This window comes from Cannabis sativa, chromosome 4 (genome assembly GCF_029168945.1).
Source record: "Cannabis sativa cultivar Pink pepper isolate KNU-18-1 chromosome 4, ASM2916894v1, whole genome shotgun sequence".
In the NCBI taxonomy this organism is placed as follows: domain Eukaryota; kingdom Viridiplantae; phylum Streptophyta; class Magnoliopsida; order Rosales; family Cannabaceae; genus Cannabis; species Cannabis sativa.
This window is the reverse complement of record NC_083604.1, coordinates 19,954,056-20,026,144: the sequence shown is the minus strand read 5'-3', so window position 1 is coordinate 20,026,144 and position 72,089 is coordinate 19,954,056. Positions and strand designations below refer to the sequence as shown.

Here is a 72,089-nt window from a genome sequence, read left to right as displayed (position 1 = left end):
GATCGATTGCGGCGTTAAGTTGTGTAGCCGACCTACCACAAACTCAATGTGGACCGACCATATCCTCTGCTAGCTGAGGTGAGATCTGAACCATGCTAGCTACCTGCCCGGGCCCCTTTCTACTCAGGGCATCGGCCACTACATTGGCTTTTCCGGGATGATAGAGGATCTCGCAATCATAATCCTTCACTAACTCCAACCAACGCCTCTGTCTCATGTTCAAATCTTTCTGAGTAAAGAAATACTTGAGACTTTTATGGTCGGTATAGATCTCGCACTTCTCACCATACAAGTAATGCCGCCAAATCTTCAGTGCAAAAACCACTGCGGCCAATTCTAAATCATGAGTCGGGTATCGCTGTTCATAATCCTTTAACTGACGGGAGGCATAAGCGATAACCCGATCGGCTTGCATCAATACGCACCCCAAACCCTGTTTGGATGCGTCACAATAGACCACGAACTTCTCCTCGTCCGAAGGCAAAGCTAGTACCGGAGCAGTAATCAACCTCTGTTTCAGCTCCTGAAAACTAGCTTCGCATTTATCTGACCAGATAAATCGCTGATTCTTCTTTGTAAGCTCGGTTAGGGGCATTGAAATTTTGGAGAACCCCTCCACGAACCTACGGTAGTACCCAGCTAATCCCAAGAAGCTTCTGATTTCTGTCACTGTCTTCGGTCTCGGCCAATCCCTGACGGATTCAATCTTCCCGGGATCCACCTTAATCCCATCTTTACTCACAATGTGCCCTAGGAAGGACACCTGAGACAACCAGAACTCACATTTCTTGAACTTGGCGTAGAGTCTATGTTCCCGAAGTCGTTGCAGTACCATCTGAAGATGTAACTCATGCTCCTCTTCTGACTGAGAGTACACGAGGATATCGTCGATAAACACAATCACACAGATATCGAGGAAATCCTTGAATACTCTGTTCATCAGGTCCATGAATGCTGCAGGAGCATTGGTTAGTCCGAATGACATAACCAGGAACTCGTAGTGTCCATACCTAGTGCGGAAAGCCGTCTTTGGAATGTCCTCCTCTCGGATCCTCAACTGATGATAACCCGAACGGAGATCAATCTTAGAAAAGACCGTCTTCCCCTGAAGCTGATCGAACAAGTCATCGATCCTAGGTAATGGATATTTATTCTTCACCGTCAGCTTGTTCAACTCTCTGTAGTCGATGCACATCCTCATAGAGCCATCCTTCTTCTTCACGAACAAAACCGGGGCTCCCCAAGGTGACACACTGGGCCGAATGAACCCTATGTCAAGCAACCCCTGGAGCTGAATCTTTAACTCCTTAAGTTCAGCTGGAGCCATCCTATACGGGGCTTTAGAAACCGGATCCACCCCTGGTGCCAAGTCAATCACAAAGTCGATCTCCCGATGAGGTGGTAACCCTGGAAGTTCTTCGGGAAAAACGTCCAAAAATTCCCGAACCACGCTGATGTCCTCTGGCCGAATGGTGTCTGGCCGAGTGGTGTCCACCACCACGGCCAGAAACCCTAAGCACCCACCGTGCAATAATTCTCTCGCTGACATAGCCGAGATCACCGGGATCCGAGATCCCTGAACCGAACCCACAAATACGAACGGTTCTTCACTTTCTGGTTGGAAGACCACCATCTTCCTCTTGCAATCAATGCTCGCCGAATATTTAGATAGGAAATCCATTCCTAAAATAATATCAAATTCGACTAAGCTCATCTCTATCAGATCAGCGCTCAACTCTCTACCATCTATCCTGATCGGCATAGACCTAATCCACCTATTGGAGATAACCAATTCTCCGCCAGGTAACAGGGTTCCAAACCCTGACTCATATCTATCAAAGGGTCTACCCAACTTACTAAAGACTCTGGCCGCCACATAAGAACGTGTAGCCCCAGAATCAAACAGCACTGAATAAAACGAGTCGTTAATAAGAATCTGACCTGTAACAACTGATGGGCTGGCATCTGCATCAGCCTGCGTGATGGCGAATACCCTGGCTGGAGTGGGTACCGCTGGAGCTCTCGGTGCCTCTGGCCGGAGCTGGGGACACTCCCTCTTGAAGTGCCCGGGCATGCCACAATGAAAGCATCCCTGCCCCTTGCACTCTCCCCGATGATGCCTCTTGCAGGTAGGGCACTCGGGGTAGGAGAAGCGAGTCTCATTACCACCAGGACGACTCCCTCTGTTCTGGTTCCCCCGGAACCTCTTGTTCTGACTCGAGCCGCCGGAAGCAGTGGGTGCCCTCTTCCTCTGATCAATGGCCGAACCACTACTCCCCCTGCTGAAGCCTGATGCAGGAGGGGTAGGAGCTCCGCCACCAACCGGAGTACTAGCTGACTCTGACATGCACCCCACTGCGCCCTCAGCTCGCAGTGCCTTCTCCACCATCTGAGCGTAGGTGGTGCTGTCGTCTGTGGTAATCATCAGGTCATGCCTGATCTTGGGATGCAACCCGTCCAGATACTTCTCCTTTCTGCTGAAGTCGGTCGGCACAATTCCCGAGGCTAACCTCGCCAACCGGTCAAACTGAGTAGTATACTCAGTGACACTCATGTTCTCCCGCTGGGTCAGGTGAACGAATTCCTTTCTCTTGGCGCTTCTAACCGCCTCGTTGTAGTACTTCGCGTTGAAAAGTTCCTGGAACCTCTCCCAAGTCATGGTGGTGACATCGTGAATCTGGGACACCATGTCCCACCATACCAGGGCATCCTCCTGGAACTGGAATGTGGCGCACACCACTCTGTCGTTGCCGGTGACACCCATAAAGTTCAGAATCCTGGTGATCACCGTAAGCCACTGCTCGGCTTTCGACACATCTGGACCTCCCAAGAACACCGGAGGTGCTTGCTTCCGGAACCGCTCATACAAAGGTTCCAATCTATGGGCCGCCACTACCATCTCGGCACAGGCGGCGAGGGGCGGTGCCGCCGGAACTGCGGGCACCGGAACTGCCAGAGCACCCTGCCGTCTCAACCTACGAATCTCGAGGTCTTGTTCTTCGATCCCGGCTTGCATTTCCGCAAACCGTAACTCCCGATTCGGGGCTCCCCGATCGGCTGGGAGCACAGGCAGCCTGTGGCGGGTTCTCATCACCCCGACCACGAGCCCTGCCTCGGGGTCCTCTACCTCGGCCCCTAGCAGGTGGGGGAAACCGAGCTCCCTCTCCCTGATTCGACCCCACTGAGTTGCCTCGACTCCTGGTAGTCCGCCTGGCGTCCATCTAGTTAGAACCGCCTGCGAAACCAAGAGTTGGCATATCAGGTCGTATTCAAGGCGAGCTTACTAATGCCGCTTAATTTGGAAATTAGAAATGAAACATGCGCCTATTCTACTATCAGGCTACTAACATGCTTCCTAACAGGCTTTTCTTTTTCATAACTGAATAAAATAAACTACTAAAGCAATAAAGGCTTGCGAACCGTGAACCGAGCTAGCTGGCGATGATGATTGTACATGTCGTGACGATCTTCGGAAGACAACACAGCGGCTACGATACCAAATTGTAACACCCTAACTATCTTAGGCGTATTACGTGATTTTTAAACGTACTGTGCAGCTCGTTGCTAATCAACGAGGTTTATGGAAAAACGTGATTAATTAAAATTTTGCTTTTTCATTAAACTTATAAACCATTTTACCAAAAAGTCTCGGGATCCCGATTTATAAAAATATTTACAAACGTTTTTACTATTCAACTTTTACATCAAAATAAGGTCATCTAACGACCGTTACAAAATCTCAGCCGTGCTGTCCCGAGGATCGTACGCTCCGTGCCTAACCGCCCCGACATGTACAATCCCATAAGCTCGCTCACGGTCCATCAGCACCTGCCTTGCCTTTACCTACACATGCAACGTAAGCCGTGAGTCGACGGACTCGTAAGAAAAGCATAATAATATCATACATAAAGCCCCATTTGCGCAGTGTCGACACGATGCGGAGTCCCGCTCTTGCCATGTCCAACATGGTGCGAGCACTCTTGCCATGTCCAACATGGTGCGGGTTTTGAACGTTCGGGGGACGGCACTATTGACAAGTATCCTCCCGATCGGTCGAACCGGTCATACTCCGGCCGCTGGTCATACTCCACCTGTACCGACGGGATAGGTCAATAGCACCGAACCACCAACCGGTGTCGGCTGATCGGTCGAGCCGGTCATACTCCGCTTGGTCATACTCCAAATTGTACCGACGTGACGGGGTTGGGTGGTTCGAAGCCTAAATACATATCTAATGTAAACTAACAGGCTTCCTACATGCACGCTAAACATGTAAACTACATATGCATACTGTTATACTAATCTTACCTGGATTCCGATTTCAGGTGTGCCGGTCAACCTGACTGGAACTGAAGCTGAACGGCGGATTACTGGCTCCTAAACCATAAAAATCACAACGCTATAAGTGACACGCTAAATCACTTCCCGGGGACTAAAACTCGAAACTAAAAGTTTCCCTATCGATAAAAAGCATGGCAATACCCCTAAAAACCCAAAAACGAGGAAAACTAGGGTTCTGAAAAATCCCCCATCCGGAAGTCCGGTTGCCCAACCGGAATTCCGGTTCGGGAAAATTCGAACCCCCATCCGAATTCCGGATGCTCAACGGAATTCCGGTTCCTCGCAGGCAGCAACCAAAAATTCCCATAACTCGACCAATTTAACCCCAATTGATCCCAAACTTTCCAGACCTCCTACATAGGTCCCAAATGACCATTCCAAGGCCTCAAACCTACCCAGAAATCCCACATGCAAAATTCACCATTGAAGACCAAGCTTTGAGTTCAAGAACTCAAACTTGGTTAAACCCACTAGCATGCACCCTAGCCTAGTTAATTCTACTTAACTAAGCATTAAAACACCTCTGCAAACCAACAATAACATCCAGCAAATATACAGAAGCAAAACATGGCATTTTCTCACAAAAATCATCAATTTTCACATATAAATAAAAACTTGAACAACCTAGCTACTCATGCTTCAAATAACTCATTTATCATCAAAAATCATGCTTTGAATCCATAAACTAACAACAAGATTACAGCAGCAAGAACATTTCACAAACACATGCATTTTCAACACTTTTCACTTGAAATCTCAAGAAAACTAAATAGAAAAAGCAAGACAAGATTTACCTTGAAGAAAATACACTTTGATCTAGCTAAAACACTAGAAATCACCCACAAAAATCCCAGCCTTGAACCCTCCAATCTCAGCCGAAAGAGAGGAAAAGAGAGAGAGAGCTTTTCTAATTTTTAAACTTTTTAAAAATTGGCTAAGTGTAAAAATGAGAGAAAAGGATTTTCAAGCTTAAAGTATCATTTTATTTAAATCTATTTCAGCCAAAAAGATTAATTAGAAACAAACATTTAATTCATTTATTAACTCATATAAGACAAAGTACTAATGGGGCAAAAAGACCATTTTGCCCCTCCACCATAAAATCACATAATTCATACTAACGGGGGTATTTTTGGGACATTCTAAATTCCCGGCCATTCCCGACATTCCCAATGTCTAAAACCCGTCCCCAAAATACTAACATACTAAGTTGTGATTCCTACTGAGCCAAACGCCGCGTTCCAAAATACCGGACACCGGAAATGCGAAATATAAAAACTGCTGATGACATAAATATGCATATCTGAATTCCGTAAATAACAATAATAAATTATTTAAATAGCTATAAATAATTTCCTGATTAATCATAAATAACTGCTAATTTCCAAATTAACTAAGCGGGCTTTACAACCATAATGGGGGGCATTATGGTGGGAAGTCGACTGTGGAAGGATACAAGGCAGAAATTAACCCATACTATGAGAGATTTCCTTGATAGAGTTAATGAGTTCATTAAACTGGAAGAGGCTGAGTGGAACGCCAAAGGCCTCAACCAAGCTAAGAGAAACAAGAATGGAACAAGCACTAGTGGCCAAGGCTCCCAGGGTCAGGGGAGTAATAATAAAAATGGCTTTAACAATGGAAAGAGGGCCAACGAAGATAATGGTGGATACAACTTTATTAACAAAAAAAGTTAAACAAAGCATCATCGTAAATGACTATGTCCTCCTAATTGATACAATCTTCAGCCACGTGCGACATTCCCCTTGTCCTTACTTATGGGTATGATAACCCATCATCCCGCTAAAGGGTGACTTACCGCCAAGTATGGAGTAGTTATGATCATCCCACATGGAATATACAAGTTAGCATGTTACGGTGCCAACACAAAGTTAGTACTAGAGACTTTCCATTGAAACGGAACGCACCTACAAAATTACTACCAATATAAGTTTCTTTTCAGTAATGACTTAGGTTAGTTGGTGTACCCGCAAAGTGTATTTCCATAGCCGGTCATCATACCTACCAATAAAGTTTGATAATATAAAGGCACAAATTGCCCACTTTTGATGTAATAAGGCATGTTTGCCCATTTTATCCATCAAGAAAAAATTGCAAGTTATTTTTCATATAACGACGCAACTTGTATGATTGTTATTGAATGAAACTGCAAGCCTTTAAGGTCAAGAGTGTATGAAAATATAGTGGCAAACCCGTGACAATAACAGTTCCTATGTGAAAGCCCTGATTAATTAACAAGGGATCAAGAGGTGAGCCTACTTAGTCACTTGGGGGGAAACCATGCTAATACATGGACTAGTAAGCATAAAACACACTCACTTAAATAGATTTTATAATTTTGAAAATTTATTTTCAAATTCTAAAGTGTTTGTGCATTGCTCAATGTCTTGAGCAACCTATATGTGGTACATGGTTAACTATAAAAAAAAATGCTTACACATAGTGTGGTACATGTCAGACAAGTTAACACATAGTAGCATATAGTAATAGAGTCACATAGCTCCAAAGTAAAAAAGAAGGCATACATTAATGACATTCACAGTGCACAACCAAAAAAAAATTTACAACGAGAGAACAACCATTGATGTAGCTAAATGGAGGAAGCAATAATGGCAATCACACACTAAAATTTCTAACTAAGTGTGAAAAGCAAAAACAACGCATGGAAGCATATATTTAAGACCCCGAGAGGTAGACAAACAATAATCGTTTCCAATTCATGAAGCCACATTACTATCGTCACGGAGCATCACACCCCGATCACTCATGGGCGGTCTCGGGGTGTACCACCCTGACCCCCACTCGGGAGTGATGCACCAATAACCACGGTAAAAAAAAAAAGAAGAAGGGGCTTACTCGGGGTGTACCCCGACCCCCTAGTCTCGGGGTATCATCATAGGCCCATCTCAGGCGTTGTGGCCATGGGGATAAACCCCGACCACCAATGGAATGTTACTCGGGGTATGAATAGAGCACGGGGCACCACCCCGACCCCCAAGGAGATATCTCGGGGTAACCCGAGATCAACACTCACTCACGGGGTGCACATCACCCCGACCCTTAATAGGAGTCTCGGGGTAAGAGACCAAACTCAGGGGGGATCAAACCTCATCTCGGGTGAGGGCTACATCTAAATGGTGGTGTAATTGTAATGCCAAGCTCAGGGTAGTGGGATATGTACCCCGACACAATGGTTGCTAGACCATACCCGAGCTATGTGGTTGTTCCGAGCCAAATATTTTTCCAAAAGAGTATCACATCCCCACAAATACATTTTTACCCTTTTATGAGAATCAAAATTGGAAAAATGGAGGGAAAATGAAATTTTTTTATGTTCATGGTATTTTTCAATATTCAAGAACACAATCAACGAAGAGCTTCAAAGTTATTCATTTTCTCAACAAATTACATCAAACCAGATCTAAAAACACACTACACATAGCCTATGCTACTGAATCCAATCGCCAAACACTCATATTTTATCAAAAACTCAAAAAGCCGAAGGATTCAATGCCATTTTTGGCCATAGAAAAAACTACCAAAAAGAAGTGCTAAAAACTTCATCAAATTTCAAATTTGAAGCAAGAAATTTGCAAGAGGAAGTGTGGAGAACCTACCCACTATGAAGATGGAGACCTCAAAGCTTCCAAGGATTATTATAATTTTTTTCTTTGTAAATATTTAAATTATTTCTTTTGTAAATAATTGTAAAACCCTAACTAGCATAGGCGTGTTAACGTGATTTTTAAACGTACTGTGCAGCTCGTTGCTAATCAACGAGGTTTATGAAAAACGTGATTAATTAAAATTTGGCTTTTTAATTAAAACTTATATATTACATACCAAATAGTTCGGGATCCCGATTACAAAATGCTTTACAAAAGTTTACTAGTTCTTTACAAAATACTTGTCGCCCAGCAACTAACTAAAAAAGCACTGTTGTCCCGAGGATCATACGCTCCAGGCCTAACCGCCCCGACATGTACAATCTTCATCGGCTCATCCTCACGCTTCCTCAACTTTGGTCTTGCCCTTACCTACACATAAAAATAGCACTGTGACTCGACAGACTCAGTAAGAAAAGCATAATATAATAAATGTAATGACCGCTTTAGTAATTTGGATTAGTAAAGGCAATTAGCACTAATTTTTAATATTTTATTATTATTTGTGAATTAATTTAATTGTGGACCCCCAATATTTAGAAATAAATATTAGAGTAATAATTTTTCAATTCCAGAGATTTTATTAGACTTTAGGAGTATTATTTAGTTTATATGTGAAATATCTTATTTTTGTAATTTTTGCTCGGCGACAACGGAAAATGCGATGGATGGCTAGATTGATCACATGGGTAAGTTTAGAACCTTATTTTTTAGTGGGAATTATTTTTGAGGAATTAAAATATCGAGATTGAGCGGGGTTATGAAATTTGACCATTTTACCCCTAACTTTTGGTTTATCCTAGTTTTATGTGTAAGGGCATTTTGGTCATTTAGTAAAATGGCTAATGTGGGTTAGGTGGCAGCCTTGCGTGATGACACCTATTTTATTTTCAGCCTAATTGAATGAAAGAAGGGCTTTACTTTGAAAGAAAGCAAATTAAGAAAAGAAAAATTAAATTAGAGAAAATATCACTTCTCTTTTCTCTCTCTTGGTGTTTGGCCCTCCCAAACCAGAAGGAAAACCCAGCCAACTCTTCATTTTTACTGTGTTTTCAGCCAAGGATTCAAAGGAAAACATTCAAGGTAAACCCTAGCTCCTTTCCTTTTAAGTTTATGAAGTTGTATTTCAGTTTTAAGAGGTGATTTTGGGTTATAGGAGTTGTTAAGGCTTGATGTTTGTTTAGTTTGAATTCTAGGGTTAGTATGAGTTAATTTTAGTTCATAGCAGCTGGTGTTGTGATTAATTGTAAGTTTTATGCAACTTTGAGCTTTGAGTTCAAAGCTTTGGGCTTTAATGGCAACTTGATTTGTAATGGTTTGTTCTGTGAAATAGTGGCTGGGATTTATTGTTTATGCATTTAATAGGAGCTCTGGAAGGTTTCATTGCATTTGGAGGAGAATTGAGCAAGAAATGAAGGTTTTGGGAAACCTGGTGCAAACCAGCTAGCCGGTTTTCGTGGCACTGCAAACCGGCTAGCCGGTTATGGCAGGGTTCCCCGCGCCTTTCATTTTCTCAATTTTTGCCATTTTGATGCCTCGGTTGGGTGTTTCCCCATGTCCAGAGTTTTAGCAGAACCTAGGGTTTTGGTTTTGGGTTTCCCGGGATTAGGGTTTTAATTATGTAACTTACCCGGTTTCAAAATGTTATTAGGGCATCCATCTAGCACGAGATTTTTGTTCAGGTCGGCCAGCACACTTGAATTCCGAAAACAGGTAAGAACTGTGTATAATATGTGATTTGATTATCTGAATGTATGTATATGCATGCTTAAATTGTGATTTGCACTACCAACACTTGTATGGATATGATACAGAGTGCATTGGTATAGTGAGTATTGTTGTTGTAGTACGATACAGTGATACCAACATGGGTACGGGAAAGTGCTAAGGTGTGTGGTATATCACTATGTGGTACTCAGGGTACGGAGTAAACCCTACCAACACTCGTACAGTGAGGTAAGTTGTGTATGTGGTATAGTGGTTGTACCCTAGTATTGAACGTTCATACTCATCTGTTAAGCTCTGTAGATAGGTGTATGGGCGCCTATTTACAGGTCGGAAATTATATGATATGTTATATGCATTTCTTACTGAGTCTGTCGACTCACAGTTCTGCTTCCATGTGTAGGTAAAGGAAAGGCGAAGGCTGAATAGGAGTGAACCTGAGCTCAGATGGGATTGTACATGTCAAGCAGCGCGACCTGGAGTGTTCGGTCTTGGGACATCTGGGAGTTGTATTTTAATAGTCGCTGTGCGACCTGTACTAAATGTGTATTTTGAAATGTTAATTTTACAAAGTTTGAAAACGGGATCCCGGCATTTGTAAATATGTTATTATATTACAAAGTTTAATACTTAATGCAAAAGTTTTAATTTAACACTTTTTCGAGAAAATTCTTTGATTAGCAAAGATTGCACTATAATTGAAAAAGCACTGTAGCGTGCCTTAGCAATAGGGCATTACAATTTTGGTATCAGAGCCGCCAGGTTTGTCTACCGAAGCTTGCTAAGACATGTACAATCTTCATCAGAGAAAGCTCAGTTCACGATTCAGTAAGCCCGTACTTGTTTAGTATTTTAAATAAATGTGAATGTAAAAGCATGTTAGGAAGCATATTAGATTTTAATTAATTATATATTAAAAAAAAAATGTGTTGCCTTTAAGTTATTAAGAACGGTGTTAAGTTTTGATCGCTGTCTAACCTGCCTGGCTTATGGATTTCCAAGCTAAGTCCTATTAAATGGACGCCCCGCGAAATACAAGAGGTCAGGGCGATATGGTTGAGACCGAAGGTGGTCAGAGGAATCCCCAAAATCCTCTTGGTCGCGGCCGTGGCCGTGGCAGAGCTCAGGGTGGTCGCCCTGTAAATCCACCACAAGCTCCTCCGGACTGGGAGCAAAGATTTGCGAAGATGCAAGATCGGATACGCCAACAAGATGAAGAGATTCAGAGATTGAGGCAGCAGGGTCCTCCTGCCGTGCCTCCTCAAGTGGTTCAAGCCGTGGCAATTCCAGCGGTGCTAGCTGAACAACCTGTTGTTGGCAACCGTATGGAGCCGCTGTATGAAAGATTTCTGAAGCAAGCACCTCCAGTGTTTCTGGGAGGTCCTGATGTAATGAAGGCCAAGCAGTGGCTCTCAGTGATCGAGCGTATCCTCAATTTTATGGGAGTGGTTGGTAATGACCGGGTGACCTGCGCCACTTTTCAGTTTCAGGAAGACGCTCTCGTGTGGTGGGAGTTGATAACCCTCACTCGGGACGTCACAGTGATGACTTGGGAAGAATTCAATGAGTTGTTTAATTCCAAGTATTACAACGAAGCAGTCCGCAGTGCAAAGCGGAAAGAGTTCACTGAATTGGTTCAAACTGAGGGCATGTCGGTTACTGAGTATACGACAAAATTTGACCGTTTGGCCAAGCTTGCAGCGGGAATTTTGCCAACTGATTTTAGTAAGAAAGAGAAATATTTGGCGGGTTTGAGTGAGAAGATTAGACATGATTTGGTTATTACTACTACTGAGGCAACCACATATGCAGAGATGGTTGAAAAGGCTTTGAGAGCCAAGGGTGCAATGAAATTTCTTCAGGAGCCCCGGGTGACTCCGAGTGTTGGTGGAACCCCCACTGTTCCTACTCCTATTTATGGTAGGGATGGTGGTGACTCCACCATCGAGCAGAAAAGGAAAGTGGTTCCAGCTTCTGGTGGCTCGGGGCAAGGTAAGCGGTTCCGTGGGAACCAAGGCAGAGGTGGACGTCAGGGTTATTCTTACCCTGAGTGTCCACGGTGCAAGAAACATCATCTGGGAGAGTGTAACCGGAAGACATGCTTCCTGTGTGGCATGGTGGGGCATTTTAAGAAAGATTTCCCCCAGGCAAGGAAAGAGGAGCCGAAAGCTGAGGTGAAACCGGTTCTTGCTTGAGTGTTCGCTATCACCCAAGCTGATGCTGCAGCCAGTCCTTCGGTTGTGACAGGTCAGCTTCCCGTCAACAACTTATTGTTTACAGTATTATTTGATTCGGGAGCTACACGTTCATATGTAGCTACAAGAGTAATTGATCTTTTGGGTAGGCCTTGTGATATTCTAGAAAGATGGTTTGGAACCCTAATGCCTAGCGGGGAATTGGTTATCTCTAATAGGCGCATTAGGTCTATTCCGATTAGGATCGAAGATAGAGAGTTGAGCGCTGACCTCATAGAACTGAAATTAACTGAGTTTGACATTATACTGGGAATGGATTTTCTGTCCAAGTATTCGGCCAGTATAGATTGTAGGCGGAAAATGGTGATTTTCCAGCCAGAAGGTGAAGATCCATTTGTTTATGTTGGATCAGTTCAGGGGTCTCGGATCCCGGTTATTTCTGTATTAAGGGCTAGGGATTTACTATGCAGTGGCTGTGTAGGATTTCTAGCAGAGGTATTTGACTCCAGCAGACCTGAAATATTTGGGCCTGAGGCAGTCAGGGTGGTGAAAGATTTTCTCGACATGTTTCCTGAGGAGTTGCCGGGATTACCGCCACAGCGAGAAATTGATTTTGTAATTGATCTGGCACCTGGAGTCGAACCTGTTTCTAAAGCTCCATATAGAATGGCTCCAGCAGAACTCAAGGAGCTTAAGTTGCAACTTCAGGGGATGCTTGACATTGGGTTTATTCGACCCAGTGTATCGCCCTGGGGAGCTCCGGTTCTCTTTGTGAAAAAGAAAGATGGTTCCCTCAGAATGTGTATTGATTATCGGGAACTAAACAAGCTAACGATTAAGAACAAGTACCTGTTGCCCAGAATCGACGATCTGTTCGATCAGCTTCAAGGAAAGATAGTGTTTTCGAAGATTGATTTATGGTCTGGTTATCATCAACTCAGAATTCGAGAGGAGGACATACCGAAGACTGCTTTTAGAACCAGATATGGGCACTATGAGTTTCTGGTAATGTCATTCGGATTGACTAATGCTCCTGCGGCCTTTATGGATCTCATGAATAGAGTATTCAAGGATTTCCTCGATAACTGCGTTATAGTATTTATTGCTGACATTCTTGTATACTCTTAGTCAGAAGAGGAGCACGAGCATCATCTTCGAATGGTATTGCAGAGACTTATGGATCACAAGTTGTATGCAAAGTTCAAAAAGTGTGAATTCTGGTTGTCTGAGGTGTCCTTTCTGGGTCATATTGTTGGAAAGAATGGAATTATGGTTGATCTAAACAAGGTAGAATCAGTGAAGAATTGGCCGAGGCCAAAGTCTATGACGGAAGTTCGAAGTTTTCTCGGTTTAGTAGGGTATTATCGACGTAAGAAATTTGTGTGGTCAGATAAGTGTGAAACAAGTTTTTAGGAGTTGAAGCAACGTTTGATAATAGCTCCGGTGTTAGCTTTGCCATCAGATCAAGAAAAATTTGTAGTTTATTGTGATGCATCCAGACAGGGTTTGGGATGTGTTCTGATGCAAGCTGACAGAGTCATAGCCTATGCCTCTCGTCAACTGAAAGATTATAAGCAGCGCTATCCAACTCATGATTTAGAGCTTCCTACTGTGGTTTTTGCTTTAAAGATATGGCAACATTATCTTTACGGTGAGAAGTGTGAGATTTATACTGATCATAAGAGTCTCAAATACTTTTTCACTCAGAAAGATTTGAATATGAGGCAGAGAAGGTGGTTGGAAATGGTTAAGGACTACGATTGTGAAATTCTGTATCACCTCGGGAAAGCCAATGTCGTGGCCGATGCTTTAAGCAGAAAAGGTCCCGGGCAGGTTTCTACCACGGTTATGATAGCCCCTTAACTAGCTTCTGAAATGGTTAGTGCATGGATTGAGTTCATAGTTGGGAAATTGTATAATTTGACACTCCAATCTAATCTGTTGGAGAGAAACAGAAAGGCACAACTGGAAGATCCCGAGCTAGTTAAAGTTCGAGACGAAGTAATGGCTGGTCGGCCTAGAGGTTTTTCAGTCTCGAACAGTGGAATGTTGTTATACAAAGCTCGAGTTTGTGTTCATAATGTTGATGAGCTTAAGAAAGAGATACTGGATGAAGCTCATACCACACCCTATTCATTGCATCCGGGAACCACAAAAATGTATCAGGATTTGAAACCCTACTTCTGGTGGTATGGGATGAAAAGAGATGTGGTGGACTACGTGTCCAAGTGTTTAACTTGTCAGCAAATCAAGGCTGAACATCGGAGGTCGGCAGGGTTACTGCAACCCTTGGTCCTTCCTGGATGGAAGTGGGAGGACATTGCAATAGATTTTGTGACTGGATTGCCTAGAACTACGGGAATGTATGATTCAGTATGGGTCATGGTGGACAGATTCACAAAATCAGCTCATTTTCTGCCAGTGAAAGTTACATATTCAGTGGATCAGTATGCTGAGTTGTATGTGAAGGAGATAGTTCGTCTCCATGGAGCCCCTAAATCTATTGTGTCAGATAGGGATCCAAAGTTTACATCGAAGTTTTGGGTGAGTCTTCAGAAGGCTATGGGTACCAAGTTAAAGTTTAGTACAGCCTTTCACCCTCAGACTGATGGTCACTCAAAAAGAACTATTCAAATTTTGGAAGACTTACTACGAGCCTGTGTCATGGACTTTGAGGGTTCATGGAGTAAGTACTTGCCTTTAATTGAATTCTCCTACAACAATAGCTACCAGAGTACAATAGGGATGGCTCCCTATGAGATGTTATATGGTAGAAAATGTCGTTCTCCTATTCATTGGGACGAGACGGGAGAAAGGAAGTACTTGGGTCCAGAGTTGGTGCAGAGGACCAATGAGGCAATTGATAAGATCAAGGCTCAGATGCTTGCTGCTCAAAGCAGGCAGAAAAGTTATGATGATCCGAAGCGCAGAGATGTTACATTTCAGGCAGGGGAACATGTTTTCCTGCGGGTTTCACCAATGAAGGGTATTAGGCGCTTCAGGCAGAAGGGTAAGTTAAGCCCTAGGTTCATTGGGCCATTTCAGATACTTGAGAAGGTCGGGCAGGTAGCGTATCTGCTAGACTTACCACCAGCGTTATCGGCTATTCATGACGTTTTTCACATCTCTATGTTGAGGAAATACGTGTCAGACCCGACTCATGTCTTGAGTTATGAAGCCCTTGAACTAGAACCAGACTTATCCTATGAAGAGCATGTTGGGTTTTATGCCCTAAATAAAACTCATTTCATATAATCAGATTTACTTATTAATAAAGATCAGAAATAACATTTTATGTTGCATGGTTCACATGATTTATTTCATGATTATATGTATATAATGTATGAATTCTTTTAAGTCCAGAACATATGAGTTTGTTAAAGATTATAGTGTTGTCAGCACAGTGGAATATAATATTTATTATATGTTCAAAAATTTATTCCCTGATTTGTCAGAACACTGGATTTAGACTGACATGGTATAATCAGCGATAGGTATTCTTACACCTTGGAAAAGTGTTATGTCCTTTCCAGGACATTGGCAAAGTTTACCAGCATCGGATGTATGAAGTATACATCGGAACGGACCAATATTGAACTTTGATTAGATATGTTAAAATTTACCGTAATATCTATTCAATTCAATATCACCTGTTGATCCTAGATCAAATGATCTTAATCCTGATATGGTTAGGTTCAATCTCAAGAGTGTTACTCGTGTTCTTTGATTTGTTAGTTAAGCCTACTTTTGGGTCAGGGTGATCCGAACATTTTGGGAACACGGTAGTGCAATTGAGTGGGAGCGCTAACATAAATATGGAATCTATAGCTTCTATTTGGCAAATAGAAGTAAAGGATGATTTCCTTCGAGCTTAACCAAACGAAGATAAATGGTGGAGATCTCATTTCACTTAGCTGAAATATCATTTATACATGGTTAAGTGTTTTAAGGATAAAATACATTGAAGGTGTAGCGGTAACAGTAGTGCCTTTTCAATGTAGATCATCTATATAGAGGATCATTGATCACATTAGGGTTATAACAATGGATAACTAATGACGTGTCTATATCATGGAACCTATAGACCGTTCTATATGACTGAGAGTGCAATTCCAAGATCTAAGTGTGGATTCAATGAGGAATTAATAAGTTAGGGAATTTACTTGGTAAATTTGGTTCGACTTATTGGAAGCTCGGTTATATAGACCCATGGTCCCCATACTAGTTGAGACCATACTGCTTGTAAGACTCAGTTAATTGATTTTAATTAATCAATTATAATTCTAAAAGTTAGACTATGTCTACTTTATGAATTCTCACTAAGTAAGGATGAAATCGTAAAGAAAAAGGTTTCTAGGTTTAATTATTAATTGAGAGACTTTGCATGTCTAATTAATAATTATTTTAAATGACAATATTATTTAATAATTTATTTTAGTTATTAAATAATTAGTTTTGGCATTTAAATGATTAGAATTTGAAAAATGGCATTTTTGGAGAAATAGAAATAAAATTGAGGAAACTGCAAAATCCAAGTGAGGCCCATTTCCCTCTATGGCCGGCCACTCCCTTTACTTGTTTCCCAATTATTATTTTCAATTTTAATTGCCATGTAATTGCTAATCAAAGCCTAGCAACAATAGGAAAGTGGTGGATCACACTAAAAAGGCAGTTAATCAATTACACAGTAAAAGAGGAAATTGTTTATTTGGAAAGTTGTGCTCTCCCTTTTCCCTATATAAAGCAACCCTTGTTCTCTTCTCTTGTATGCTAAAGGCCACGAAATTCAAGAGAGAAAAAGAGATAAAATTTCGAAATCCTTGTGAGATGAGTAGTGCCCACACACATCAAGTGGTACCTCAATCATAGTATGTAAGACTATGGAATTTCTGCATCAAAGAAGGAGAAAAGAAGATCCAGGTTCAGATCTTGGTGATGCTCTGCTACAGAAAGGAATCAAGTGCTAGAGATCTGAACGAAAGGAGTCATAATATTCCGCTGCACCCACTGTAAGGTTTTCTAACTTTATATGTGTTTATTTTCATTGTTTTAGAATTCATATTAGGTTGTTAATCCAACATACTTGTTAGTAAATCTAGATCCATGTAAAATAATTTCCAACAACTGGCACCAGAGCCATGGTAATGATTTACTTTCATGTAATATGAATTAAAACGATGATTGCATGTTTCTGTGTTGATTTGGATGGTTTCATGTTGGTTTATGTGTTAGTTGATGAATGTTGATGTTGTACAGTATTTTTTCCATGAAAAATATTTTTTTCGATTTTTGAAAATATTTTATTTGGATTCCTTGTGAAAAATTAAGCAATTTTGTTTCTTACGGAAGTCGATTACGATAAAAATTGAGAAAGATATGAATTTTGGAAGATTGGAAATCATGGTTGCTGCATGCAGCCTATCCTTGCAGCCCCTACAAATTGCGAATTTTGTAGTTTTTTCCTCAAAAATCCAATTTTTTCATGGGATTATTTCCCAAAATTCATTTTTCCATCTTTAAATATTTCTAAATTGAAATGTCTCCAATTTGAAATATTTTCAATTTGGAATTTTTCCAATTTTAAATATTTCTATTTTGGAATGTTTCTAATTTTAAATATTTCCTATTATGGTCAGATTTAAAAATTTGTTAACTTCTTTAATATTTATTTATTATTTAATTATAAGATTAGATATTTTGATATTTAAGATATTTTAAATTAAAAGATAACTTTGTCTTTTTATTTAAAATATTATATTAAAATTATCTTATATGACAAATTAAATAATTAATAAATTTGAAATTAACATAGATATACTTACCATAATTTTTTCAAGTTCAAAATTTGTTATTTTGTTAAATATTTAGTTATTTATATATTATAAGTTTAAAAATGATATTTTTTCTATATATATCATATTTTTTCTTATTAGAAATTTATAAATCATATCTTAAATATTTAAATAACATAGATATTTTGTAGAGATTTGAATGTTGCTTAATTTGAGATATTTTGACATATAATTATGGTAATTATTATTCATTTATTATTTTATTCCTAAAATAATAATTATTTAACCAAATCTATTTTAAAATTGGTTTATTTTATTAAATTATAAGATCTGAAAGTGATATTGAAGATTCTTTCCTTTCAAATCATTGATCTTATTAGATATTTAATTTAATTTGATTCAAATAAACCTAGATATTTTAAAATTAGTTTCTTTTATTTGGTTAGTTTAAGAATAATAATTTAATTATATTAATATCTTATTTCCACATCTGTTACATGGACAATGTTTGTTTATTTATATTGTTCATTCAAAAAAAAAAATTTAACAAACCTATTATTTATCTGATCTAAATTGTTATGATTAACTGGTTGACAGATCTAATGATCTGATTTTAATAATAGTCCAATTGACGATAGATCTTATAAATAATTTGTAACAGGTAAATTTTGTACTTCTTTCATCTGTGTAAACCTAGTAACATGATAGGGCCCATCCAAATCATTTGACCTGTGTGAGCCTATATGTTTGCTTTTGGGCTTAGATGCATATAGGAAGCCCATTTAAGTTTTTGCTAAGTAAATGGACTAGGTTGCTAAAATAAATTTTGACATAAGAAAATTTATTTAGGTCCAATTAGATTTGGGCTTATTCAATGAATAACAATTATTTATTTAAAGGTTAAATTCCTCTCTTTTGGGCCTTGTGTGAGAGTTGGGGGCCATAGAAGTGGGTACGACATACTGAACCCTGCTCCCCCTCACATGAACTACCACAATTGTGAAGGCCCATTTGCCTTATTTAAATAATTATATTAGGTTAATTATATTAGTCTAACCTAATTAAAATTGAATTAGCAACATAATTAACTTTTAAAATATATGAAATTTATTTTTCATGTAATATTTTGAAGTTCATTTTAGAAAAACACTTAGTTAATGATATATATTCTAGATAGTGATTTCTAGTACTAATTATTATTTCTAATATTAAATAAGAAAATATCATTGATTGTGAAATTAATTGTTTCTTAATTAATTTTTGTACAATCTAATTTTAGTATATTTTCCTAGTATTAAACTAGAATTAATAATTAAGTTTACTCTTTACTTAATTATTTGTTTCTTGAATTTAATACATTTAATTAAATTGAAAATTTCAATATCTAAGTTGATTTTCATCATGATACTTTAATATTGTTATTTTCATGTTATTTAATTAAAGTTGAAAATTATTTTAAGTTTGGAATCTTAATTCAGAATAACTTAAGTTTGAATAATTTTCAGAATATATTTTATTTTATTTTATTAATCATTTCCCAAAATTTCGAAATTGCATCACTTTGATGCAGAAATTTCGAATTTTATTGGAAAAATAGATTAAAGTTGAAAATTATTTATTTAATTTTGGACCAACTTAAATCAATGATTTTTCATTTAATGATTAATTAAAATAAATGAACTAAAATATATTATAATTAGAAATTTAATTAATTAGTCCATGAAAGTCTAGATGGTTATTATCTGTTTTGCTTGAAATATTTTTCTAGTGATATTTAATTAAATAGAAAATTAATATTTAAGTTGATTCTTTATCATGATACTTAAATATTTGAAATTTTTCTTAGATATTTAATTAAATAGGGAAATTATATTTTTTGTTGAAAATTAATTTTTATTAATTTTGGGCCAACACAAAATTAGAGTAATTTTCCAGAATTTATTTTTATTTTATTTTAAAGCATTTCGAAAATGCAATATATATTTATAGAAAATTAAATTTGAGTTGTAAATTAATTTAAATTAATTTTGAAACAACTAAAATTGAATAATTTTCTAAATATTTATGGAAATTATTACTAAGATGGAAATAATTCATATTATTTTCATATCTATCTAAGTATAATTTATAAATATTACATTAAAATTTATATTTAGAATTTTTCATTCTAAATTGGAAATTTTAATTAAATAAATATATATTTAAAATAAATTGATTAAAATAAATATTAGAAGAAAATACAACCCTTCATTAAATAATGAGCTTTATTATAAAGATATTCGATCTCCATTGTTGGTTTTACATAGCTATTGTTTTAGTGAGTAATCCTCCCTAATGGAGGAACGTTCATTAGTAAATTAGCACCGTTTAATCTCGAAAGATAAATAATCTTGTAAGTTTTTTATATAGTTTATGACCACCCTAATGGTGGCGACTGTATAAGACTTGCAAGAATATGAAACAATGGTGGAAGCTCATAAGATAGAATAGCCTTGACTCTCGCCTAAATGGGACAACGTGGATTCATATCTTGATCTAATAAAAGGTTGTTAGAATGTTGATCATTTTAGATGAGCTGACAACTCTATTCAATGAATGGTAGCTTTGACTCTCGCCTAAACGGGACACTAATATCAGTTTGTTGAAAACCTTGGAAATTATTTAGGATTGTATGTTTTAGTATTTTCACTTGTCATTCCTACTTGCTATGTGCTTCATAATTTCTGAATTGTGTATGAATTTGTATTGAACCATGTTATTTTCTGTTATTAAATTGTAGTTTAATTTCGAATATTCATTGTTGGTCTAACTTGATTTGTTTTTCTAATGAGATAAATCCCTTAATGGATTTTCACCATTAGACTAACATAATAGTGTTAGATCTCGAAAGATAAATATTGTATATGCAACATCTAGCTGATCATCAATTGATTACACCTTAAACTAGTGTTTTACAATATGAAACAAGAAGATTGTATAAATAAGATTACTTTGACTCTCGCTAATCGGAGCATCGTTGGATTCTTATTTAAAACGAAATTATCCTAATTCCTCTTAACTTATTCATTTCGAATTAGCTTAATGACATATCATTGGATGAATGGTCTATAAATCATATATAGTCATTCCATATTTTCTCTTAAGAAATTAGATGACGCATATGATTATATTCCCGGAATTCTATCCCAAAATGATATAAATCCTCAATCTTAGATATCTCCTACTTGTATAGGCAAATCATAGAGTTAGATTAGTAGTGGTGGTCCAAGAAAGAGTTACTAATTATACAGTTACACTTTCACAAGTGTTTCATAACCATTTTCTTTCAATGGATTTAAACTGTATGAGTTTAGTATTCTGTGACCAGAATCCACTTGCACTATTCTAAGAACTCTTTGTTGTAACTAAAAGATACAACCACATTTTATAAATCTATGGCATTTGTATCTTGTTCATAGTGGTTTTGACAAGATCATTCTCTGCAAATAGTTAATATGCCTATATCCACTGAAATTTAGTTCATCTCATTCGCAGATGGATGTACATTCAGGGGTGGATATGAGTCTTCGCTGTATTCTTAAAACGATCACTCTAGATTTTACCTTATGCAAAAGAAATTTGAAATGTTTGAAAAATTTCATGAATTTCTAGCAATGGTGAAGGTAAGTGGTTAAAGATCTTGCGAACTGATAGGGGTGGAGAAAAAGTTAGTAGATATGCAGTTCAAAGATCATTAATTTGATTTTGAATTATATCTAAACTTACCTCCCCATAAATTTGAGTTGCATATTGATGATTAGTTACTAGTTGTTGCCTAAATCCTTCTATGGTAATAAAATTTCAGAATGATGTAATGGTTGTATACTAAATGTAAATCATTACTAGATTTATGAATGACCTAATCGAAATCTTAAGAAAAGCTAGAGCTGCTAACCCTGGTTTGCATGTTTGTTAGCTATTCTAAGTGATTAGGGGTGGAGCATCCCGTAGTCGTTAGATGAGAAAGTGTGTGTTTAAACAAATACTACTTTTCTAAGAAAATGACTAAGTCTGAAAATAAAGTAGCAAATAAAGGAGATATTTTTTCTTGATTCCAAAAGTGTTCTATCATCTTATTTTACAGGATGATCCCACTGCCTCTGTTGTCTTAACACAACTGAGAGGTCAATACCATTTAGTTTTCTTAGACATAATTCACGGTACCTTGTTGTAGTGGGAGAGTTTCAAGGAACTTCACCTTCTTATGACTTGGAAGACACTAGTGATTAAAATCCATTGTGAGTTTAAACAAGTAATGGATTGTCAAGATAAGAAACTAAGAAGAAAGCCAATAGAACTATGGTTTGATCCATTCACATGGAGTAACCTAAAGTTTTCTATTACAAGGACATGAAAGGAAATTTTCGTTAATAAGTCTATTCAATGGACTTAACAAAACTTCTTGTTCCTAGTATTGTAGGTTTGAGTTTATCTAAACCTATGGCTTGTGGTATACCTGGTAATTACTTACTCTAATGCAAGCAACTTACTTTAATAAGATGCTGAAGCATTTTCTTTCCAATGGCAATCTATAGAAGCTTCACAACTTCTAAGCATAGATTTTATTTATCTAAGGAAAAGTCTCAACTATTCCAGAGAAGATAAAGCCATGAAAGAATTTCTTGAATCAACAGTGAGAGGTCTCAGATATGCTTTAGTATGCCTTAGACCAGATACCTGCTGTTGAGTGGGAGTAATGAGTAAGTATCAGATTGATCTAGGAGAGGAACATTGGAAGACAATCAAGTAAATTTCAAGATTAAGAAGAGGAACTATATGTTAGTCAATAAGGGTGGTTTTGAAACTCTTAGACTACACCACATCAGATTTCGAGACTTGCCTTTGTGCTAGAAAGTCTGCTGATAAGATGGTGATTACTTTGGGGGTGGAGTAGTGATTTTGGAGAAGTGTAAAAACCTATCTGAAATCTCTTAGTCCACCAGAGAGAGACTGAATGTTAAAAGTTGCAGGAAAGATACTTATTCAGTCTAAGGAAAGTTCTATACTTTTGTGGCACCGTTCCAACTTGCCTTAACTACTAGGGTTACTTCCTGAATAACCAAAGAGTAGTTGCCAAAAGTATAGAATCCAGTATCCTAAGAGAGTATACATATAGAGAGGAATTTCAGATTATCAAGGATTTTGTGATTAAGGAAGAGTAATGGTGGAGAAGAGATTGTGTTTAATTCAACCTATCAGATCCTATTACGAGAAGTTTACTACTATTACACTTGATTGGTATATCAAGGTCTTAATGATTATTTGAAATGCACTTTTTGTTTTATATTAGTGCAAGTGGGAGTTTGTTGGGTTTTGTGTCCTAAATAAAACTCATTTCATATAATCAGATTTACTTATTAATAAAGATCAGAAATAACATTTTATGTTGCATGGTTCACATGATTTATTTCATGATTATATGTATATAATGTATGAATTCTTTTAAGTCCAGAACATATGAGTTTGTTAAAGATTATAGTGTTGTCAGCACAGTGGAATATAATCTTTATTATATGTTCAAAAGTTTATTCCCTAATTTGTCAGAACACTGGATTTAGACTGACATGGTATAATCAGCGATAGGTATTCTTACACCTTGGAAAAGTGTTATGTCCTTTCCAGGACATTGGCAAAGTTTACCAGTATCAGATGTATGGAGTATACATCGGAAGGGACCGATATTGAACTTTGATTAGATATGTTAAAATTTACCGTAATATCTATTCAATTCAATATCACCTGTTGATCCTAGATCAAATGATCTTAATCCTGATATGGTTAGGTTCAATCTCAAGAGTGTTACTCGTGTTCTTTGATTTGTTAGTTAAGCCTACTTTTGGGTCAGGGTGATACGAACATTTTGGGAACACGGTAGTGCAATTGAGTGGGAGCGCTAACATGAATATGGAATCTATAGCTTCTATTTGGCAGATAGAAGTAAAGGATGATTTCCTTCGAGCTTCACCAAACGAAGATAAATGGTGGAGATCTCATTTCACTTAGCTGAAATATCATTTATACATGGTTAAGTGTTTTAAGGATAAAATTCATTGAAGGTGTAGCGGTAACAGTAGTGCCTTTTCAATGTAGATCATCTATATAGAGGATCATTGATCACATTAGGGTTATAACAATGGATAACTAATGACGTGTCTATCTCATGGAACATATAGAGCGTTCTATATGACTGAGAGTGCAATTCCAAGTTCTAAGTGTGGATTCAATGAGGAATTAATAAGTTAGGGAATTTACTTGGTAAATTCGGTTCGACTTATTGGAAGCTCGGTTATATAGACCCATGGTCCCATACTAGTTGAGACCATACTGCTTGTAAGACTCAGTTAATTGATTTTAATTAATCAATTATAATTCTAAAAGTTAGACTATGTCTACTTTATGAATTCTCACTAAGTAAGGATGAAATCGTAAAGAAAAGGGTTTCTAGGTTTAATTATTAATTGAGAGACTTTGCATGTCTAATTAATAATTATTTTAAATGATAATATTATTTAATAATCTATTTTAGTTATTAAATAATTAGTTTTGGCATTTAAATTATTAGAATTTGAAAAATGGCATTTTTGGAGAAATAGAAATAAAATTGAGGAAACTGCAAAATCCAAGTGAGGCCCATTTCCCTCTATGGCCGGCCACTCCCTTTGCTTGTTTCCCAATTATTATTTTCAATTTTAATTTCCATGTAATTGCTAATCAAATCCTAGCAAAAATAGGAAAGTGGTGGATCACACTAAATAAGGCAGTTAATCAATTACACAGTAAAAGAGGAAACTGTTTATTTGGAAAGTTTTGCTCTTCCTTTTCCCTATATAAAGCTACCCTTGTTCTCTTCTCTTGTATGCTAAAGGCCACGAAATTCAAGAGAGAAAAAGAGATAAAATTTCGAAATCCTTGTGAGATGAGTAGTGCCCACACACATCAAGTGGTACCTCAATCATAGTATGTAAGACTATGGAATTTCTGCATCAAAGAAGGAGAAAAGAAGATCCAAGTTCAGATCTTGGTGATGCTCTGCTACAGAAAGGAATCAAGGGCTAGAGATCTGAACGGAAGGAGTCATAATATTCCGCTGCACCCACTGTAAGGTTTTCTAACTTTATATGTGTTTATTTTCATTGTTTTAGAATTCATATTAGGTTGTTAATCCAACATACTTGTTAGTAAATCTAGATCCTGGTAAAATAATTTCCAACAGAGCAACCTGTACAGATTTTGGATAGAAATCAAAAAGTTCTTAAGAACAAGACTATTGCACTGGTTAAGGTGCTCTGGAGGAACAGTAAGGTGGAAGAAGCCACCTGGGAATTGGAGTCGGATATGAGGACTCAACATCCAGAGCTATTCAGGTTAGATTTCGAGGACGAAATCCTATTAACGAGGGGGACAATTTTAATGATCGCTTTAGTAATTTGGATTAGTAAAGGCAATTAGCACTAATTTTTATTATTTTATTATTATTTGTGAATTAATTTAATTGTGGACCCCCAATATTTAGAAATAAATATTAGAGTTATAATTTCTCAATTCCGGAGATTTTATTAGACTCTAGGGGTATTATTTAGTTTATATGTGAAATATCTTATTTTTGTAATTTTTGCTCGGCGACAACGGAAAATGCGATGGATGGCTAGATTGACCACATGGGTAAGTTTAGAACCTTATTTTTTAGTGGGAAATATTTTTAAGGAATTAAAATATCGAGATTGAGCGGGGTTATGGAATTTGACCATTTTACCCTTAGCTTTTGGTTTATCCTTGTTTTATGTGTAAGGGCATTTTGGTCATTTAGTAAAATGGCTAATGTGGGTTAGGTGGCAGCCTTGGGTGATGACACCTATTTTATTTTCAGCCTAATTGAATGAAAGAATGGCTTTACTTTGAAAGAAAGCAAACTAAGAAAAGAAAAATTAAATTAGAGAAAATATCACTTCTCTTTTCTCTCTCTTGGTGTTCGGCCCTCCCAAACCAGAAGGAAAACCAAGCCAACTCTTCATTTTTACTGTGTTTTCAGCCAAGGATTCAAAGGAAAACATTCCAGGTAAACCCTAGCTCCTTTCCTTTTAAGTTTATGAAGTTGTATATTAGTTTTAAGAGGTGATTTTGGGTTATAGGAGCTGTTAAGGTTTGATGTTCGTTTAGTTCGAATTCTAGGGTTAGTATGAGTTAATTTTAGTTCATAGCAGCTGGTGTTGTGATTGATTGTAAGTTTTATGCAACTTTGAGCTTTGAGTTCAAAGATTTGGGCTTTAATGGCAACTTGATTTGTAATGGTTTGTTCTGTGAAATAGTGGCTGGGATTTATTGTTTATGCATTGAATAGGAGCTCTGGAAGGTTTCATTGCATTTGGAGGAGAATTGAGCAAGAAATGAAGGTTTTGGGAAACCTGGTGCAAATCGGCTAGCCGGTTTGCAGTGCCACAAAAACCGGCTAGCCGGTTTTGGCAGGGTTCCCCAGGCCTTTCATTTTCTCAATTTTTGCCATTTCGATGCCTCGGTTGGGTGTTTCCCCATTTCCAGAGTTAGAATAACCCATTAAAAGCATAGCAGAACCTAGGGTTTTGGTTTTGGGTTTCTCGGGATTAGGGTTTTAATCATGTAACTTACCCGGTTTCAAAATGTGTATAATATGTGATTTGATTATCTGAATGTATGTATATGTGTTTGTATATGCATGCTTAAATTGTGATTTGCACTACCAACACTTGTATGGATATGATACAGAGTGCATTGGTATAGTGAGTATTGTTGTTGTGAGTACGATACAGTGATACCAACAAGGGTACGGGAAAGTGCTAAGGTGTGTGGTATATCACTCAGTGACACGCTAAATCACTTCCCGGGGACTTAAACTCGAAACTAGAAGATTCCCTATCGATAAAAAGCATGACAATACCCTAAACAACACAAAAATGGGAAGAACTAGGGTTCCCAAATTTTCCCCAACTGGTAAACCGGTTCTACAATCGGAATTCTGGTTCTGGGATGAACCCAGAACACCAACCGGAATTCCGGTTCCTACAGGCCATTCTGAACCGAAATTCTGGTTCAGTGCAGGAAACCTTAAAAAATTCATAACTCATGCAATTCAACCCCAAATCATACCAAATTCTCCAAACCTTCTATTTAGACCCCAAAGAACATTTCCAAAGCAACAAAACCAAGCTTCATGCATAATTACAAAAACTACCATTAAAGCTCCAAGCTTTGAGTTCAAAACTCAAGCTTGATTAAATCCCACTAACATGCATCAAAACCTGTTTTAATCTACTCAATCAAGCATAATTAAGCCTCTGAAAACAACAGCAATCAACTACAACAAGCACATCAACTGATTTATCATTTCACCATAAAAAATCCTAAGTTTAGAGTTCAAAATTCCAAACTTGAACAAAATCAACTAGCATGCATCAAAACCTATTCCAATCCACTTAATTAAACATATTTAAGCTGCAGAAAACATCACATAAATACACCAGCAACAACATCATAATTTACCAAGCATGCAACTATCATCTTTTTCTTAAAACTCAAGAAAACAAAGAGTAAGCTACAAGAATCTTACCAACAGCTTGAGATCACTAAATCTTGGTTAAAACCAGCTTAAATTACCAAGGAAAATACCAATTCTTTGCTGCTCAAAGAGAGGCCGAAAGAGAGAGAGGGCTTGAGAGAAAAATTTAGATTTTGTTTCTTTTCTTATTTTTTCCAATTTTGTAAAAATGAAAGATAAAAATAATTTTATTTACTTATTTCAGCCAAAACTAATTAATCAAAATCAATAATAATTCATTTAATTGATCCACATAAAGGCAAAACACTAAAAGGGCAAAAAGACCAAAATGACCTTGCCCACCCAAAACTAATTTAAAGGATACTAAGGGTATTTTGGGAAATTCTAAATTCCTGACTAATCCCGACATTCCCAATGTCTAAATTAACTGCCCCGCTAAACTAAAATACTAATTTGTGATTCTATGAGCCATACACCGCGTTCCATGTTGCCGGGCACCGAAAATGCAAAAATATGAGATTTCACTATATGACATAAAAATGCATTCAGAATATAAATAATTATTTAAATATCTATAAATAATTTTCATAATAAAATCTCAATTATCTGCTAATTTCTAAATTTAAACTAAGCGGTCTTTACAATAATTTATTTTTCTTGTAATTTAATTTTGCTTGTAAAGGGAAAAATTATCATTGGGATATATTGTAAAATGTGAAAAAAGTAACGGTTGGGGAAAATATTTTTTGGTTTTTGGAATGTAATTTTAGTATAGGCGTAGTAGTTTTGGTGCCAAGCCGTCAACAACAAGGGCAAGACCCAGATTACACAAGAAAGTTCCTACCGTATGGTCATACCGCTAGAAACTTCGGGGGCAAATGTTTACCTAAATTTTAACGACGATGATGTGTCAAGAGTAGCAACACATGGCACAAAAATACCGATATTAAAGTAATAAAGAATATGTAAAGTCATGACCGTTCATGAAGGGTGGTCTGACCGTTAGAATGAAAGTCAGGCAGTCACCCTTAACCCTAGCTTGAGTAAGGTGGGCGTCTCCGAGAAGGAAAAATGATGGACTAACACCTTCGTAAGCATAATGAACAATCACCACGCACCCACATGCCAAGTTAGTCTGAGGGGTATATACTACTACCCCTTACCTCTCAAAGGGTTGGTCTACGGGTATACCCTCACCCCCTACACCTTCATGATACAAGTCATGCATTTTATCATAGATATAATGACATTCTCAGAGGTATATGGGGACATCCACATTACACCATAACTACTTACAACAAGCAAGTTGGTGTTGGGTTTTATGCCCTAAATAAAACTCTTTACAATCTGATTAGTTATCAATATAAGAAATTTGAAGTGATTGATGTTTGCATGAATTTTACATGCTAATGGTTTAATATGTTTAATATGTTTATTACATTCATACACACAAAATCAGTTAAATCCAGATCATATGTTTATTCACAATTACAGTATCGTCAACACAGTGGAATGTGATTGTGATCATATGAATCAAAAGTTTTGGTCCCTGTTTCATCAGTGTTATTGGATTTACACTAATGTGGTAATCAGCGATGATGTGTACTTACACTTGGAGTAAGTGTTATGTTCTTTCCAGGACATTAGTAAAGTATACTAGTTTCGAATGTATGGAGTGTACATTGGACTGGACCGATATTGCAACTAAGTTAAGATATTACAAACTTACCGTTATACATATCTTTCCAAGTCAATATCAGTAGTTGATCTTAAGATTAAAAGAATCTAAATCCTTATATGCTTAGGCTCAACTCAGGAGTGCTATTCATGTTCTTAGATTTATTAGTTAAGCCTACTTTCGGGTCAGGGTGATACGTATATTTTGGGAACATGATAGTATGATTGAGTGGGAGTGCTGAACATAAATATGGAATCTATAGCTTCTACTGGTGTATAGAAGTCAAGTGATGATTCCCTTCGAGCTTAGCAAATAGAAGTAAATGGATGAGCTCTTGTTTAACTGACTAATTATTAGATCACTAAACACCATTTACAGCTAGCTAAGTGTTTTAAGGGGCAAAATACATTGAGGGGTGAGAACGGTAAAGAAATCCCATCTCGATGTAAATCATCTATATAGAGGATCTTTAAATCACAATAAGATTATAACAATGGTTAAATGAGATAGTATATTGATATCGTGGAACATACAATATGCTCTATATAAGTCTGAGAGTGCGATTCTAAGTTCTAAGAGTGGATTCAACGAAGAATTAATAAGTAGGAATTTACTTGGTAAATTTGGTTCACTTATTGGAAGCTCAGCATATAGATCCATGGTCCCCATTCTAGTTGAGAACATTTTTCTTGTAAGACTCATTAATTGATTCGTGATTGATCAATTATAATTCTAAAGTTAGACTATGTCTAATTTTATGAATTTTCACTAAGCAGGGGTGAAATTGTAAAGAAAAGAGATTCTACGTTTATTTATTTATTAATGGACTTTTTATGTCTAATTAATAATTAAATTAAATGACAATATTATTTAATAATCTATTTTAGTTATTAAATAATTAGTTTTGGCATTTAAAAGGTTAGAATTGAAAAATTGGTGTTTTTGAGAAAATAGAGATAAAATTTGATAAAATTGCAAAATCAAGTGAGGCCCAATACAACACCATGGCCGGCCACTAGAAGGAGTTTTTCAAATTAATATTTTCATTATTTTAATGCCAAATAATTCCTAACCTAAACCTAGTAGTTGCCTATAAATAGAAAGTGATGGCTCAGTCAAATTACATAAGTTTTCACAAGCTTTTCTGACAGAAATTTCTCTCTTCAAAAAAACTGAGCCTTCCCCACTTTCTATACCTGGCCGAAATCCCTATTCTCTTTTCTCCTTCATCTTTTTCGACCCTAGTGAAAGAGTAAGTGCCCACACACAGCAAGCAGTAACTCAATCATAGATTGGAAGACTGTGAAGGATCAAACTTGAAGAAGAAGGACATTCGGGCTCAGATCTTGATTATACTCTGCTACAGAAAGGAATCAAGGGTTAGAGATCTGAGTGGAAGGAGACATTAATTCTGCTGCATCAATGTAAGGTTTTATTAACTTATGTGTTTAATTTATCGTTTTACAAAGTTCATATTTAGGGTGTTTAAACAACATACTTGTGAGTAGATCTAAGATCCTGGTAAAATAAATTCCAACAACTGGCCTCAGAGCCATGGTAATTGATTTACTTACATGAAATTTGGACTTTAAAACGATTGTTTGTTTGTTTTTGGATGGTATCATGTTGTATTGAGTGTTATTTGATGATTGATTGATGTTTGTAAATTTTCGTAAAAAATAATTGCGATTCTGCTTCTGGAATTATTTTTATTGGATAGTATGGAAAAAATTAAGCAAGTTAGCCTTTTACAGAACTCAATTTCGATTTTATTTGAATTAGTTATGAATTTTTGAAGATTTGAAAAAATCGGGGCTGTGCTGAAATTTTCCTGCGATCGCGAAAACTGTCCGTACAGTTCACAATTTTTTCGTTTTTCTTCGATTTTTCATGCTTTTTCATGGAATTAACTTCCGATTTTTTGTATAGTTTTGTATATATACTATTACTATTCCTAATTCAATTCTAATTATCATTTTGAATTAATTTAATATTTTTTAAATTTAATTCAAGATATTAGTGTAATTTGAATTTGAATAGAATTAGTATCTATCTTCTTGCTTAAAAAAAATCTATCTTATTTTTAAATTTGATTATATCTTATCTTATTTTTAAATTTAAGGTCAGATTTTATATATTTTTTTTAAATTAATTTTTTTTTTTAAGATATTTTGACCTTATTTAAATTTAAAATAAGATATTTATAATCATGTAATTTTAAATAGATGTAAGATATTTTGCTAACTTTTAAATTTTGTTATTTTATTTATTTAAATTAAATTTAAAATCTGAAAAGATATTTCATTTATCTTTTCTAATTTTTATTTTTAAAATAACATTTAATTTTTAAAAGTAGTTAGCAAATTTTTGAAATGATATTTAGGTTGGTTGAAACTTAATTTTTCAAAATAGTAGGTTTAATTTTAAATATTTATTTTTTAAATAATTTTGAAATTTAAATTTTTTTTTTATTTCCGAAATTAAATATTTTCTTTAAATTTTATTTTTTCGAAAATTAAAATATTTTTTATTTAATTATTTATTTTTCGAAATTATTTATTTAAAATTAAATATATCCTACTTCCAACTATCCAGCTAACCTTGTTGCAGGAGTATGTGGTTTTAGCTTGTATGTAAGTTTTTTAAAACCTATTATTACTTGATTGCAAATAGCCATGGTTACTTTTTGCCAGATCTAATGATCTGATGGCTCCCTTGGTCAAGTTAATAATTTGTAACAGGTAAAATTTTACAATCTTCTTTCATCTGTGTATGACCTAGCAACATGATAGGATCCATTCAAAGTGTGTCTGTGTGAGCCTATTTGGTTATTAAGATTCTTTAGATATTTTTTTTAAGTTAATATCTTTTCGAATATTAACTTAAAATGGAATATTTTAGATATTTTTTAGGTTAAAATCTTTTCAAATATTAACTTAAAAAGATATCTTCAAATTAAGTGGTTACAACTTAATTTTTGATATTTAATTAAATCTAAATTTGAAATTATTTAAGTTTTAGATTTTTTCTATATAACTTAAATTAGATATTTTTCAAATTTTTTTTTGAAAAGATACTTAGTCAAATAAGATATTTTCTAGATAGTAATTTCTAGACTACTTATTATTTCTAATATTTAAATAGGAAAATATTATACTTTGTGAAATTAATTATTTAAATAATTAATTTTGGTACAATTTTATTAAGTATATTTTTCCTAGTATTAAATAGAAATTAATAATTAAGCCTTCTCTACACTTAATTATTATTTCTTGAATTTAATACATTTAATTAACTTGAAGAATCTAAATATCTAAGTTGATTTTCATCATGATACTTAAATATTTATTGATTTTTCATGACACTTAATTAAATAAAAAATTATTTTTAGGTTGAAATTTAATTTTACAACTTAAATTTAAATAATTTTCAATATATATATTTTTCTTTATTTTATTAATCAATTTCGAAATTTGCATTTTATTAATGCAATATTTTCGAATTTTTTATTTTGAAAAATAGATTGAGTTGTAAATTAATTATTTATTTTAATTAATTCTTGGACCAACTCAAGTCAATGATTTTTTCATTTAATTGATTAATTTAAAATAAATGAATTTAAAATATATATATATATATATTAGAAATTGAATTAACTAGTCAAAAGAATATCTAGATAGGTGATATTTTTGCTTGAAGTATTTCTTTTCTATTTTTATTATTTTCGAAAATTGTATTTTTATATACTTTAAATTTTCGAACCCAATAAATATATTCTCAAAGGAAATTTTTAAGTTGCTAATTATTTATTTAGTTCAACTTAAATTAATTTCCTTAATATTTATATTTAAGATTATTACTAAGATGGAAATAATTAATTTTATTTCAATCACCATCTAAGTATAATTTTATAAATATTATATTAAATTCTTATTTTTTGAATTTTAATTCTTAATTTCGAATTTAATGAGAATTTATTTATTAGAATAATAAAGAAAATACATTTTAAATAATGAGCTTTATTATTATTAAGATATTCGATCTCCATTGTGGGTTTTACACCGCGTTTGTTTTAGTGAGTAATCCTCCCTAATGGAGGAACGTTCATTAGCAATTTCGCACCGTTTAATCTCGCATGATAAGTGGTTTGTAAGTGTTTTATATGGTATAGATCACCCTAATGGTGGCGACCATATTTGACTTGCAAATTGCGAAACAATGGTAGAAGCTCATAAGATAGAATAGCCTTGACTCTCGCCTAAACGGGACAACGCTGGATTCCAATCTTGATCGAATAAAAGGTTGCTAGAATGTTTAACATTTTAGATGAGCTGACAACTCTATTCAATGGATGGTAGCTTTGACTCTCGCCTAAACGGGACACTGATATCAGTTTGTTGAAAACCTTGGAAATTATTTAGGATTGAATTTTTAAGTATTTTCTCATATCATTCCTACTTGCTATGTGCTTATAATTTCTGAATTGATTTTGTGTGTTAAACCATTATTAATTTCTATTTGTTGATTTCTATTATTTTTTAGTATCTTGTTTACCAAAATGAATCCCATGTTATCACTGTTGACTGAAAACAAGCTGAATGGATCTAACTTTAATAAATGGAATGAGAACATTAATATTGCTCTCATAGGAGAAAGTGCCTTGTTTGTTTTAACTGAGCCGTCACCTGAAGTGCCTGGGGATAATGCATCCAAAGCTGTGAAAGAAAAGTATGAGCGTTGGCAGAAAGCAAATGATAAAGCTCTATACTTTATGCTTTCTAGCATGGTTGACACCCTCAAAACTCGGTTTTCTAAAACCGAGAAGGCTGCTGAAGTAATGACGAAGTTAAATGAGCTATTCGGTAAGGCATCACTTCAGTCACGCTTTGACGCGACTAAAAAGTACATTAATGCACGGATGGAACCTCATCAAAACGTGCGTGACCATGTTCTCCTCATGTCCAGTTATTTCCAAGAAGCCCAGGATCATGGTGCTGAAATGGACAGTGCTACTCAAGTTAGTCTTATCTTGAATAGCCTGACTCCAGCATTTCTACCATACACATCAAATTATGTCATGAATAAGAAGGAAATTGACTTTCATGAATTAGTCAATGACCTTCAAACTTATCAAAATTTGATTGGAGGACCCAAGAAGAAAGGGAGTAAACCTCATAATCCTGGTAATGGTAATGGGACGATAAAACCTGAAGCAAATGTTGCCTCTGCTTCAAAGCCCAAATCGAAGAGGAAGTGGCACAACACTAAGAAGCGATCAAAAGCCAATAAAAAGGCTGCTCCTTCCGATGATGCCACAATTAAAGGAAAGTGTTTCTACTGCAATGAGAAAGGTCATTGGAAACCCCAATGTCCTAAACTTCTTGCAAAGAAACAAGGTATTTCCATTTATAAACTTTAAGAGTTTTAGTGAATTATTATCCAATTGGATTTATGATTCTGGACTAACTTTGTTTATTTGTTTTTCTTCTTCTTATAGGCCAAGCTACTTGAACTCAATTGAGTTGGATCAGAAAGCTGGACCAAGGGTGAAATCGTCTAGATGAAGATGAAGCTCTTCAATTTTTTTTTGAATTAATTGTTTTAGTTTAAAGACAATTTGGATTTCAAATTTTAGTTAGGGATATTTTTCCTGTTTCTCTCATATTGTTGCAATACATTTTTTATATTAATAAAGTTTTATTTTCGAAATTCACTATTGCAATTTATGAGATTGAGCTTCATTTAATTTTATCTTCATCAATTATTACCACATTATATTTATATGTTTGTATGTATAAGTGTTTTTATTATTGATGCAAATTCTACAATATTTACAACTCTTCATCGAGTTATATTAAATAAACACTAGAAATTATTTCTATGTTTATCAATAATTGTTAATTCTCATACAATTATTAAAGAATTTGTTTAATAAAAGGATCTTATGATCTGATAGGGGTGGAGAAAAGTTAAGAAAACTATGCAGTTCAACGATCTTTTATATCTAATGAACTCTGGATAGTATTCAACTCCACATAAACTCTATCACACTAAGAGAATCATCATCTCTATATACTTAGGGGTGGAGGTTATCCATAGTACCCTATATGTATATTCTTAGGGGTGGAGTCTATTCCACAATTCCCTATGTAACACATATCTTCTTTAAACATGGAAGTAATATAATGAGTCAGCTATTGTCAATATAAATTCTTGATCTTGATTGTATGTTCCATTTCGATTTTACTGTTGTAAGTAAAAGTATGATACCTTTGAAAGTTCTTTGTTAAAGTTTCACACTACCTTAATTGAGTGGGAGAATTTTAAAATTCTATACCCATCTTCATTAGGTTGATAATTGTGATAGGTACTTAAGAACACTACTGAAAAGCAAATCTAACCATTCACATGGATAGGTATAGCTTATCAGAATTATGAGAATAAGATAAAGAACTCTAGTTCAGTCCATTCGAATGACTAACAAGGAATTCTTAATCCTCATAAAAATTTGATGGTATCTTAATTTTTGATTACTTTATCTCTGGCATGTATTTTTCACTTCAAATACTAGTCTGCTATGTTGATGACTTAGTCTTGACTTAAAGTTTCAGACTAATACAAAAGTCACAACTAGGTAACTCTCTAAACAATCAGAGGTTAAAAGTATTATTTAACCAGACATCTGCTATTGAGTGGGAGCTATCTGAGATGTAATCAAATAGGGAACATTAGAAGATATTCAAGAAGGATTTATGAAAGTGATCTATATGTTAGATATTAAGGAACTGTGTATCAGTTTTCCTTGTATCTCACCATCTAATTTCGATTTATATAAGATGGTACTTACTTTGGGGGTGGATGAATTATTGAATAATAATTTAAGCTCTACCAGAGAAGAACTGTAACTTGGTCTATTCGAAAATACCAGAAAGTTATATCACTGAAGAAAAGTCTACACTGTATTATCTCAATTACATATTTTAAAATATGAGAGATATGTCTTCTGTTAATTTAGATGTACTTTTAAAACAGTAAAAGATTTCAGTATCCCTTGATGAGTAAAGCATATAGTAAAGGATGTTTCGTAAGTGTATTTATGAACTAGTTTCCAGAAGTTTGGGTGGATTCAAATATATTACACTTGATCTGAAGATCAAGACATCAGATTGACCTATTTGCACAGTTTGTTTTATATTAGTGCAAGTGGGAGTTTGTTGGGTTTTATGCCCTAAATAAAACTCTTTACAATCTGATTAGTTATCAATATAAGAAATTTGAAGTGATTGATGTTTGCATGAATTTTACATGCTAATGGTTTAATATGTTTAATATGTTTATTACATTCATACACACAAAATCAGTTAAATCCAGATCATATGTTTATTCACAATTACAGTATCGTCAACACAGTGGAATGTGATTGTGATCATATGAATCAAAAGTTTTGGTCCCTGTTTCATCAGTGTTATTGGATTTACACTAATGTGATAATCAGCGATGATGTGTACTTACACTTGGAGTAAGTGTTATGTTCTTTCCAGGACATTAGTAAAGTATACTAGTTTCGAATGTATGGAGTATACATTGGACTGGACCGATATTGCAAATAAGTTAAGATATTACAAACTTACCGTTATACATATCTTTCCAAGTCAATATCAGTAGTTGATCTTAAGATTAAAAGAATCTAAATCCTGATATGCTTAGGCTCAACTCAGGAGTGCTATTCATGTTCTTAGATTTATTAGTTAAGCCTACTTTCGGGTCAGGGTGATACGTATATTTTGGGAACATGATAGTATGATTGAGTGGGAGTGCTGAACATAAATATGGAATCTATAGCTTCTACTGGTGTATAGAAGTCAAGTGATGATTCCCTTCGAGCTTAGCAAATAGAAGTAAATGGATGAGCTCTTGTTTAACTGACTAATTATTAGATCACTAAACACCATTTACAGGTAGCTAAGTGTTTTAAGGGGCAAAATACATTGAGGGGTGAGAACGGTAAAGAAATCCCATCTCGATGTAAATCATCTATATAGAGGATCTTTAAATCACAATAAGATTATAACAATGGTTAAATGAGATAGTATATTGATATCGTGGAACATACAATATGCTCTATATAAGTCTGAGAGTGCAATTCTAAGTTCTAAGAGTGGATTCAACGAAGAATTAATAAGTAGGAATTTACTTGGTAAATTTGGTTCACTTATTGGAAGCTCAGCATATAGATCCATGGTCCCCATTCTAGTTGAGAACATTTTGCTTGTAAGACTCATTAATTGATTCGTGATTGATCAATTATAATTCTAAAGTTAGACTATGTCTAATTTTATGAATTTTCACTAAGCAGGGGTGAAATTGTAAAGAAAAGAGATTCTAGGTTTATTTATTTATTAATGGACTTTTTATGTCTAATTAATAATTAAATTAAATGACAATATTATTTAATAATCTATTTTAGTTATTAAATAATTATTTTTGGCATTTAAAAGGTTAGAATTGAAAAATTGGCGTTTTTGAGAAAATAGAGATAAAATTTGATAAAATTGCAAAATCAAGTGAGGCCCAATACAATACCATGGCCGGCCACTAGAAGGAGTTTTTCAAATTAATATTTTCATTATTTTAATGCCAAATAATTCCTAACCTAAACCTAGTAGTTGTTGGGTTTTATGCCCTAAATAAACTTATTTCAATATAATCAGATTTACTTATTAATATAGATCAGAAATAACATTTAATGTTGCATGGTTCACATGATTTATTTCATGATTATATGTAGATAATGTATAAATTCATCTGAAACCCTTTTCACATACTTGATCCTGTTTATTGTGCCGTCAACACATTGGAAAGTAAAACATGACTATGTGAATAAAGTTTCCTAGATTTATCAGACACAGGGTTTTACTGATATGATAATCTACAACAGAGTTTACTTGCATTTGGAGAAGTGCTATGTTCTTTCCAGAGCATTGGTTAAAGTAAAGCTCAGGTTGGATGCATGGAGTATGCATCGGAAGGGACCGATATTGAACTTTGACTTAGATTTATTAAACTTACCGTAATATCTATTCAAGTCAATATCGCCTAGTTGATCCTAGATCAAATGATCTTAATCCTGATATGATTAGGCTCAATCTCGAGAGGCTATTCGTGTTCTTTGATTTGTTAGTTAAGCCTACTTTTAGGTCAGGGTGATACGTACATTTTGGGAACACGGTAGTGCAATTGAGTGGGAGCGCTATCATAAACATGGAATCTATAGCTTCTATCTGGCGAATAGTAAGCAAAGGATGATCTCCTTCGAGGTTGACCAAACGAATATAAATGGTGGAGTACTCATTTCACATAAGCTGAAATATCATTTATACGGGGTCAAGTGTTTTAAGGAATAAATACATTGTAGGGCGTAACGGTAATTTAATCCCTTTACAGTGTAGATCATTCATATAGAGGATCATTGATCACATTAGGATTATAACAATGGATAACTAATGATGTGTCTATATGGTGGAACATATAGAGCATTCTATATACTGAGAGTGCAATTCTAAGTTCTATGCGTGGATTCAACGAAGAATTAATAAGTTAGTGAATTTTAGTGCTAAATTCTTGATCTACTTATTGGAAGCTCGGTTATATAGACCCATGGTCCCCCCACTAGTTGAGATAATATTGCTTGTAAGACTCATGTAATTGGTTTTGATTAATCAATTATAATTCTCAAATTAGACTATGTCTATTTGTGAATTTTTCACTAAGTAAGGGCGAAATTGTAAAGAAAGAGTTTATAGGGGCATATTTGTTAATTATGATACTTTGTATGGTTCAATTAATAAATATGATAAATGACAATATTATTTAATAATTATTTATAGTTATTAAATAGTTAGAATTGGCATTTAAATGGTTGAATTAGAAAATTGGCATTTTTGAGAAAATCAGATGCAGAAAAGATAAAACTGCAAGATTGCAAAAAGTGAGGCCCAAATCCACTAGTATAGGGCCTGCCACTTTTGTAGAAAATTTAAACTGATATTTTCATTATTTTAATGCCAAATAATTCAAACCTAACCCTAGTGGAATGCTATAAATAGATAGTGAAGGCTTCAGGAAAATTACACTTAAATTTTCTATTTTTCCTTCAGAGAAAAACCTGAGCATTTCTCTCTCCCTATCTTTAGCTGCCACTTCTTCTTTCTCTTCCCTCTTGAATTTCGAAATTCTTAGTGTATGAGTAGTGCCCACACACAGCAAGTGATACCTCAATCATAGTGAGGAAGATCGTGAAGAAAGATCATCAGCAAAGGAGTTTCAGCATCAAGGATTCAGAGAAAGAGATCCAGGTTCAGATATTGATAATGCTCTGCTACAGAAAGGAATCAAGGGCTAGATATCTGAACGGAAGGAGTCATTATATTCCGCTGCACCCAATGTAAGGTTTCTTAAACTTTATATGTGTTTAATTTATCGTTTTAGAAAGTTCATATTTAGGGTGTTAATAAACATACTTGTGAGTATATCTAAGATCCTGGTAAAATAAATTCCAAACAGTAGTTGCCTATAAATAGAAAGTGATGGCTCAGTCAAATTACATAAGTTTTCACAAGCTTTTCTGACAGAAATTTCTCTCTTCAAAGAAACTGAGCCTTCCCCACTTTCTATACATGGCCGAAATCCCTATTCTCTTTTCTCCTTCATCTTTTTCGACCCTAGTGAAAGAGTGAGTGCCCACACACAGCAAGCAGTAACTCAATCATAGATTGGAAGACTGTGAAGGATCAAACTTGAAGAAGAAGGACATTCGGGCTCAGATCTTGATTATACTCTGCTACAGAAAGGAATCAAGGGTTAGAGATCTGAGTGGAAGGAGACATTAATTCCGCTGCATCAATGTAAGGTTTTCTTAACTTTATATGTGTTTAATTTATCATTTTAGAAAGTTCATATTTAGGGTGTTTAAACAACATACTTGTGAGTAGAATTAATGTCATCCTGGTAAAATAAATTCCAACAGTTGGGTCCCGGGGGGTCACCCAACGATGGTGGTTGTCACCCCCCTCAAGTTGGATCTCGAGGGGCACCCAACAATAGTGGTTGTCACCCCCCTAAGTTGGGTCTCGGGGGGTCACCCAACGATGGTGGTTGTCACCCCCTCAATTTGGGTCTCGTAGGGCACCAACCGATGGCGGTTGTGGCCCACCCCCTTCAAGTTGGGTCTTGGGGTGGTCACCCAACGATGGTGGTTGTCATCCCCCCTCAAGTTGGGTCTTGGGGGGGTCAGCCAAAAAGGATGGTTGTCACCCCCCTCAACGAGGGTCCCAGGGGTGTTGCCCCCAAGTATGGGCTTCATCCCAAAGGTGGTTGACGACCATGTCACACCCATAAGGGACCCTCATCATCAGTAGCTCCTTCAAATGTTCAAATCCCACGAAAGGCTCAAAAACAGTTGTCAACCCACAAAAATAGCAGATTATTATCATAAAAATCACACTTCAACTACCTCTGAAAATCAAGGAGATGGTTGAGATAGTTCCGCGTTGGTCGCGTCTCCTAAAGCGAGAAGCACCGACCCCCTCCTCTATATAAGGGGTCACCCATAACCTGGGAGGGAGATCCGCAATCTGAAACACTTAGTAAAATAAACACTTCTCATTCTTTGCAGTCAAGAGCATGTTCTTGACTTTTGCAACTCAGATCAATAAAACTCAAGGGGAGTAGGCTATTACCGATATCTGGGGCCGAACCTCTTTAAATTTCGGTATCTTTTATTTACATTTATTGCAAATTCTTGTGTTATTAACTGCATTTATTACTGTGATTTTGGTTTAAATTTCATTTATTACGACGCCACGTCGGTTGGCTAAAAATCCAGTCAATACTAATATATTTATGCTTATGTGTCGTACTTTCGTGTCATGCCTAAGTCTATATTTTTCGTATCATGTCGTGCCTAAGCACAATTTTTTCATACCGAGTGGTACTCATGCCGATTTCTACTCGTGTCAAAAGGTTTCGATCTATTTTTACAGCACTTTAATATGATGTTCAAGAAAAAACCTTAATTTTAATATGATAATTTTCTCCATAGATGGGAATATCATTGTTGAGATATGCTAATTTTGTTAAAGGCTTAGTTAAATGCGGTCCAAATTCAGATATATTCAAAACGATTTAATTCTATATTAATTGCGGAAGATTGAAAACAAACTAAATTAATTTCTCAAACGATAGTGTAATATTTGATTAGGAAAATATATATTTTATAGGAAAAATCTGTAGTTTAAAGATAAAAAGGAAGAAAATCTTCTTATGAAGCTGACAACTAATTTACATTTGGGCCCATTTAAAATAATTTTTATTTTATGTTGACAATAAAAAAAGTAAAATTTTGTTTAAAATTACCAAATTATGTTATTTCATTTGACTTTTTTTTTTAAGGCATAGCTTAAAGTGTCTGAAAACATCTCCTAAGAATAGGAAACGTAACGAAGAAAACTGAAAAAAAAAAAAGAAAAAGGTATTTTTTTTTTTGGAGAAAACAAAAATTAATAGAATGAACGAATGAGCGAAAAAAGTCAACAAAAAAGGCGAAAAGGACAAATCGGTCATTTCATAACATTTCCCGGGAAATGACGTAAGCACAATCCCGGTGACGGGCGAGGTCTACTACGTAACATTTTAAATGTCATAAAAGCGAAATTGGTGGTTGCACACTGCTGGATGGCTCTACCATTTTCCATTCTAATTTCTTTCTACAAAATATAGTGAGAGAAAAACACAAAAGAAAATAACTTTAAGAGAGAGAACCCCTCGAATTGGGTGAATCCCAATTTAATTCTTAACTTCTCTCTCACTAAAAGCTTTAAAACCCATCATCAGTTACAACTTACAATAATTACACAGACAGCAAATACATATACAAAATAAAAATACCATTTTTTTTTATTAAAAAAAATTGGAGGAAAAGAAAAATATTGTTGAGTCATATAATAAAATATATATATAGTACACTGATCATGTACATATATAAACAGTGAAAGTTTGCAACTTTGTATACTATATAGTCTTCTATTCCACCAGTACACACAGTCTAATCCTCTGCTCTAGTTGGGGTAGGGGAAGAGATTATAGATTATAGAACCTGGCTAAATTTTTCTTTCCCTTCTTAACCTCTCTAGCTCTCTCTTACAATATATATATTGATATAAATATATAGGCTATTTTTTAATTTTTTATTTTATTTGGGTTCCAAGATTTCTTCTTTTGTGCCTTAACTCTTTCTATCCAAAATCATTGACGGTATCTTTGATTTTCAGCCGTTTCTGATACAAATGAGATAAAAAAGGAGCAAAATCTATTGAAATAAAAAAAAAATAATAAAAAGTGTTGCTAGTGAGAATACTATTAGTCAGCGATAAAGAAAGAAGAAAAAAGAAAAAATAGTATCCCACGTTTTCTTCTTCATAAACCCCGGAAACCCACAATCTAATATTAAGATATAATTTTTTTTTTTTTATTTCCTCACACACACATATATATATGTATGTAGCATATTTTATGTATAAAACATCTCCCTTTCCCCTTCCAAAAACCCAAAAGTGCAATCTTGTCTCTTGTTTGTTTGTTTATTGTCGTGGTCTTCCGTTTCTGTGTGTAATGGTTTTGGGTGTAAATGAAAGAAGTTGATTTATCGTCATCGTCATCGTCATCGTCGTCGGTAATAACAGTAGTAGTATTATCATTCGTATTAGTCCTGGTGTTTGTTTACTGAGAAAAAACAAAAAAGGGGTCGCGAGAAAATGGAATACGCGAGTGGAGGCGGCGGCGGTTCTGGCGGAGGAGACAACGATGCTTCCAACGCTCAAAGGAGGAAAAAGCGATACCATCGTCACACTGCTCACCAGATTCAAAAGCTTGAATCGTAACCATCCTTTTCATTTTATTATCTCGGTCTAAATTTTCACTATATTATTTAAAAAATAATGGTTTTTTAGCCTTAGTATTTTTTTTTAATTGCTTTATTTCTTTTTATTTTTTCGTTTGGGAATGAAGAATGTTCAAGGAGTGCCCCCACCCAGATGAAAAGCAAAGGCTACAGTTGAGCAGAGAATTGGGTTTGGCTCCAAGACAGATCAAATTTTGGTTTCAAAACAGGAGAACCCAGATGAAGGTAAAATAATAATACTAATAATAAAAAAGAAATCCACTGTTGTTCTCTCGTCGTTTTTCGTATATTATTATATTATGTTATGGTCTAAAAAACATAAAAAACTCTAAAACGACACTTCAGGCTCAACATGAGAGAGCTGACAACTGTGCTCTCCGAGCAGAGAATGACAAGATCCGATGTGAGAACATTGCCATCAGAGAAGCACTTAAGAATGTTATCTGCCCATCTTGTGGGGGTCCACCCCCAATTGAGGATCCATATTTTGATGATCAAAAACTTCGAATGGAAAATGCCCAATTGAAAGAAGAGGTTCATTTCCATTCAATATTATCTCTTTTATTTGTTTTTTTTTCAGTCATTAAGTTTAACAACACTTGGTATTTTCATAATTTTCATCTCTCCAGCTTGACAGAGTTTCTAGCATTGCTGCTAAGTACATAGGAAGACCAATATCTCAACTTCCACCAGTTCAGCCAATTCACATCTCTTCTTTGGATTTATCCATGGCGAGTTTTCCTCAAGGGATGGGGATTGGACTTGGTTGTGGTGGTGGTGGTGGTGGTGGTTGCACTTCTCTCGACCTTGATCTTCTCCCCGGAAGCTCTTCCACCATGCCCACTATGCCTTATCAACCACCTGGAATTTCAGACATGGACAAGTCTCTCATGTCTGACATTGCAACAAACGCTATGGAAGAGCTTCTCAGGCTTCTCCAGCCAAACGAGCCTTTTTGGATGAGGCCATCCTCAGGAGATGGCAGAGACGTCCTTAATCTCGATAACTACGACAGAAATTTCCCCAGAGCCAATACTCACATGAAGAATCCTAATCTAAGAATTGAAGCCTCAAAAGATACTGGCGTTGTGATTATGAATGGTTTGGCATTAGTTGACATGTTCATGGACCCGGTATATAATAATCATTTCTTCCAATTTTCTCTCATAATATTAATTATCTTAAAAACAGTTTCCTATCTTTCTTTCTTTCTTTCTTTATTAACTTGTTTGAGGTTGCTGCAGAACAAATGGGCTGAGCTATTTCCAAATATTGTTTCAATGGCGAGAACACTTGAAGTCATATCATCTGGCGGGTTAGGAAGCCATAGTAGCACATTGCAGCTGGTAATTGAGTTTAAACTTTTTCAATAATGCTTCACCATTTTTAAAGCTTTCTTTCTTTTAAGTTTGGTATGAAAATTCTAAATCTTGCACTGCAGATGTATGCAGAGTTGCAGGTTCTCTCCCCATTGGTTCCCACAAGAGAATTTTACTTCCTTCGTTACTGTCACCAAATTGAGCAAGGACTTTGGGCAGTCGTCGATGTTTCGTACGATTTTCCTCGAGACAACCAGTTTGTTAATCAATGTCGTTGTCATCGTCTTCCTTCTGGATGCTTAATACAAGACATGCCCAATGGATATTCAAAGGTAATAATAATAAGTTTCTTCAAAATTCACTTCATCATCATCATCATACAAGATATAAGACTAAATTTTAAGATAACTTTATTTTTCGTTTTTGTGTCAGGTTACTTGGGTTGAACATATTGAAATAGAAGACAAAGTACCAACTCACAGGCTGTATAGAGACCTAGTTCACAGTGGCATGGCTTTTGGAGCTGAAAGGTGGCTAACAACTCTTCAAAGAATGTGTGAAAGATATGCTTGTTTAATGGTATCAGGCACTTCCACTCGTGAACTTGGTGGAGGTAATTAAAAAGAGCTCAAAATTCGAATATTATTCAAACTAAAACGACATTCGTTTCTTTGTCGTTTAATTATTAACCTTTTTTGTTTTTTGTTTTTTTTTAAATAATTGATATTCAGTGATTCCTTCTCCTGATGGCAAAAGAAGTCTGATGAAATTAGCTCAAAGGATGGTGAACCATTTCTGTGCGAGCGTTAGTAGTAGTACCTCCAATGGCCAACGGTGGACGACACTTTCCGGTACCGGTATTAACGAAGTCGGAGTCCGAGTCACCGTCCATAAGAGCACCGATCCCGGTCAACCCAATGGGGTTGTTCTCAGTGCAGCTACCACCATTTGGCTTCCGGTTTCTCCTCAAGATGTTTTCAATTTTTTCAAGGACGAAAGAACTCGCGCTCAGGTATTCTTACATTGGTTTTTACTTTTGTTTATTTTTAATTAATTAATACATAGCAAAAACAATAAACTCATGCCACTGTTACATTAATTATTATTATTATTTTATTACGCAGTGGGATGTTCTCTCAAATGGCAACGCAGTTCAAGAAGTAGCTCACATTGCAAATGGATCCCACCATGGAAACTGTATTTCTGTTCTTCGAGTAAGTTAACTAACAACAACATGTATGAAGATTGTATTTTGGCTATTTATATAATAAAATAATAATAATAATAATAATTTATTAAGTAATATAAAAATCTGTTTTGGGTTCATGATCATAGGCTTTCAACACCAGCCAGAACAATATGCTGATACTCCAAGAGAGCTGCGTAGACTCATCAGGGTCAATGGTGGTGTACTGCCCAGTTGATCTTCCGGCAATCAACATTGCCATGAGCGGCGAGGACCCGTCCTACATTCCCCTCCTTCCCTCGGGCTTCACTATCTCACCTGACGGAAGGGCGAGTCAAGGAGGAGGAGGAGGAGGAGGAGGAGGAGGGGACGGTGCATCGACCAGCGCGGGGGCGGGTTCTAGCCAATCAGGTGGGTCGCTCATAACAGTGGCGTTCCAGATACTTGTGAGCAGCTTGCCTTCTGCAAAGCTGAATATGGAATCGGTGAATACTGTTAATAACCTTATTGGCAATACTGTCCAGCAAATCAAGACTGCCTTGAACTGTCCTACTTCCTAAAATTATAAACCAAAAAAGAAAAAGAAAAAAGATCATTCATAATTAATCCTTTCTCTCTCTCTTTCTTTGTCACTCAGTACTGAGCTACACCAACTGTTTTTTTTATTATCATCCTTAAATTTTTGTGTTCAGAAAAACACCCTCTTTATTCTCATTCATTTTCTTTTTCTCTATGGTGTTGCTTTTGCTTGGTGGGTATTGAATGAGGGGAGAAAATATGAAGTTAGTTGGGTTCTTTGAATGCACTCTCATCAAGAGCTCAAGCTGTTTATTTACTACTGTTGCTGCCGCTGGCTACTACTGCTCCTGCTGCTGTTGCTGTTTTTTGCTGCGAAGTTTACACCAACTACAAACATTTTCTTTTTATATTTTTATTTTTGATGGTCTTAAAATTTATTTTGGAATTTGGATTTTTTTACATTGGGAAAAATAGTCTTTGAAAAAAGAGGGGGAGTCAAGAACGCACCATATTCTTGTAATGTTTGTTATGGGTTTTGTTTGTTTGGTTTTGATTGGTTCAATTTGCCATTTAGAAGTAGAAAAAGACTTGTCGAGAAGGACTTCAGACACAGCAAAAGAACATTGTATGTATGGTTCGGGCATTGACTTCCTGTTTAATGGACTTAAATTCCAAAGTCTTTATTTCTCTATATTATTTATTAAGTTGTAAAAAATAAATGGGTGCACCCTTTCCGTTTCACCCAAATTTAAGTATAGGGTTTTTGTTTTTTGTGTGTGAACTTTTAAACAAGTAGGTCAGAACTTGAAGTTAAAAGACTCTGAGTTTGTGTGTGTGTGTAGGCCCAAGAAAAATTGACAGTTGGGATGATTATTTGTTTAATTTTGACATAAAAGTAGCAATGAAAATTGTGGCCATTACTTCTTATTCGCTCTTTTTTAAGTATCTTATATAGTACATGTTCAAAACTCATCAAACATTAAATTGATCTGCATATTTGCTTGACACCTTTCGGAGGCAAATTAAAAGCTTTGCCTTTTCTTTCTTTCAAATCTGATTAGACTGAAAATGGTATTTAGATGATTTAGTTCGATTAAGTTAGGCTTTTCTTGGTAAAGGTTGATGCTCTACCTACCATCTGTTCATTTTTCTTAATGAATGGTTTTCTGAGTTTATCTCTTGCCATATCTGACTAGTTTATTGATTTAACTTATGTGCTCTACTACCAACTTTTAGCAAGTGTACTAATGATATTTTCTTTTTGTTTGTTTCGTTTAAATATATGCATGGTTTATTTTTATAGTTGTTGGCCCCTATATGATGCACAAAGAGTTTAAATTTATAGCTAAATTAGGCTCAATTACAAGTTCAATGTAATAACTTTTTTTTAGAAACATTCAAAACCCTAGTGGCTAGTGTGATGAAACAAAGATTTAATTTAGAAATAAAATTAAATTAAAGGATACAAAAGGTCACTTATGTACTGCATATTGATCAAATTTTAATAGTGGAAAAAAAAAACAAAACAAAAAATAATAAAAAAAAATTTGTGATTTGATTCTCTCTCTCTCTCTGCTAGGGTTTCTCCCTTAACCTTAACTCTAGTCGCCACCTTATCTGAGTTTTTCGGCCAGGCCTAAGATCAATATCGGTCCCATCCAATGTATACTCCATACATCCGATAATAGTAAACTTTGCCAATGCCCTAGAAATGACATAACACTTATCCAAGCTGTAAGTATACCTTATCGCTAATTATCATGTCAGTCTAAATCCAGTGAACAAACAAATCACGGGAATTAAATTTTTAAACATATAATCATTATTATATTCTATTGTGCTGACGACACTATAATCATGAACAAATATGGACTTAATAGAATTTATACATTAAGTATATAATCATGAAATAAATCATGTGAACCATGCAACATAAAATAATTTTCGATCTTTTATTAATTAGTAAATTTGATTATATGGAAATGAGTTTTATTTAGGGCACAAAACCCAATAAATTCTCACTTGTACTAATATAAACTAAAAATGCATTTCAATTAATCTCAACACCTTGATATCCAGATCAAATGTAGTATGTAGTATGCTCTTTGTAATATGACCTGACAAGTTGTATTCAATACAAATTTTTCTCCACCATTACATATTCTTAATCACAAAATTCTTGATATTGCGAAATTCTCTCTATATGTCTACTCCTCTTGAGATACTGGATTCTTTACTTTTTGGCAACTACTTTTGTGTTAGTCAGGAAGTAACACTAGTAGTTAATAAATTATTGGTACAATGCCAAAAATTGTATAGAACTTTCCATAGGCTGAATAAGTATCTCTCTTACAACTTTATCATTCGGTATCACTGGTAGAGTTAGAGACTTTAGATTGGTTTTTACACTTATCCAAAATCACTCCTCCACCCCCAAAGTAATCACCATCTCATCAGTAGACTTTCTAGCACTAACGTAAGTCTAGAAACCTGAAACCTGATTTGGTGTAGTCTAAGAATATTAAAAGGCCACCCTTATCGACTAACATATATTTCCTTATATTGATCTTAAAATTCATTTAATTATCTTCCAATGTTCCTTTTTTGGATTAATCTGATACCTACTCATATCTCTCACTCAACAGCAGGTGTCTAGTCTAAAGCATAGCAAAGCATATTTGAGACCTCTCACTGTTGATCCTAAGAAATTCTTTCTTTGGCCTTCATATTCTCTAGAATAGTTGAAGCTTTTCCTTAGATAAATAAAATCTAAGTCTAGAAGTCAAAAAGCTTCCTATAGATTTAGCCATTAGAAAAAAAATGCTTCAGCATCTTACAAAAGTAAGTTGCTTGTACTAAAGTAAATCATCAGGTATACCACAAGCCATATGTTTAGATACTTTCAAACCTATAATACTAGGATCATCAAGTTCTATCAAGTCCATTGAATAGACTTATTATCATAATTTACTTTCTTTTCCTTGTAATAGAAAACATTTGGTTACTCCATATGAATGGTTTTAGCCATAGTTCTCTTGGCTTTTCTTCTTAGTTCCTCATTCTGCCTATCCATTACTTGTTAAAACTAAAAATGGATTTTGTCACCAGTGTCTCCCAAGTCATAACAGGGTGGGTTCCTTGAAATTCTCCCACTACAATAAGGTACAATGACTTTCTATCTCGGAACATTAATGGCATTATCCTCCTCGGTTATGTAAAGACAACAGAGGCAGTGGGGCCATCTTATATAGAATAAGATGATAGAATACATTGGAATCAAGAAAAAAATATCTCCTCTACTTTGCTACTTTGTTTTCAGATGTAGTCATATCCTTAGAAAAGTAGTATTTGTTGAAACAAATACTTTCTTATCTTAATGACCAAAGGGTGATCCACCCCTAATCACTTAGAATAGCTATCAAACATGCAAACCTTAGTTAACAATTCTAGCTTTTCTTAAGGTCACGATTAGGACATCCTTGAATCTAGTAATAGTTTACACTAAGTACACAACCATTCCATCATTCTGAAAATTTCCTATCACTAGGGTATTTCCCTAGAAGGACTTAGGCAACTGCTAGTAACTAATCATAGATTGTATATGATCACCAATTTGCAAGTCGAATTTATGGGGAGGTAAGTTTGAATACAATTCAAAAATTCAACTTAATGATCTTTGAACTGCATATCCAAATATTTCTCCACACATATCACTTCGCAAGATCTTTAACCACTTACCTTAATATTTTTCAACATTGCTAGAAAATTCATGAAATTTCTCAAACAATTCAAATTTCTTTGCATGAGGTAAAATTTAGAGTGATTGTATTAAAAATTTAACAATAACTCATATCCACACCTAATTATACATCCATATGTTTAAATATAGATGATCTTACTTTTAAGTGGATATTGGCATATTTACTCTTTACAGAAAATGATCTTGTCAAAACCACTATGAACACGATGCAAATGCCATAGATATTTATTATGGTTGAGGTCACTTAGGTCTAGTTACAATAAAGAGTTCTTAGAATAGTCCAAGAGGATTCTGGTCACAGAATACTAAACTCATATTCCATACATTAACATACAGTTTGAATCTATTGACAGAAAATGGATATTAATAACTTGTGAAAGTCATACTGTATTGTCCATTGTATTCTAGGAAACTGAAATTTAAAATTTCTATTTAGAATCTAAAATTTAAAGTCAAACAGTTAAATTTATACCAAATATGCAATGAGTTTTATTCTAGCTTGGACCGCCGCTGTAACACCCTAACTACCATAGGCGTATTACGTGATTTTTAAACGTACTGTGCAGCTCGTTGCTAATCAACGAGGTTTATGGAAAAACGTGATTAATTAAAATTTTGCTTTTTAATTAAACTTATAAAACAATATTACAAAAGACTCGGGATCCCGATTATAAAATTATTTACAAAAAGTTTTAACTGTTTAACTGTTACATAAAATAAAGGTCGTCTAACAACCAGTTACAAAAATCAGCCTTCTTTGTCCATCTCGAGGATCGTACGCTCCAGGCCTAACCGCCCCGACATGTACAATCTCATAAGCTCCCTCACGGTCCATCAGCTATAGCCTTGCCTTTACCTACACATAAACGTAAACTGTGAGTCGACAGACTCAGTAAGAAAAGCATAATAATACCCATACATAATTCTAACTGCCGTGTCCAACACGATACTGAGTCCCGCTACTGCCATGTCCAACATGGTACTGAGCCACTACTGCCATGTCCAACAGGGTACTGAGTTTTGAACGTTCACAGGGACGGTACTATTGACAAGTATCCTCCTGATCGGTCGAACCGGTCATACTCCGGCTGCTGGTCATACTCCAGCCTGTACCGACGGGATAGGTCAATAGCACGGAACCACCAACCAAATGTCAGCCTGATCGGTCGAACCGGTCATACTCCGCCGTTGGTCATACTCCGGCACTGTACCGACGTGACGGGGTTGGATGGTTCGAAGCCTATATACATAACTAATGTAATCTAACAGGGCTTCGACATGCACGCTAAACATGTAATCTACATATGCATACTGTTATACTAATCTTACCGGATTCCGATTTCGTGTGTGTCGTCAACCTGACTGGAACTGAAGCTGAGCGGCGGATTACTGGCTCCTAAACCATAAAAATCACAACGCTATAAGTGACACTCTAAATCACTTCCTGGGGACTTAAACTAGGAACTAAAAGTTTCCCTATCGATAAAAAGCATGGCAATACCCCTTAAAACATAAAAACGAGGAAAAACACGGGTTCTGAAAATTCCCCAACCGGTAGACCGATTGCCCAACCGGAATTCCGGTTCTGGGAAATTCAGGACCCTCATCCGGAATTCCGGATGCACAACCGGAATTCCGGTTCCTCGCAGGCAGCAACATCAAATTTTCATAACTCGACCAATTCAACCCCAAATTGATTAAAACTTTCCAGACCTGTTCTATACCTTCCCTAGAACATTTCTAAGGCCTCAAACTAACCCAGAAACCACAGATTCAAAAATCACCATTGGAGCTCAAGCTTTGAGTTCCAAACTCAAACTTGAGCAAATCTAAACAACATGCATACCAAGCAGCTTAATTCTACTTAAACATGCTTAAAATAGCTTCTGAAATCAAGTAAAAACATACACAACAACCCAGCAACAGATTCACAATAATTTCACCAAAATCACATATTTAAGCTTAAAAATTCCAAACCTTGAACAACACAACTAGCATGCATTAAAACCTAGATAATCCATCCATTTAAAACCTAATTAAGCTACTGCAAACAACAATTAAGCACAGCAACAAACAGCCATACAAACTAACATGCAACCTACCATTTTCACTTCAAAAAAACATCAAGAACACAAAGAAAGGTTGAGAACCACTTACTAGCAACTAAGGATCACAAAATCTACACAAGAAGGACTTGAATCACCAAGAAAAACTCCTCCTCCTTGCTGCTCAAAGAGGGCCGAAAAGAGAGAGGCTTGAGAGAGTTTCTTTTTCAAAGTTTTCTATTTTCTACACTTAGTATAATTTTTGTAAAAATTGGAAAATAAAATAAAGCCACTTATCTCATTTACTTCAGCCAATAAAATAAACAAATAACATTTATTTTTCAAATAAACAAGTCACTAAAAGACAAAAAGTCATTGGGGCAAAAAGACCATTTTGCCCCTCCATTCTAAAATCACATAAAAATCACTAAAGGGGTATTTTTGGGACATTCTAAATTCCCGGCCATTCCCGACATTCCCAATGTCTAAAACCCGTCCCCAAACTACTAACATACTAAGTTGTGATTTCTACTGAGCCAAACGCCGAGTTCCAAAATACCGGGCACCGGAAATGCAACATATGAAAACTACTGAATAACATAACCATGCATTTCTGAATTCCATAAATAACAGTATAATAAATTATTTAAATAGCTATAAATAATTTCATAATTAATCATAAACAACTGCTAATTTCCAAATTAACTAAGCGGGCTTTACAGCCGCTACTAATATAACTCTATGTTTAGGTTGCCTAAAGTAAGCATATACAAGTAGGAGATTTTTAAGATCGAGGATTTATATCATTTCGGGATGGAATGTTAGGAATAGTCATCTGCGCCACTCAATTTCATAGAAGAAAATAGAATGACATCATAAGCATATGATTTATAAGCCATCTATCCAATGTGTTATAACCGAAATTCAACCAGCACATCAGAGGAGGACACGTGTCAAACTAAAGAGAATATGGATCAATGCATGAAACAGTAATTATATTTGAAAATGAAATAACTCATTAAATGCAGAAGTGACAGAGTATAGTTACAACTTGCGGACTATAAGGTCTTACGTAAGATAACGATATACAAACTGTTGCCTCGTGTATTAACGAGAAACCATACAGCATTAGATACGCGAGGCGAGACCTCAACCTCGTTACGTATGAGTAGACGTAAGCGAGATATAATGACTGTGAAAACACTTAGCGTATAATATACAATATACAAACTAAGTATAATTAACTGCCTGACTATGTAATTATAAATAAAGGCAAGTTAGATTGCAAAAGGACGAGGCAAGTTAGACTGAAAAAGGGACGAAATTTCATAAAAGAAAAAGCCCAAGAATAGTATTAGAAATCTAATAAGATTGACTCGTAGACTATGTAGAATTTTAATTGCAAAACCACGTAAAAAACCTTCGTGTTCGCCATTTTCTTTTTATCTCTTTACTGTTTTTATTTTTCTATGCAAGTTTATCACTATTTAGGCTCAAATTCGGTTAACTAAAATCTACGTTAACACTTTGGTGCTTTCATTGAGAGCCTTCGTATAAAAGCTCAGAAAAAACCCTCCTTACATATAAAAAATAATGCCCTTCATGGCTGAAAACATAGAGAATGTTAGCACGCCACATGAAGAAACTCATCACTGTCTTGGAAAGGAGCCCATGGGCTTCAAAAGGCCTTCCAACTCACAGTCTAAATGGACCACTCTATCTAGAAGGACCCAACCTGAGGGTGGCCCTAACACTCAGACCACTCGTTCCAGGAGGACCCAACCTGAGGTTGGTCCCAGTACACGAACGACACGTTCAAGGAGGACTCAGCATGGGAATGGCCGGAATCCCAGAGTGAGAGATGAAGGGCCCCATCGTGGAGGTGTACAGCCCACGGGTGAGGGTACTTATGAAATGGAAAACTGCCATCTTAGGTGCCGCATGGAGATGACAACCCAACGAAACATTGAATTAGAGCGTGATGCAGCTGCAACTAGGGCGACACAGGGGAATAATACTCAAAATCAATTTGAACACCTGGAGTGAGAAGACCACGATGCCCACCTCGTGGCTCACGAACCAGGAGACAGGAAAATACTCAGGAAGAACAACTTGGGAAAATGAGAATCCCCCTGAAAATATGAATGATTAGCCAGAACCCTCTCATAGAAATGAGAATGGGAGGCAACCAGAAACTAACGAACAAGAAATTCCTCATGGAAACGAGGAAGATCATGGGACACAACCCGGGGAACGTAGGTCATCGGCGAGGAATCACCAGCATTCTTCTCGAACCCATAGAGAGAAGGCTCGTACAAACCCCAGTGGAGAAAATACGACAAACCACGCTCAGAGGGGAAGAACACGACATGAAGAAGTAAGTGTGACCTCAGGACGCTCAAGGACCCACAGTCGAACAACTCGAGGAAGAGAGAGTACTCGTCGTGCTAATGATCAAGCAAAGGAACTAGTAAATCCGCAAGTCACTCAAGGACGAGGTCCATGAGCAAGACAAGGTCCGTAAGTCAGACACAGTCTGTGAGTAGAATGAGGTATGTGAGTAATTACTCCCAACCGCATCTGCGCGAGCACTTGAATCAGAAAAAACCTGATCTTTGCCAACAACTCAGTCCAAAGTAAAAGGATCCTATCCAATTGCGAATAGACGCGTTGGAGGATAAGTTCAGGAGATATCAAGTAGGGGATTTAGGAAGACAATCTGGATATGACTCAGACGAGGAGCTCGAACCGTACCATCCGGATATTATGAATACTCCTTTTCCCCAAGGATTTAAAAATCCTAACGTCTCATCGTATGATGGGACCACAGATTCGATCTCACATTTGAATAACTTCAACACAATAATGTGAGCTAGTAATGTGACAAACAATTTACGTTGTATTTTTTTCCCACCTCGTTAGTTGGAGCAGCAAGTAGCTGGTTCAACAAGTTTACTCATCATTTGATAACTTCCTGGGAACAGCTGTCCAAGGATTTCCAAAAATAGTTCCAAGCCACAAGGGATAGGCGACCCGAGGCGTCCTCACTAACCAACATAAAGCAACAGCCCGATGAGACACTTAAGGCATACTTAAGTTGTTTTAGCACGGCTGTTGCAAGGGTTAGAAATTTGGATGATAGTACACAGCTTACTAAACCTTCAAGTAGGGATCAATACTGATATATCCACCGCTGGGGGCGAACTGTGGGACGACTTACAGGGTCATCCAGTGAAGAACATCACTGAGTTCAATGAGAGGGCTCAAGTGTTCGTCCAAAAAGAGGAAGCTCGGAAAGAGATGAACTTGATGAAAATAGGCTCGGGAGGCAAACACAATAATGTTTCAACAAGCACTGTCTCAACTAGTGTTGATAACTCACGGGCCTTTGGCTCAATAAGAAAATATGATTCTAAGGAGTCATCCAAAGACAAAAAGAAGCACGATAAGTACGTGCCAATTTATACTATTTATGCCGAGCTTAATGAAACTCGAGAAAATATCTACCTGGCGCATGAGCACAAGTTTGCCTTCAGCAAGCTCGAGCCCATGAGGCATGCGAGGCACAAAAGAGATCCTACCAGGTATTGCAAATACCATAAGGACATTGGGCATACAACAGACGAGTGTTGTCAGTTGAAGGATGAGATAGAAAGCCTCATTGCTTGGGGCCACTTCAAGCAGTATGTGAAGAGACAGGGCAATGGACATAATCAGCCCAGTCTGCCCAAAAATCCAAACAACTAGGGGTTACAACCTCCTCCTGTAGAAGCAGAGGACATCCTGGTTATTTCGGGAGGGCCGCACATTGCAGGAGAGAGCAATAGCGCCCAAAAGAGATACGTGAAAGAAACAAAAAATGAGCAATCGTACCTAATGTTGGGTATTGTGCCCTAAATAAAATCCATTACAATCTGATTAGTTATCAATGTAAGAAATTTGAAGTGATTTTTGTTTGGATGAATTTTACATGCTTATGGTTTAATATGTTTATACACAAAATCTGTTAAGTCCAGATCATATGTTTATTCACAATTACAGTATTGTCAACACAGTGGAATGTGATTGTGATTATATGATTCAAAAGACTAAGTCCCTGTTTCATCAGTGTTTTGGATTTACACTGATGTGATAATCAGCGATGATGTGTACTTACACTTGGAGTAAGTGTTATGTTCTTTCCAGGACATTGGTAAAGTATACTAGTTTCGAATGTATGGAGTATACATTGGACTGGACCGATATTGAACTTAGTTAAGATATTATAAACTTACCGTTGTATATTTCCAAGTCAATATCAGTAGTTGATCTTAAGATTAAAAGAATCAAAATCCTGATATGCTTAGGCTCAACTCAGGAGTGTTATTCATGTTCTTTGATTTATTAGTTAAGCCTACTTCTGGGTCAGGGTGATACGTATATTTTGGGAACATGATAGTATGACTGAGTGGGAGTGCTGAACATAAATATGGAATCTATAGCTTCTACTGGTGTATAGAAGTCAAGTGATGATAACCTTCGAGCTTAGCTAAATAGAAGTAAATGGATGAGCTCTTGTTTCAAGTGACTAATTCATAGATCACTGAAATATCATTTACAGGTAGCTAAGTGTTTTAAGGGCCCAAATACGTTGAGGGGTGAAAACGATAAAATTATCCCATCTCGATGTAAATCATCTATATAGAGGATCTTTGATCACAATAAGATTATAACAATGGTTAAATGAGATAGCATACCTATATCGTGGAACATATTATATGCTCTATATAAGTCTGAGAGTGCAATTCTATGTTCTAAGAGTGGATTCAACAAGGAATTAATAAGTAGGGATTTACTTAGTAAATTCGGTTCACTTGTTGGAAGCTCAACATATAGATCCATGGTCCCCATTCTAGTTGAGACTATATTGCTTGTAAGACTCAATAATTGATTGGTGATTAATCAATTATAATTCTATAGTTAGACTATGTCTAATTTGTGAATTTTCACTAAGCAATGGTGAAATTGTAAAGAAAAGAGATTCTAGGTTTATTTATTAATTAAGAGACTCTATATGTCTAATTAATAATTAAATTAAATGACAATATTATTTAATAATCTATTTTAGTTATTAAATAATTAGTTTTGGCATTTAAAAGGTTAGAATTGGAAAATTGGCATTTTTGAGAAAATAGAAATAAAATTGTGAAAACTGCAAAATCCAAGTGAGGCCCAACAACACCTGTGGCCAGCCACTTAGTGAGCTTTTTCCAATTAATATTTTCATTATTTTAATCCCAAATAATTACTAACCTAAACCTAGTAATTGCCTATAAATAGAAAGTGATGGCTCAGTTCAAAATATGCCTTTTGATCAGAAAATCAAAATTTTTTTTTCTAAAAAACTGAGCCTTCCACTTCTCTCTCTATAGCCGACCCTATACCTCTCTCTTTTCCTCTTCACAATTTCGAACCCTTAGTGATAGAGTAGTGCCCACACACAGCAAGTGGTACCTCAATCATAGATTGGAAGACTGTGAAGGATCACATACAAAGAGAAGGATATTCGGGCTCAGATCTTGATAATACTCTGCGACAGAAAGGATACAAGGGTTAGAGATCTGAGTGGAAGGAGACATTATTCCACTGCCATCAATGTAAGGTTTTCTTAACTTTATATGTGTTTAATTATCATTTTAGAAAGTTCATATTTAGGGTGTTAAACAACATACTTGTGAGTAGATCTAAGATCCTGGTAAAATAAATTCTAACAACTGGCATCAGAGCCATGGTAATTGATTTGCTTGCAAGAAATTTGGACTTTAAAGCAATTTGTTTGTGATTTGGATGGTTTCATGTTGTTTTGTGTGTTATATGATGATTGATTGATGTTTGTGAATTTTCGTGAAAAATAATTAAAATTCTATTTCTAGAATTATTTTTATTGGATAGTATGGAAAAAATTAAGCAATTTACTTTTTTACAAAACTCAATTTCGATTTTATTTGAATTAGTTATGATTTTTTGAAGTTTCAAAAAATATCGGGATGAAGCAACTGCCCCACGCACGCGGAACCGAGTGATCCTCGGTCAGCTGCGTGTTCGGACAGCATTTTGTCCGAGAGACACGCCCAGGGGTGTCTGAAACCCCTGCTCCGCGCGCGGGAATGCTGCAGATGTCCCTGTGCGCCGAGTTTCCTCGGTCGTGCACCTTCCCCAGCGCGCGCGGACAGTATGCAATGCATACTGTCCGTACAGCTCGCAATTTTTTTTTTTTTCGTTTTCTTCGATTTTTCATGCTATTTCATGGAATTAACTTCCGATTTTTTGTGTAGTTTTGTATTTTGATTTTTACTTTTCAATTTTCAAATCTAATATCAGAAATAAATTAATTTGAATTTTTTAAAATTAATCTTAGATATTAGTACAATTTGAATTTGAAAACAAGTAAAAATCTATCTTCTTTTGCTTAAATTTTTTTGATCTTATTTTTAAATTTGATTATATTTTATCTTATTTTTAAATTTAAGGTCAGATAATAATTTTTTAAATTAAATATTTTTTTTTTAAATAATCTGACCTTATTTAAATTTAAAATAAGATAACTATAATCATGATATTTTGAATAGAAATAAGATATTTTGCTAACTTTTAAATTTTGTTATTTTATTTATTTAAATTAAATTATAAAATCTAAAAAAGATATTTATTGAATATTTAATTTATAAAATAACAATAAATTTCAAAAAGCAGTTAGCAAATTTTGAAATGATATTTAGGTTAGTTGAAACCTAATTTTTTAAAATTGTAGGTTTAATTTTTAAATATTATTTTATTTTTTTAAAATCCGAAGAAAAATAATTTTTTTTGATTTAATTATTTTTTCGAAATTTAATTATTTAAAATTGAATAAATCCTACATCCAACTATCCAGTTCATCTTGTTGCAGGAGTATGTGTTTTAGCTTATGTGTAAGTTTTATAAAACCTATTATTGCTTGATCTAAATTGCCATAGTTAACTTGTTGACAAATCCAATGATCAGATGTTAACCCATGGTTCAATTGTCAATAGGTCTAGTAAATAATTTGTAACAGGTAAATTTTACAATCTTCTTTCATCTGTGTATGACCTAGCAACATGATAGGATCCATCCAAATGTATGCCTGTGTGAGCCTATATGCTTATTTTATTATATAGATGCATATAGGTTGTTGCTAAATAAAATGTCACACTATGATAGATTTTATTTAGGTCCATTTAGTTTTTGGACCTATTCAATTAATAACAGTTATTTATTTTAAGGTTAAATTCCTCTCTTTTGGGCCTTGTGTGAGAGTTGGGGGCCAATAGAAGTGGGTACGACGTACTGAACCCAACTCCCCCTCACATGAACTACCCCAATTGTGAAGGCCCATTTTCCTGATTTGAATAAATGTGCTAGGTTAATTAAATTAGTTTAACCTAATAAAATTGATTAGCAACATAATTAACTTTTAAAATATATGAAATTTATATTTCATTTTAATATTTTAAAGTTAATTTTAAGAAAAACACTCTTAGTTTTAGATTTTATTTCTGGACAAACTATTTGTATTTTTCTTGTATTTAATTAAATATAGAATTTTAACTAATTAGATTCTTTCTGAAGCTTATTTATTAAATATTCCTATTTAAGTTATAAATTAGTTATTTTAACTGATTTTTTCTTATCTAACTTAAATTTGAATATTTTTTGAAATTAAAACTAAGTTGAGAAATTCTAGGAATTAGTTATTAAAGATTCTTGAGATATTTTTTAAGTTAGTTTTAAACTTAAAATGGAATATTTTTCAAAATTAAGTGGTTTCAACATAATTTTTGATATTTAATTAAATCTAAATTTGAAAATATTTAAGTTCTAGATTTTTTCTATAACAACTTAAATTAGATATTTTTTCAAATTTTTGTTGAAAAGATACTTAGTTGAAATAAGATATTTTCTAGATAGTTATTTCTAGACTACTTATTATTTCTAATATTAAATAGGAAAATATTATACATTGTGAAATTAATTATTTAAATAATTAATTTTGGTACAATTTAAGTTAAAAATATTTTTCTTAGTATTAAACTAGAGATTAATAATTAAGTCTTCTCTACACTTAATTATTTATTTCTTGAATTTAATACATTTAATTAAATTGAAAAATTAAGTATCTAAATTGATTTTCATCATGATACTTAAATATTTTTTTTTCATGACACTTAATTAAATGGAAAATTATTTTTAAGTTGAAATTTATTTTTTCAACTTAAATTAAAATAATTTTCAAAATATATTTTCTTTATTTTATTAATCAATTTCGAAATTGCATTTATTTATGCAAGGTGATTTTGAATTTATTTTGAAAAATAGATTAAGTTGTAAATTAATTATTTATTTTAATTAATTTTTGAACCAACTTAAATCAATGATTTTTTCATTTAATGATTAATTTAAAATAAATGAATTAAATTATATTATTAGAAATTGAATTAATTAGTCAAAGGAAAATCTAGATAGGTGGTATTTTTGCTTGAAGTATTTTTTTCTAAGTAATTATTGTTTAAGTATTTCGAAAATAGTAAAGTTTTATACTTTCTTTTTCAAAATACAATAAATAAATTCTCATGAAAATTTAAATTTTAGCTGCAAATTAATTTAAATTAATACAACTTACATTAAATAATTTTCTTAATATTTATTGGAAAATTATTACTAAGATGGAAATAATTTAATTTATTTTTAATTACCATCTAAGTAAAATTTTATAAATATTAAATTAAATTCTATTTAGAGTTTTATTCTAAATTTGATATTTAATGAATATATTCTATTATAAATAATAAAGAAACTACATTTTAAATAATGAGCTTTATTATTATTAAGATATTCGATCTCCATTGTTGATTTTACATAGCTTTTGCTTTAGTGAGTAATCCTCCCTAATGGAGGAACGTTCATTAGCAAGTTAGCACCGTTTAATCTCGAAAGATAAGTAGCTTTGTAAGTGTTTTATATGGTATAGATCACCCTAATGGTGGCGACTGTATTTGACTTACAAAATATGAAAGAATGGTAGAAGCTCATAAGATAGAATAGGCTTGACTCTCGCCTAAACGGGACAACGCTGGATTCCAATCTTGATCGAATAAAAGGTTGCTAGAATGTTTAACATTTTAGATGAGCTGACAACTCTATTCAATGGATGGTAGCTTTGACTCTCGCCTAAACAGGACACTGATATCAGTTTGTTGAAAACCTTGGAAATTATTTAGGATTGTATTTTTTAGTATTTTCTCTTGGATTTTGTGTTAAACCATTATTGATTTTTATTTATTATTTTGTAGTATCCTGTATAACCATGTCGAATCCCATGTTATCACTCTTGACTGAAAATAAGCTAAATGGATCTAATTTTCCAAAATGGAATGAGAACATTATATTGCTCTCATAGGAGAAAGTGCCTTGTTTGTGTTAACTGAGCCGTCCCCTGATCAGCCAGGTGACAATGCAACCAAAGGTGTTAAAGAGAAGTACGAGCGTTGGCAGAATGCTAACAATAAAGCTCGATACTTCATGCTTTCCAGCATGGTTGACACCCTTAAAACATGGTTTGCAAAAACTGAAACGGCTGCAGAAATTATAACGAAGTTAACTGAGCTATTCGGTATGGCATCTATTCAGTCTCGCTTTGACGCGACTAAGAAATTCATCAATGCACGAATGGAATCCCATCAAAATGTGCGTGATCATGTTATCCTTATGGAAAGTTATTTCCAAGAAGCCCAGGATCATGGTGCTGAAATGGATCACACTATTCAAGTAAGCCTTATCTTGAATAGTCTGACTCCAGCATTTCTGCCCTATACATCAAATTATGTCATGAATAAAAAGGAAATAGACTTTCATGAGTTAGTCAATGACCTTCAGACATATGAAAATTTGATTGGAGGACCCAAGAAAAAAAGGGAATAAACCTCACAATTCTGGCAATGGTAATGGGACAGTTAAACCTGAGGCACATGTAGCCTCTACTTCAAGACCCAAAATCTTAGAAGAAGTGGAAAAACACCAAGAAGCGAGCCAAAGTTGTGAAAACAGTTCAAAACAAAAAGGCTGCTGCTACTGGTGATGCACTAAAAGGAAAGTGTTTCTACTGCAATGAAAAAGGCCATTGGAAACCCCAATGTCCTAAACTTCTTGCAAAGAAACAAGGTATTTCTTTCTATAAACTTGATGAGTTTTAGTGAATTATTATCTAATTGGATTTTTAATTCTGAACTAACTTTGTTTATTTATTTCTTCTTCTTATAGGCCAAGCTACTTGAACTCAGATGCTATCTTAGTGAGTTGGATTGGAAAGCTGGACAAAAGGGTGAAGATCGTCCAAGATGAAGATGAAGCTCATTTATTTATTTTTTGAATTAATTTTTTTAGTTTCAAAACAATTTGGATTTCGAATTTTAGTTTGGAATTTTATCCCTATTTTTCTCATAATGTTGCAATACATTTTTTTTTATTATTAATAATATTTTATTTTCTATTACAAATAAATTGCAATTTATGAGATTGAGCTTCATTTACTTTATCTTAAACCACAATTACCACATTATATTTATATGTTTGTATGTGTAAGTGTTTTTTATTATTTTATACAAATTCTATAATATTTACAACTCTTCATAGAGTTATATTAAATAAACACTAGAAATTATTTCTCTGTTTATAAATAATTGTTACTTCTAATACAATTATTGAGAATTTGTTTAATAAAAGGATCTTTTGATCCAATAGGGGTGGAGAAAAGTTAAGAAAACTATACAGTTCAACGATCTTTTATATCTAATGAACTCTGGATTGTATTCAACCTCACATAATCTCTATAACACTTAGAGAATCATAATCTTTATAACCTTTATGGGTGGATCATAATCTCTATATACTTAGGGGTGGATTTTTAAAATCCATAGTACTCTATGTTACACATATTTTCTTTAAACATAGAAGTAATATAATGAATTAGCTATTATCAGAATAAATCCTTGATCTTGATTATATGTTCCAGCTTCGTTTTACTGTTGTAGTAAATAATGATACCAATAAAAGTTCTTTGATAATGTATCACACTAACTTAATTGAGTGGGATAATTTTAAAATTCTTCACCCATCTTTATTTGGTTGACACTTGTGTTAGGAACTTAAGAACACTACTGAAAAGCAAATCTAACCATTCATGTGGATAGACATAACTTATCAGAATTATGAGAATAAAATAAAAGAATTCTAGCATAGTCTATTCGAATGACTTGAGCCAAGATTTCTAATTCTCATGGTATCTTAATTTGATTACTTAATCTCTAGCAAGTATTTTTCACTTCAAATACCAGTCTGCTATGTTGATGACTTAGTCTTAAAAGAAACTTATAGTTTCAGACTAATACAATAAGTCACAACTAGATATCCCTCCAAACAATAAGAGGTTAAAAGTATTATTTAACCAGACATCTACTATTGAGTGGGAGCTATCTGAGATGTAATCAAATAAGGAACGTTAGAAGATATTCAAGAAAGATTTATGAAAGTGATCTATATGTTAGATGTTAAGGAAATGTATATCAGTTATCCTTATGTCTACCCCAACTCATTCAAGATTTTGGGATGGTGGTTACTTTGGGGATGGAGGAGTTATTTTATAATAATTCAAGCTCTACCAGAGAAGATTTATAACTTTGTAAATTCAAAATTACCAAAAAGTTATTTTACTGAAGAGAATTCTACAATGCATTATCTCAATTCCATATTTTAAAATATGAGAGATATGTCTTCTGTTTATTCAGATGTACTTTAAAGCAGTAAGGATTACAGTATCCCTTGATGAGTAAAGCATATAGTAAAGGATGTTTCATAAATGTATTTATGAACTAGTTTCCAAAAGTTTGGGTGGATTCAAATATACTACACTTGATCTGAAGATCAAGACAACAGATTGACTAAAATGCACAACTTGTTTTATGGTAGTGCAAGTGGGAGTTTGTTGGGTTTTGTGCCCTAAATAAAACCCATTACAATCTGATTAGTTATCAATATAAGAAATTTGAAGTGATTTATGTTTGCATGAATTTTACATGCTTATGGTTTAATATGTTTATTATGTTTATACACAAAATCCGTTAAGTCCAGATCATATGTTTATTCACAATTACAGTATTGTCAACACAGTGGAATGTGATTGTGATTATATGATTCAAAAGACTAAGTCCCTGTTTCATCAGTGTTTTGGATTTACACTGATGTGATAATTGTTGGGTTTTATGCCCTAAATAAAACTCTTTACAATCTGATTAGTTATCAATATAAGAAATTTGAAGTGATTGATGTTTGCATGAATTTTACATGCTAATGGTTTAATATGTTTATTACATTCATACACACAAAATCAGTTAAATCCAGATCATATGTTTATTCACAATTACAGTATCGTCAACACAGTGTAATGTGATTGTGATCATATGAATCAAAAGTTTTGGTCCCTGTTTCATCAATGTTATTGGATTTACACTGATGTGATAATCAGCGATGATGTATACTTACACTTGGAGTAAGTGTTATGTTCTTTCCAGGACATTAGTAAAGTATACTAGTTTCGAATGTATGGAGTATACATTGGACTGGACCGATATTGCAACTAAGTTAAGATATTACAAACTTACCGTTATACATATCTTTCCAAGTCAATATCAGTAGTTGATCTTAAGATTAAAAGAATCTAAATCCTGATATGCTTAGGCTCAACTCAGGAGTGCTATTCATGTTCTTAGATTTATTAGTTAAGCCTACTTTTGGGTCAGGGTGATACGTATATTTTGGGAACATGATAGTATGATTGAGTGGGAGTGCTGAACATAAATATGGAATCTATAGCTTCTACTGGTGTATAGAAGTCAAGTGATGATTCCCTTCGAGCTTAGCAAATAGAAGTAAATGGATGAGCTCTTGTTTAACTGACTAATTATTAGATCACTAAACACCATTTACAGGTAGCTAAGTGTTTTAAGGGGCAAAATACATTGAGGGGTGAGAACGGTAAAGAAATCCCATCTCGATGTAAATCATCTATATAGAGGATCTTTAAATAACAATAAGATTATAACAATGGTTAAATGAGATAGTATATTGATATCGTGGAACATACAATATGCTCTATATAAGTTTGAGAGTGCAATTCTAAGTTCTAAGAGTGGATTCAATGAAGAATTAATAAGTAGGAATTTACTTGGTAAATTTGGTTCACTTATTGGAAGCTCAGCATATAGATCCATGGTCCCCATTCTAGTTGAGAACATTCTGCTTGTAAGACTCATTCATTGATTCGTGATTGATCAATTATAATTCTAAAGTTAGACTATGTCTAATTTTATGAATTTTCACTAAGCAGGGGTGAAATTGTAAAGAAAAGAGTTTCTAAGTTTATTTATTTATTAATGGACTTTATATGTCTAATTAATAATTAAATTAAATGACAATATTATTTAATAATCTATTTTAGTTATTAAATAATTAGTTTTGGCATTTAGAATGTTAGAATTGGAAAATTGGCGTTTTTGAGAAAATAGAGATAAAATTTGATAAAATTGCAAAATTAAGTGAGGCCCATTAACACACCATGGCCGGCCACTTAAATAGGTTTTTCAAATTAATATTTTCATTATTTTAATGCCAAATAAATCCTAACCTAAACCTAGTAGTTGCCTATAAATAGAAAGTGATGGCTCAGTCAAAACACAAGTTTTTTACAAGCCTTTTCTGACAGAAATTTCTGTCTTCAGAAAAATTGAGCCTTCCCCACTTTCTATACCTGGCCGAAACCCTCTCTCCTCTTTTCTCCTTCATCTTTTTCGACCCTAGTGAAAGAGTAAGTGCCCACACACAGCAAGCAGTAACTCAATCATAGATTGGAAGACTGTGAAGGATCAAACTTGAAGAAGAAGGACATTCGGGCTCAGATCTTGATTATACTCTGCTACAGAAAGGATTCAAGGGTTAGAGATCTGAGTGGAAGGAGACATTAATTCCGCTGCATCAATGTAAGGTTTTCTTAACTTTATATGTGTTTAATTTATCGTTTTAGAAAGTTCATATTTAAGGTGTTTAAACAACATACTTGTGAGTAGATCTAAGATCCTGGTAAAATAATATTCCAACAACTGGCCTCAGAGCCATGGTAATTGATTTACTTACATGAAATTTGGACTTTAAAACGATTGTTTGTTTGTTTTTGGATGGTATCATGTTGTATTGAGTGTTATTTGATGATTGATTGATGTTTGTAAATTTTCGTGAAAAATAATTGCGATTTTGTTTCTGGAATTATTTTTATTGGATAGTATGGAAAAAATTAAGCAAGTTAGCCTTTTACAGAACTCAATTTCGATTTTATTTGAATTAGTTATGAATTTTTCAAGATTTGAAAAAATCGGGGCTCTGCTGAAATTTTCCTGCGATCGCGAAACTGTCCGTATAGTTCACAATTTTTTCGTTTTTCTTCGATTTTTCATGCTTTTTCATGGAATTAACTTCCGATTTTTGGTATAGTTTTGTATATATACTATTACTATTCCTAATTCAATTCTAATTATAATTTTGAATTAATTTAATATTTTCTAAATTTAATTCAAGATATTAATGTAATTTGAATTTGAATAGAATTAGTATCTATCTTCTTGCTTAAGAATCTATCTTATTTTTAAATTTGATTATATCTTATCTTATTTTTAAATTTAAGGTCAGATTTTTATATATTTTTTTTTTAAAAAAAAATTAAATCTTTTTTAGATATTTTGACCTTATTTAAATTTAAAATAAGATATTTATAATCATGTAATTTTAAATAGATGTAAGATATTTTGCTAACTTTTAAATTTTGTTATTTTATCTATTTAAATTAAATTTAAAATCTTAAAAGATATTTCATTTATCTTTTCTAATTTTTATTTAATTTTTATTTTTAAAATAACATTTAATTTTTAAAAGTAGTTAGCAAATTTTAAAATGATATTTAGGTTGGTTGAAACCTAATTTTTCAAAATAGTAGGTTTAATTTTAAATATTTATTTTTAAAATAATTTAGAAATTTAAATTTATTTTTTATTTTATTTTCGAAACTAATTAAATATTTTTTTTAATTTTATTTTTTCGAAAATTAAAATATTTTTTTATTTAATTATTTATTTTTCGAAATATTTATTTAAAATCAAATAAATCCTACTTCCAACTATCCAGCTAACCTTGTTGCAGGAGTATATGGTTTAAACTTGTGTGTAAGTTTTTCAAAACCTATTATTACTTGATTGCAAATAGTCATGGTTACTTTTTGCCAGATCTAATGATCTGATGGCTCCCTTGGTCAAGTTAATAATTTGTAACAGGTAAATTTTACAATCTTCTTTCATCTGTGTATGACCTAGCAACATGATAGGATCCATCCAAAGTGTGCCTGTGTGAGCCTATATGTTTATTTTATTATATAGATGCATATAGGTTGTTGCTAAATAAAATGTCACACCATGATAGATTTTATTTAGGTCCATTTAGTTATTGGACCTATTCAATTAATAACAGTTATTCATTTTAAGGTTAAATTCCTCTCTTTTGGGCCTTGTGTGAGAGTTGGGAGCCATAGAAGTGGGTACGACATACTGAACCCAGCACCCCCTCACATGAAGTACCCCAATTGTGAAGGCCCATTTGCCTGATTTGAATAACTGTACTAGGTTAATTATATTAGTTTGACCTAATAAAATTGAATTAGCAACATAATTAACTTTTAAAATATATGAAATTTATTTTCATTTTAATATTTTAAAGTTAATTTTAAGAAAAACACTTTTAGTTTAGATATTATTTCTAGACAAACTATTTGTATTTTTCTTGTATTTAATTAAATATAGAATTTTAACTAACTAGATTCTTTCTGGAGCTTGTTTAATTAAATATTCATATTTAAGTTATAAATTAGTTGTAACAACTGATTTTTCTTATCTAACTTAAATTTGAATATTTGATTTAAATTTTAAATCAAGTTGAGGAATCATAGGCATTAGTTATTAAAAATTCTTAAGATATTTTTTTAAGTTAATATCTTTTCAAATATTAACTTAAAATGGAATATTTTAGATAATTTTTAGGTTAATATCTTTTCAAATATTAACTTTAAAAATATATCTTCAAATTAAGTGGTTACAACTTAATTTTTGATATTTAATTAAATCTAAATTTGAAATTATTTAAGTTTTAGATTTTTTCTATCTAACTTAAATTAGATATTTTTCAAATTTTTGAAAAGATACTTAGTCAAATAAGATATTTTCTAGATACTAATTTCTAGACTACTTATTATTTCTTATATTTAAATAGGAAAATATTATACTTTGTGAAATTAATTATTTAAATAATTAATTTTGGTACAATTAAGTATATTTTTCCTAGTATTAAACTAGAAATTAATAATTAAGCCTTCTCTACACTTAATTATTATTTCTTGAATTTAATACATTTAATTAACTTGAAGAATCTAAATATCTAAGTTGATTTTCATCATGATACTTAAATATTTATTGATTTTTCATGACACTTAATTAAATAGAAAATTATTTTTAGGTTGAAATTTAATTTTTCAACTTAAATTTAAATAATTTTCAATATATATATTTTTCTTTATTTTCTTAATCAATTTCGAAAATTGCATTTTAATTATGCAATATTTTCGAATTTCTATCTTGAAAAATAGATTGAGTTGTAAATTAATTATTTATTTTAATTAATTCTTGGACCAACTACAATCAATGATTTTTTCATTTAATTGATTAATTTAAATAAATGAATTTAAAATATATATATATATTATTAGAAATTGAATTAACTAGTCAAAGAATATCTAGATAGGTGATATTTTTGCTTGAAGTATTTCTTTTCTATTTTTATTATTTTCGAAAATTGTATTTTTATATACTTTAAATTTTCGAACCCAATAAATATATTCTCAAAGGAAATTTTTAAGTTGCTAATTATTTAATTTAATTCAACTTAAATTAATTTCCTTAATATTTATATTTAAGATTATTACTAAGATGGAAATAATTAATTTTATTTCAATCACCATCTAAGTATAATTTTATAAATATTATATTAAATTCTTATTTTGAATTTCAATTCTAAATTTTGAATTTAATGAGAATTTATTTATTAGAATAATAAAGAAAATACATTTTAAATAATGAGCTTTATTATTATTAAGATATTCGATCTCCATTGTGGGTTTTACACCGCGTTTGTTTTAGTGAGTTATCCTCCCTAATGGAGGAACGTTCATTAGCAATTTCGCACCGTTTAATCTCGCATGATAAGTGGTTTGTAAGTATTTTATATGGTATAGATCACCCTAATGGTGGCGACCATATTTGACTTGCAAATTGTGAAACAATGGTAGAAGCTCATAAGATAGAATAGCCTTGACTCTCGCCTAAACGGGACAACGCTGGATTCCAATCTTGATCGAATAAAAGGTTGCTAGAATGTTTAAGATTTTAGATGAGCTGACAACTCTATTCAATTGATGGTAGCTTTGACTCTCGCCTAAACGGGACACTGATATCAGTTTGTTGAAAACCTTGGAAATTATTTAGGATTGAATTTTTAAGTATTTTCTCATATCATTCCTACTTGCTATGTGCTTATAATTTCTGAATTGATTTTGTGTGTTAAACCATTATTAATTTCTATTTGTTGATTTCTATTATTTGGTAGTATCCTGTTTTGTCAAAATGAATCCCATGTTATCACTGTTGACTGAAAATAAGCTGAATGGATCTAACTTTAATAAATGGAATGAGAACATTAATATTGCTGTCATAGGAGAAAGTGCCTTGTTTGTTTTAACTGAGCCGTCACCTGAAGTGCCTGGGGACAATGCATCCAAAGCTGTGAAAGAAAAGTATGAGCGTTGGCAGAAAGCAAATGACAAAGCTCTATACTTTATGCTTTCTAGCATGGTTGACACCCTCAAAACTCGGTTTTCTAAAACCGAGAAGGCTGCTGAAGTTATGACGAAGTTAAATGAGCTATTCGGTAAGGCATCACTTCAGTCACGCTTTGACGCGACTAAGAAGTACATTAATGCACGGATGGAACCTCATCAAAACGTGCGTGACCATGTTCTCCTCATGTCCAGTTATTTCCAAGAAGCCCAGGATCATGGTGCTGAAATGGACAGTGCTACTCAAGTAAGTCTTATCTTGAATAGCCTGACTCCAACATTTCTACTATACACATCAAATTATGTCATGAATAAGAAGGAAATTGACTTTCATGAATTAGTCAATGACCTTCAAACTTATGAAAATTTGATTGGAGGACCTAAGAAGAAAGGGAGTAAACCTCACAATCCTGGGAATGGTAATGGGACGATAAAACCTGAAGCAAATGTTGCCTCTGCTTCAAAGCCCAAATTGAAGAGGAAGTGGAACAACACCAAGAAGCGAACAAAAGCCATGAAGAATAAAATGGCTGTTCCTTCTGGTGATGCTACACTTAAAGGAAAGTGTTTCTACTGCAATGAGAAAGGTCATTGGAAACCCAAGTGTCCTAAACTTCTTGCAAAGAAACAAGGTATTTCCATCTATAAACTTTAAAAGTTTTAGTGAATTATTATCCAACTAGATTTATGATTCTGGACTAAACTTTGTTTATTTGTTTTCTTCTTCTTATAGGCCAAGCTACTTGAACTCATATGAGTTGGATCAGAAAGCTGGGCCAAAGGGTGAAATCGTCCAGATGAAGATGAAGTTCTTCAATTATTTTTGAATTAATTGTTTTAGTTTAAAGACAATTTGAATTTCAAATTTTAATTTAGGGATATTTATCCCTGTTTTTCTCATATTGTTGCAATACATTTTTTTTAATAAAGTTCTTTTTTTTCGAAATCAATATTGCAATTTATGAGAATGAGGTTCATTTAATTTATCTTCATCAATTATTACCACATTATATTTGTATGTTTGTATGTGTAGGTGTTTTTATTATTGATGCAAATTCTATAATATTTTCAACTCTTCATAGAGTTATATTATATAAACACTAGAAATTATTTCTATGTTTATCAATAATTGTTAATTCTCATACAATTATTAAGAATTTGTTTAATAAAAGGATCTTATGATCTGATAGAGGTGGAGAAAAGTTAAGAAAACTATGCAGTTCAACGATCTTTTATATCTAATGAACTCTGGATAGTATTCAACTCCACATAAACTCTATCACACTACGAGAATCATGATCTTTACAACCTTTAGGGGTGGATCATAATCTCTATATACTTAGGGGTGGAGGTTATCCACAGGTACCCTATATGTATATTCTTAGGGGTGGAGTCTATTCCACAATTCCCTATGTAACACATATCTTCTTTAAACATGGAAGTAATATAATGAGTCAGCTATTGTCAATATAAATTCTTGATCTTGATTGTATGTTCCATTTCGATTTTACTATTGTAAGTAAAAGTTTGATACCTTTGAAAGTTCTTTGTTAAAGTTTCACACTACCTTAATTGAGTGGGAGAATTTTAAAGTTCTATACCCATCTTTATTAGGTTGATAATTGTGATAGGTACTTAAGAACACTACTGAAAAGCAAATCTAATCATTCACATGGATAAGTATAGCTTATCAGAATTATGAGAATAAGATAAAGAACTCTAGTTCAGTCCATTCGAATGACTTGAACCAAGAATTCTTAATCCTCATAAAATTTGATGGTATCTTAATTTTGATTACTTTATCTCTGGCATGTATTTTTCACTTCAAATACTAGTCTGCTATGTTGATGACTTAGTCTTGACTTAAAGTTTTAAGATTAATACAATCAGAGGTTAAAAGTATTATTTAACCAGACATCTGATATTGAGTGGGAGCTATCTGAGATGTAATCAAATAGGGAACATTAGAAGATATTCAAGAAAGATTTATGAAAGTGATCTATATGTCAGATATTAAGGAACTGTGTATCAGTTGTCCTTGTATCTCACCATCTAATTTCGAAATTTATATAAGATGGTACTTACTTTGGGGGTGGAGGAATTATTGAATAATAATTCAAGCTCTACCAGAGAAGAATTATAACTTGGTCTATTCGAAAATACCAGAAAGTTATATCACTGAAGAAAAGTCTACACTGTATTATCTCAATTACATATTTTAAAATATGAGAGATATGTCTTCTGTTAATTCAGATGTACTTTTAAAACAGTAAAGATTTTAGTA

The 72,089-nt window shown here is 34.0% G+C and overlaps 1 protein-coding gene across 1 annotated transcript; it reads left to right on the top strand.

Annotated features, from left to right (window-relative positions):
• The first annotated feature begins 41,959 nt into the window (after window positions 1-41,959).
• LOC115714770 (homeobox-leucine zipper protein HDG11) lies at window positions 41,960-46,737 on the top strand. The gene is made up of 10 exons (XM_030643524.2): window positions 41,960-42,918; window positions 43,050-43,167; window positions 43,288-43,476; window positions 43,572-44,075; window positions 44,187-44,288; window positions 44,384-44,593; window positions 44,694-44,874; window positions 44,993-45,273; window positions 45,386-45,475; window positions 45,597-46,737. The coding sequence occupies exons 1-10, from the start codon at window positions 42,797-42,799 to the stop codon at window positions 46,005-46,007; spliced, it is 2,208 nt and encodes a 735-aa protein (XP_030499384.2). The 5' UTR covers window positions 41,960-42,796; the 3' UTR covers window positions 46,008-46,737.
• The last annotated feature ends 25,352 nt before the right edge of the window (window positions 46,738-72,089 follow it).

Excerpts from the sequence above, each read along its gene's own strand:
- LOC115714770 (XM_030643524.2), top strand. The coding sequence starts at position 42,797 with ATGGAATACGCGAGTGGAGGCGGCGGCGGTTCTGGCGGAGGAGACAAC. Across the intron at positions 44,289-44,383 it reads ATAGTAGCACATTGCAGCTG|ATGTATGCAGAGTTGCAGGT; the intron begins GTAATTGAGTTT and ends CTTGCACTGCAG. Across the intron at positions 45,476-45,596 it reads ACTGTATTTCTGTTCTTCGA|GCTTTCAACACCAGCCAGAA; the intron begins GTAAGTTAACTA and ends TCATGATCATAG.